Below are 60,948 nucleotides of genomic sequence, written 5' to 3'. Positions count from 1 at the left end.
GAAAAACATGCTTTGCTAGCGTCCAGACGGACGGGCGGACGCCCACGTCTGCAGTATGTTTCCCACGCTATTTCCCACACCCACATGGGGCCCGCATCAGTCCGAACGTCAGTGGCATCGAGAAGAGGGGGGCGTTGGATGCCCAGCCGGCACTGGGAGGAGGAGACACCGAGGCAAGACAACGAAAAGCGAGGACGGAGATGCAACACCCGATCTACTTTTGAAACATCTAGATGCAACACACGTCTGAAAACAGATGAAACACTTGAAACATGCATCTGAAACACTTGAAACCATTGTAAAACATATGCAACATCAAAATAAAACACTTGCAACATATATGTGAAACACGTGCAACATCCAAATAAACACACTTGCAACATGCATATGAAGAAACAAATAAAACATTGAGAACAGAAGGTTGCAACATACGTATACAACCATTGCAACATATATAACATCTTAATCTACTTTTATAACATCCGCATTAAATACTTACACATACCTACCGAAACACTTGAAACATACGCTTACAACATGCGTTTTTCACCCTATCGTTCTTCTTCCGGACGACGTAGAGCAGAGCAGGGAACAACCGATTTTTGGCTAGCTGACGGCCGCGGATGGTGGCATGGCCTAGCAGCGGACCTGCTGCGCCTGTGCTTGGCTTGGGCCCGTCCAACGACGACCCCCTCTCTTGACCGCCTGGCCACACACGGCGGTCAAAAGGAGCCGTCGATCTCGGCGAGGTCGGAGAGGATGCCCTGTGAAGAGCAATGAGGACAGCGGCGCAGTGCGCGGGGGGTGCGGGGATAGGGAGCGGCTCACGTGGCGGCGGACCTGTCGGGGTGGGCGGCGGGGAGTCGGTGTAGGCCGAGTTGAGGAGCAGGTGCAGGAAGCAACATACGTTCTCTCGTACAAGCAGGCAGAGGGAGCGAGCGCGGAGCGGTCCGCCCAGATGGACCGACGGCCGTTTCATAGCATTATTGTAGAAAAAGCAAGCAAATCCAAAAAAAAAAAAAAACTATGGCGACAACTGGGTTCAGGCGCGAGTAGCCCATGAGGCTTGAAACGGGTGACCCAACCGGGTCTGTGACTATGTGGGTCAGTGGGTGTAGGTTCATTCAGTCTATGTGTGTCAGTGGGTGTAGGTTCATTCAGTGCATTACGTAATACTTTTTTTAGCCTAGGCCTGGTTTAGTTTTCATCAAAATTCTAAGTTTTTTCACTCTCTCTATCACATCATTTTTGAACGTTTACATAGAGTATTAAATATAGGTAAAAAAATAACTAATTACACAGTTTAATTGAAAAATCACGAGATGAATCTTTTGAGCCTAGTTAGTCCACGATTAGACAATATTTGCCAAATAAAACGAAAATGGTACAACTTTCGATCTAAACAAGGCCCTAGACTACTAAGCGACAGCCGTAGTATCTGAACGCTCACTCTCACACACTCGCAAGCACACAGACGCGCACCCTACAGTGTACACTACACCTACAAACTATACACACAGCACGCGTCCTTCTGAGTATTGACAGTCCCAAGGGCTCCTCAAGCGACAGGTAAGTCGCACTACTATTGTGGCTCCACATGTTAGTCCAGGCCTTGCAATTTATTTTTTAGGGAAAACTCCCGGTGCCACACCCGACCGATCAAACTGGCATTCCAACACGGGCGGATGGCCTCCCGACGGGAGAGCTTACCATTGCGTACTAAGTAGTACGTGAGATGAACTCTGTTGCTTGGAGGGGTGATCTTGTTGTTCGCGTAAGATTCTTTCCTAGCTTTTTTTTTTAAGGCTTTTCATCTGGATACAGCTGTAGTATGTGCAGACTTATACCAACCCCACACATGCACGCCACACTAACACCATACATACACAAATAAACATACAACTACACCCAGATCATAAGATCACGTCCTTTGTGAGATCACTGGATCCAACCATAGCTCCGTAGACGACGGGCGTGTCAACTGCGCCTAGATCATAAGATCGCGTCCTTTGTGAGATCACCGGATTCAACCATGACTCCGTAGACAACGGGCGCGTCATATTCTCTCTATAGCTACGCATAAGAGGCAGTGAAATTTATTAGGGGCAACCTCCTGTGAGAAACCAAAAATTCACAGCCACGGGGGGCCGTGGCTCAAACTCCGGCCACCAAGAAACCAACCACGGGGCCTTCCGCCCGAGCTTCGCTCGGTTCTCAGTTTCTTTCCTAGCTGCCTCTTCGTACGCAAAATCCTACCTGGAGCAGAGCTTCAAGAATGACCAGAGCCTGCAAACTCTGCTGGTCTGCTGCGAACCAGACTAGCAGACACTACCATGTTCATGATAATCACGGCCTGTTCGTTTCGTCATAAACACGTGGATTATTTATTGTTGGCTGGTTTAATGTAAGAAAAAAAATAATGTTCCAGCTTATAATCCATAATCATATACGAGCAAGCGAATAGAGCAGCCTTTAACCACAGGAATACCGTACAGGAATACCATACTCTACATGATCAAACCTACGAACATATGTACATCAAACTACGCAGTCTGCAAACCACTAGATGCATATGCATCATCGAACAATCATGTGCCAATCTCGTAATCAATCTCAGTCCGAATGGATCCAGACCGAGATGCTCTTCTATCCAAAATTTGTGCCGATCGTCTGGAGTTCTAGTATTCCCCGAGATGACTGCCTTTAGTCAATTGTCTTAGGTAAAAATCTGGAACCAGCTATAATACACCGAAGATGTACATGTTCCTCAAACACGGAGAAATCAGGCCTCCTGCTCTTTGTACAAATGACCTCTAAACTTTGCAATGTTTTTCCGCAATTCGATGTTTGACACCCGCTCTGCCTCCAGCGCACGTTCAAGCTGTTAAACATACTCAAAGATATGATAACGAGAACAAGGACAAATGTCATAAATACACAGTAGCACTGCACCAAGAGTACCTTTGCGGCTCGAGCACTCCATTCACCGAGAATAGCTCTGAGCCTATCATTTTCTTCAACATACTGCATTGAACGTGTTTATGGTAAAGTAATCAGTGCTTTCAAGCAAATGCGAGATAAACCCAATCTGTCAGCACTCTATGGTAGACCCTTGATTGCTAAACAACATACCTGGTTGTTGCTCAGACGGATACGCTGGATCTCTGAGTCCTTCTCATCGATCAAACCACGGGCAAGTTGAAGTTCAGAGTGCACTTGATCCATCTGCACGGTCAGTATGGAATTACTGACTGACTTCTATCAACAATTTCAGTTTTTTTTTACATTCTCACTCTGTCTAGTCATCTAATGCAAGCTCGGTTCAACTTTTCACACTATAAAGAACTAACCCAAGCACGTCAACAGGCACATATGTTACATCTGCAAGAAGCAGATCACTTAGTAGCTAAAACTACTGTAAGTAGTTACTGCAAGAAGTACAAAGTAGGCAGAGACAACTCTTCTAGAGGAGCTCCCTTACTAATTTACATATGATGGCAGCCTGGCTTATGATAGTAATATAGCATTACATCCCAAACCACTAGGTACGCAAGGTATCCAACTATCCATGTAAGTTATACTTTCTGAGGAATGTATAATATAGTAATAATAATTCAATAAACATAGTTACCTCAGCAGTGAGTGCTCGAAGTTCTTGATCACGAGTTGCTAAAAGATGGGCAAGATCAACCTGAAGATTAAAAGAAAAGCCACAATCTGAAACAGTTAGGGAGTTCTGTCTAAATCTGGAACCATCAGACTACTAGTCAATGAGATACAGCACGCAACATCATTGCGCAATGCACAGAAACAGAACCTGAGGAGTGGTTCCAGCAGTTCTCTGGTATTTGCTTAAGCATTCTTGCAAGCGGAGGACCTTGCAAGAAAAGAAACAAATTGTTAATCAACAAAGGAATAAAGGATTCAGCATGATGGAGAAGGCAAAGCAATACTTAAAATCTCTTCATGAAGATTTTCATTAGCAGTACTTTTCAGCCAACGAACAGTGTCTTCCTCTCACAACAAATCAGCATAAGCCAAATTTCAGAGAAACGAACAGGGCCTAATCTTTTTAGAACAAGCAGCCAAGCTACACGTCCCGAAACAACAGTTTTATCAATATCACTCTCCTACAAGCTCATAGAGTAAAAGAATCTGCAAGACCTTCCCTGTTAGCTTCAAAACAAACCCTTCATTAATTTCTGTCTATTAACCTCTCCCTGTATAGTTTATTGTGGTTTAATATACAAAACCGGGCTTATTCCCTTCCTCTAGAAAAGAAATATTACGAAAGCTGCACTCTTATGTATTATAGAGATGCTGTACATAACGAATGTGACCTTAAGTTTATTAGTATATTTGACTATCACAGCCTTCATCATCACATCATGCCTGTCCTATCCATAAAATCCTAAGACTTAATTATGTACTTGTCATGCCTCGACTACTAGTTAATTTGCATGCCTAAATAATGTTTTTGCAATGTAAGAAATCAAATTTAAATGCATGTAGTACAAATACTCTTGTAAAGTTATTCTTACAGAAATAAGTGAAATAGAAATTTGGCGGGGCTCCTATCAACTATTCTGCATGAAACTTCCATTTACCTCCTCACTCAGATAATGAATATTCTCCCTTTGGTACTGAAGTAACGCCATCTGCTGATCAGAAAGACGGGCATCATGATATCTAGAGAGAGAAAAAATACATCAGCTAGCCAATCTCCGTGGCGGTGGCAGTATGTTAAGAGAAAGAGAACTATTCAACAATACATGTTTATGGCTGTGATACTTTGGAGTCATATCTTTTAGACATGAGTTGAAAACCATTTCCAAATAATTCTAATGGATATATGGCTATGCAGGTTCAATACTAGCATTTTCCAACTGTTAGAAAATAAGCCACAAAGTGCACAAATAAAGCATTCCTTGGGTGTGCTGAGACAAGAGTAAGTTTGGCATTTCTCAAATGTTCAAATATAGAAACTTGTCGGATAGCATGAAAAACTCAGCATATCTTCTGTCTAATGCAATCGTACCTTCGATCTTCCAAAGTACTAGATGGCTGGAGTGCAGAATATAATGACCGCAAAATATCAGGCTGCCCATCCAATGAGTTGTATTTGTGGATGTGCCCTGCAAAAGGAAACAAGCAGACACATGCCACAGATGTTACAAAATCTTCTGGGATTTGAAGCGTGCATTTTAAGGGCAACATACACAAATCAGATATATAACAGTACGTGCAACTGAAAAATTAAGCCCCCGTGTATTCTTGAATATAAAGATAATTAAGAACTCCACTCACATATGTATAAGCCCATAAAACATCCAGCACACGTGACTTCAACTACGATGGCAATCCTGCATTATATGAAAAGAAGGTTTTAACTGCAATGTTCTAGACATACACAGATTCCCATGTGTTGCGTGCAAGCTAATGTAAACATACTATCATCAGAAGGTTCTGTTGTTGAGTTTATCCAACAATCCAACCTACCGACTAAAAGGTAGAGCAGGGACAGATTATAGGAGATAAGCAAAATGGGAACCCATTATCTGCCTAGATGAAGATCCCAAGCCATAAGCACTTTGCCTCCAGTTTCCTTGTAAGGTTTATGTTGCATACACATCACAGGTCTAAATATGGCTTATGTGAACAGTCACAAGCATATAAGCTTACAAAGAGCATCGTCGAAATTAACTGAAACTTCACAATACAAACAATAAAAATAGAGGTACTAGAACATTATCTTAAGAAATCAAAATGCATTCTCTATTTCCTTCCCTTGACGAATATGTCCACTCCTATTTATAGAGCAATGCATAGACAAATTCAAAAATTTAGTAAAGCTATATAAGATAGCAAGGTGCACCTTAGAAGCAGTGAAACTGATAGTATTTGTAAAAGAGGTTGCCAGACCATGATTAAGAGCATCAAAGCAGTCCCTGCAAAAAAAATAGAGACCATTACCACTTACCAGTGGCCATTTTGATTGCCAGGTAACAAGAGTGAAAATCAAAAACAGAAATGAATACATTGTCTGTTCTAGAATAAATTTGTTATCCTAACATGTTCTTTATTGAGCGACAGCTAGATAAAACATAGAAACACACCATATACACATAATTCATATTATGTTCTCCAGGGATAAAAGCAATAAAGTGAAAAATGAATACTGAAGAAGATCATCCTAATACCTTATCAACAAAAAGGAAGTGGCTGTTCACAAAGTGACTGCTGTTTGTAATAAGCAAAAGAAAATAATGATAAATGCTAGCACTAGAGCGTCACATAGATTTGTTGGTGATTCTCACCACAAGCAATAGTAGCAAACGGAAGTCGAGCAATACGCTTCAGTTTCTGGCTAAAATCGTAATAACCCTGCATGTAAAAGTAGAACACATTAATTAATTTGAAAATATATTCTTCACCAAAATGCATATACTAAATCTGATAAAATCAATTATTACAACTAATGCATTGACTCCATTGCATGAGATATGATTGAAACAAAACAAAATCAAACACCCTTTTGAGTGGTAATACCTGCAATCTCACTTTCCTGACCTGGTGAACCCAATATTGTTGAAAAATTCCTGCATTGAATTTCATGTGAACCATTCTTCACAGCCAGAAACATAATGTGAAACAAATAAATAGTTGATAGAATACCCAAAGGAAGCAGGTACAGAAAAAGAAAACCTGTAAGAACTGAGAAGGATAGCATTGGAGCTGCATAGCAATGGAGAGATCATATCTGGCGCGAAGAGAAATATCCATGGAGCTGAAATGGCAACAGCAGCAAAACCTACCTATAGAAAGATAAATAAAATGCAGCTATCATATAAACTGAATATAGGAGTAAAGCAATGTCTTGTCAATATCCAACAACAGCCACATGGAGATGACAAATTGCACAGTGTTTTGGTTCTTCTGTATAACTCACGAAACAGAATTATTTATCTGAGATGATCTTCTGTTAGCACGATATAGCACGGGTAAGAAACTTCCACTTACCAATAAGATACAGTACAAGGTCCCACCGACTATGCTTCTAGGTTCCCGGTGACCCGACAGGGGTGCTTCATGTAGTAAATCAATAAACCTAGAGAACAGAAGAATTTCACATGCTTCAAAATTAACTTGCCCATCTGCTTTAACGCCAATTTAGCAAATAAATGTGTTAGTATAGAACTTCAGTCTATAGTCACAAAGTTCCTGGTTCAAGGAACGTGGTACGCTACTTGTGAGAGGTTTTTACATGGCACGGTCGAAAATGACCCTGTGTAACAGGGCCGGGACGACATTCCCAAGTCAGGGTCGATGCCTTCACCCCTTTCAGGAACTATGCTTCAGTCAAACTAGAGGTTATGTGTATGAATTGAATAAAACGGCCATAATCCTACAAGATTTTCAAAAATGAAACACCAAACAACCAAATCGCAGCATGCTTGCAGCTAGAACATTAATCCCCTGCCTTCTTTCACATTACGAAGTTAACCTGACAGAACTCAGCCGATCATCCCAAATACTGTAGTACAGATAACACAAGCAGCCACCACTCATCCTAGTAATAACCGCAAATCTCACAAGCAGGCCGCTCTGATCCCATGTCAACTCTGTTCTCGCATTCACCACACTCGTATGGAATCCCGCAGCTCAAATCTCGGGACCATGCGGCATCAACACGCCAAGCCCCAGCGAGACACCAAACTTCCGATCCCGACCCCCACAAAAACCAAACATCATGAAAATCCTAATCATCAACGACCTGGACCAAAATTGCGCTGCCATTTGCCGCGGGCTTCAGATCAAAGGTCACCAAATGCACAGTCGCAGCGTCCGGTGGCATGCCTACTAAGACCTTAGGGTTCACAGGTAGCAGACTCACAGCGCGTCTTCCTCGGAGGTTGGAGCTGCGGCGTGGGTGGATGCGGCGGCGCCCCGCTCGTGCGCCATCGCCGTCCAACCCCGCTGCCGGCCAGCAGGGGAGACCTTGCAAGCCTCGCCTCCGCGCCCTCCTCCAACTTCCGGATCCGAAGGGCAGGAGCGCTTAGCTCAGCAGCGCTCCTCGGATTCTCGCGTGCAGCAGAGCCGGTGTGTCTACAGTGTCGGGTGAATTGGAATTGACGTTTCCGACCTGCGCGGTCGGTAACTTCCGTTTTCAATTCGACTCCGCTCCACGCGGAAGGAAGAAGACGACGCGGTGCGGGGGAATGCGGGTGCCTCGTAAGTCGTAATATCCCGTGGTTAACTGGTTAGGAATGGCCCCACCTCGCAAACGCTTGATGTGACTCTGCAGGTGGGGCCACCTCCTCTTGGCACGTTGGGGTTTGCTCACAAAATCTACAGTGATATGATAACTGAATGTATTATTAGGGTTTGTTTGGAACACGGAAAAAATTATATGTTTCTGCATTTTTTTTTTGTAAAATTGAACTAATTTCTGCATGAGAAATTAAAACCTACCGCGAATTCTTGCTTTCTTCGTGCTTTACGGGCTTGCGGGGTTCCCGCTGTGCCGATGGAAGGCTTCATGGCTGTGACCGGCGAGCATGGCCGCTCCTCAGGTCCAGCGTGGGCAGGGCAGCGCGCGGCGGAGCTCGCTCATGCTGACGATGCAGCGACACAGGCCCTATTCGCTGGTTATAACCTATCTTTTTCAATTTGTTTTTTTAGTTAAAATAATATTTTTGTTTATTTTTTCAGCGAAGCGAACGGGGCCCAAACATCTATGTTTGCGGGAGCAGCGGGCCTAGGGACGCAACAACCAGGTCATGAGAATATCTCCAACAACAACACCTAAAATACAAAATACATTCAACGTTTAAGTAGCGCTACAGTCAAAGGGTTCAATACGTATTCGACATCATCTCCAACAACAGGACCCAAAAGAAAATCCTTTATACAATACTCATATTTGAGTTGTGTATCTCAGACAATCCAAAATAAATCTCCCATATAGATACTCTGTTAGGGACCGATTTTGAATCTCCTATTATTTATTTTAGATTTAGGCCCCGTTTGGCAGGGCTTCTCCACCGGCTTCGGGAGCCGTTTGGAGCCGTTTTCTATCAAACGGGGTAAAGTAAAATAGCTTCAGGGGTGAGATAGAGCCAAAAAAAAAAAGTGGTTTCTCCCGGCTTCTCCTTTAGGGCCCTAAAAATATGCTCTCACAGGGAAGTCATTTTGCCAAACGATTTACCAAAACCGCTTCAGCTCCACCGGTGAAACTGTTCGTGAAGCTGAAGAAAAAAAAAATGGCTTCACTGGTCACCCCTGCCAAACCAGAGCTTAGATGTTCGTATAGACCAACTATTGGAGACAGACCGGCAACCTCGCAGGACTGGTGCGCCCGCGCCGTGACTGTTGCAGGCGACGTCGGCTGAGGCCGTGGGTGTTTGTGCTCAAAAATTTTTTTTTTGCTACATGGTTGGTGGCCTTGATTTGCTATGCATTTGGTCTCGATCTGGTTTGTATATGATAGTCTTGATTTGGTATGTAATTTCTAGTTGGTATCGATCTAACTCGTGATGATCTTGATTTGGTTCTCTACTCCTCTTGTGCCTTGATCTAGACTCCGATGGTTCGGAAAATTGCATGGTTCGTATTTGTATTTAATTTATTGGCTTACTGTATTTATTTGATTTTTCCTATTGAATTTCGTAAGGGAATTCATCACATCGAAGCAGGGGCTTTAGGTTATATCACGAGTGCAGAACGGTATGAACTTGAGGATTAGAGCGGATGGTGTAAGAATGCGGAGGAGGCCGGACAAAATTTAATACCGAAATTTTGACTCTTTAATATTAGAAAAATATAGATATAGATTAGATATTACAGATATAGATAACCAAGACAGTGTCAGCCCATGAACAGGACTAATTCTAAACAAAATCTGGCCTTGTGCCACCAAGGCCCAACAACCTTCACAGACTAGAGATTCCGGGTTCTTCGCTCTGCTTCTTTCTCTAGATTAATTTTGGCCGCGTCAGCCGTCAGACAAGAACAACTCAACACAAGTATTATATGGGCGAAGCATGCCAATGGGCCACTTAAGCAGGTCAAGATCCATAAACAAACGTCAGGCAATTGCATGTTGAGCCAAATCAAACAAGGATAGGATATTAGGCAGTTTCGGCCCAGAATTCCCAACGATTGGAAGCGCTGGCAAAAGAACACCACGACTAACTTCACGGATCAACCAAAATGGCTAGGCTAGCTAAACTTCTTCGAACCCTAAAAAAACAAGCTAAACTACTTCGACCCAAAACGGCTAGGCTAGCTAAATAATTATGGAATGTGAAAAGAGTTTGTGGTAGTAATCTTAGGCCCTGTTCGGCTTATCCCATATTCGGCTTGTTTTTTTCAGCCGGAACAATGTTTTTCTCTAACAACAATTCAGCCAGAACTGTGTTTTTCAGTCAGTTTCAGTTCAGACCAGCGAACAGGGCCAAACTTACACAACACCGGTGAATCAAATAATCAAAAGTTGTTTTTAGAAAAGAATCATTGATTTCTTCACCATTTGCAAAAAGTTACAAGGGCGTGCTCGGGAAATTAAAGGCAAGGAGCAACGGGGTAAACAAAATGTAAAAGTACCCGACATAATTATATGCATTTGGCACTCCGCACGGCAGCACAAATTAGCTCACTCGCTGGGTTGGACATTGCCTCCTGCTGCTGCTACGTCGTCGAAATCGTCGAAGCTCAAGCTTAGTGTTTGCAGTTTGAACCCAGCTCCCTGGATAACTTCCACTAGGTTCGAGGCTACTCCAGTAGCTTGCACGGTTGTCTCCTTTGTTAACTGAAAAAGACCCGATAACAAGAATGTACGTCAAGCACATCAGACAATCATTGTAAATGTGACATAGAATTGACTGGAGATATTACAGGGGAGAACGCCATCTACTGTTTTTAGAGAATATTCATAATTCATTTCATTGAAACACTGAAGCAGTTAGCGGTACATCAACTTACTTGCTGTTAGTTTACCCATGATCTAGGTGGTGCCTACAAATTGCGGGTTCCATGCCCTTTCTAATTCAGAGCTCATATATATTCTTCACATAGGAATGAAACACAACAGTCTGAGAACTCCTTATGAAATAAAATAGCAAAGAAATCATGTCACTTAAGAAGTTCCAGTCAAGTTTTACTCAGTGATTACTATTTCTTCAATGTCTACAGGTTTTGCTGCTACAGTTTGTGTATTGGCAGCAAGCAGTCAAAAGGTAGGGTCCATTTTAATTATATTTGATTTTTGCATCTATGGCTGTTGTATCCTTGACGATATGCTCAAACAATAGTCAAATGTCTTACATGGATAAAATCTTTGTCTTGTTGTTTCCCATCCTCATCAAATCAATAAAGTATATGGCCATCCAACCAAACAAATCCAATTTTCGAGCAAAATAACAAATGAATGCCAGAGAAATTTGAATACATATAAAGTTGTGTGCGTCTTGCAAAATGACTATGTTGAATATATAAAGTTGTTCAATTACTTCATTTGCAAGAAGATTGAAGTGATTTAGTTTTTTATACTTGAACAAGGTTCTATATGCAGAACATGACTTGAAATCTGGTTCAGAGATCTTGCTTAGAATATTTAAACATAAAAATAGGACTTTGAACATCTGGCAATGTTAAAACTCTAAGATTCTAGTGTCTATTTATTGTCTCTTTTCACTTAACCTTGGAGGCTTCAATAGAAGCTTCTTCTTTACAGGTGATTGTTTCTGGAAAACTGTGCTCCACCTCTAACTACGGATTAAACTCTTTCTCACGAAGTGAGGAGAAAAGATCAAACTGTATCTCGACATGGTTGCAGGGACAGTTTGAGCTGAACTGCCGCAACGTGCAACGGAAAACCAATGCACAAAGATGAAGCGCACTAACTAGTGCCTAGTGGGAGCACTAATCGAACGAGTGGCAGGCAGCAGGAAAACCTGACGTACCACAACACTCGCTATGCCTTCTTCAATGAGCACCTCTAGGTCCTTGACTCCTTCCATACCCTTCAATAAAGAAGATATATTTCTTCATTTATGATTTAGTATTTAAGTTCTGCAAACTAATTTGCAAGAAAAGAAAATGGTAATTAGCAGTAAAATAGGACGAAAAAAGAGCGAAGCCGGACCTCAAGAGACTCAGTGATCTTGGGAATGGCCCTCTCCTCCATGGTGCCCTCCGCCTTGAAGTAGAGGATGAGGGAGTCGGAGGTGTAGGCGGGCGCCGCCGCGTCCGCGGTGGCCGCGCGCACTACGGCCATGCGGGGGCTTCTCCTCCATCTAGGGGCAACTTCACCGCTGGTGCAGAAGAGCTGCAGGGAGACGCGGCCAGGGAGGAGGGATACAGCGGCGACGGCGGCGGAGGGGAACAGGTGGCTAAACGCCGTCGACGACATTATCTTGCTCTTATCTCGGTTTGGCCGCGTCGGTCGTAGGCTCTCTGTTTAGCTACCCCTTTCGCTCGCTTGGCCAGTCAGTTTGCAGAGGAAGATGGGGATTTCTTAGCCGTTTCGTTTTGGATAAGGTTTTCTTTTATCAAGGACCCAAACACCTTTCATGGTAACAATAAAACATGTCCAACCAAAACTTTCTAATTTCTCCAATCAAAGTCACAAGTTTATTAGTCAAAAACATCTTCATATGGCCTAGTGTACATGGACAAGTCCATGTCTGCATGGCAATCACGTACAAACTAAAGAGTCATAGTGTTTTACTCCTCGGAAGTGCTAGCGCCCGGACGATGCCCTAGACTCCGTTTTGCACTCCACGCAGGGGCCCCGCGCCGCCCGGGCGACAAAAGGGGAAGGCTACGCAGGCGCCTCTGATTCGAAAGGACCCGGCCGCGGCGTCGTATGGATTTCCTACCGGCGTCGTGAGAGACGATGCAGCAGAAGGTGGGGGAGAGAGATGCAAACCTCCGATCTACTTTTAAAACATTCAAATACAATAGTTGCAACATATGTCTGAAGGCAGTTGACACATGAAACATGTTTCTGAAACACTTGAAAACCATTGCAACCATACGCAAACATCCAGATAAAACACATGCAGCGTATGTGTAAAATATATGCAACATCCATATAAACACACTTGCAACATGCGTCCGGAAAACACAGATAAAACATTCCTCTAAAACATCTGAAACACTCGAAACATACGCTTGTAACATACCTCTGAAACAATTGCAATATCTCCCGATCTACTTTTGCAACATCCATATGAAACAAATGCAACATACATCTGAAACGCCTAAAACACTTGAAACATACATATGCAACATAGAGGAGAGAAAGGTTGGCCGGTCGATTCTAACCGCCGGGGTAGAGGGGGGAGCTCGGTCGCCAGGGTGAGAGAGGGCGCTGCGCCGGGGTGGGGCAGAGCAGCCTACTCCCCTGCAACATCGCCGCATCACCTCCATGGATCTCGCTCGTGCTTCATGGATCTCGTCGGGGTGGGGGAAGAGGTCCATCGAATCCCCGGGCAGTTGGGCGCTCTCGGTGGGTGAGGACGCCGGGGTGGGGGGAGGAGCGTAGCCAGGGTGAGGGAGGAGGCCACCGGGGTAGGGAGAGGAGGACGCCGGGGTAGGGGGAGCGCGCCGCTGGCCGATCAGGGAAGAAGCCATGGCCGCATGTCGGGGTAGGCGCGGGGCACGATCGCAGGAAGGGAGGAGGAAGCGAGGGACTGGATGCGGGAAGCGAGCGGAGTGAAGCGTCCGTCCGTTCTGGACGTCTTAATTGGAGCATTACCGTTTACTCTTACTTGGTGTAAAAGGGCAACATGGCATATATAAGTTGATCTTGAACAAGGTAAACTTCCTAGTCTTGTGAAATTTTTGTGCTCCAAACATGCCCTTAAACAATCAGCAAGAATTTTCCTTCACAAAGTACATTGTCAGCTCTACCAGAATTGATGGGGATAATGTTTTCTTTTATCAAATAGTCCAACCAAAATTTTCTAATTTCTCCAATCAAAATTACAAGTTTATATTATTATTAGTAAAAAAAAGCATCTTCATGTGGACTAGTGTATCCACGGACAAGTCCATGTCCGCATGACAATCGCGTACAGACTAAAAGGACGACATTGTCCTGTTCGCTGTTCTTATCAGCCTTATTTTTTTTTAGTGAAGGAATAATATTTTTCTTTAACAAATCAAACGAACAATACTTTTTAGCTTGTTTTTTCAGCGAAACGAACAAGGCTGGCTGATACTTTAAACTTCTTAGTCTTGTCAAATTCCTACATTCCAAACAGACCCTTAAACAACTAGCAAGAAATTTCCTTCACAAGTACATTGCCAGCTCTGCCACAATTAATGGGATAAGCAAACGCTTTGATTCATGACGATCATGAAAGAAAACAGGTGAGCATAAGCAAATGATTCGAGCTGTTTTTTCATCACAGAATGGAAAGGAGAGCATCACCATTTAGGTTTTGTCATCATATCTTGGGATTTGCATGAGTTGCATTGTTGTTACTACATTAGTACATGGATTCACCCCCTGATACGTGTCGGTGTTTCGAGTTACCACCGACGAGTAAATTTGTATTATTACGCGTCTGGCTCGGATGGTGTGCTTAGAGGATACGAGGTTTATACTAGTTCGGACAGAAAGTCCCTATGTCCAGTTCATCGATGTTGCTCGTGTTACTAGCACCGAAAGTTTGTAGTAGGAGGTACAAACGGGCGAGAGAGGGACATGTCCCAAGTCTCTAGTGGAAAGAATGAACGGGTGCTGAGAGCTCGGTCGCTGCTCGGGCGTGCATTCGTGTGTTTGTTATCTCGTGGTTCGGGGTTTGATGGGTTCGTTGGTTAGATCCCCTCCATCGAACGCTCTGCTTTTCCTTTTATAGGCTAAGGAAAAACACGGGTTACAACGGAGAAAAAGAGAAGAATGAGAGGGAGAAGAAGTTCTTCAGGATCACCAGATCCTTTTTCTCCTTCATGCGGGTCCCATCGACACTGTAGATGTCAACAGGGGCAGCTCCACGTCGTGGCCCTGTCCGTCACTAGCGCCACGCGCAGGCGTCATCTGCCGGTCATGGCGTTCCATTATGTCCCGGCGGACGTCGTGATGAACTGACGCATCTGTCAGCGTTTGTACGATGGTTAGGCAGAAGAGCACCAGCACGCCCGACGCTGTTCTTGATATGAACCCTCAGGTATGGCCCATCATGGCCACGGGTTACATCGGGGCTTGCCGATCTCTTCCTTAGTGTCAGAGTTTTGACCCAGGCCCATACGCCTGGACTTGGAGTGGTTGGCGGCGTATGGGTCTTCGTCGGGCAAGACAGAGCCCGTGACCTTGGGGTCGGGCGAGGCGGAGCCCACGACCTCAGGGTTGGGCGAGGCGGAGCCCGCGGCCTCGGGTTTGGGCGAGGCGGAGCCCGTGGCCTCGGGGTCAGACGAGGCGGAGCATGGACCCAAGGGTCGGCCGAGGTGGAGCCTGCGACCTCAGGGTCAGGCGAGGTGGAGCCCGCCCCCAAAGGTCGGGCGAGGCGGAGCACGAACCCAATGGTGGACGAGGTGGAGCCCATGGCCTCAGGGTCAGGCGAGGCGGAGTCTGTGGCCTCGGGGTCGGGAGAGGCGGAGCCCGCGGCCTTGGGGTCAGGCGAGGCGAAGCCCGCCCCCAGAGGTCGGACAAGGCAGAGCACGAACCCAATGGTCGGCGAGGTGGAGCCTATGACCTTAGGGTCGGGCGAGGTGGAGCCCATGGCCTCGGGGTCGAGCGAGGCGAAGCACGGACCTAAGGGTCGGGTAAGGCGGAGTCCATGGCCTCGGGGTTGGGCAAGGCGGAGCCCGTGGCCTCGGGGTCAGGCGAGGCGGAGCCCGCCCCCAGAGGTCGGGCGAGGCAGAGCACAAACCCAATGGTCGGTGAGGTGGAGCCCGCGGCCTCAGGGTCGTGCGAGGCGGGGCTTGCACGCCTAATGGTCGGTTGGAACTATAGTCGCGCTCTTGACTGCTCGGATGAATTAATGTTGATGACCGTTAGCCTCTTCTCTTCGGGTACCCTAGTATTGGTCTCCGACAGTAGCCCCCGAGCCTACGGAGGAGTAGAATACTCCTTCAAACGCTTTTTTGAACGGGAGGACTCTAGGGGCTTTAGCCTTCTTTTGTCGCCCACGGAGTGACCTAGGGACGGTGATTCCCTTTCATCGAGATCAGACTCCTCGGGGGTATAGTCATGAGATTTGGTGGGTCGAAAAAGGTCTTTCCTGATTTCAACCACTACGGGGGTCTATCGTTCTACGGCCATGCGTTCAACCTTCGTGCAAGTCCAACTTTCCTCGAGCCCTTGCCCGTAGCAGGGGTCTGGTTGAGGATCGGCTCGTCTTTGCGGTTATCTTCCCTCGAGCATTTTTCGATAAAAATGGAGGAGCCGAGCCGTGCCATGATTTTCCTCTATGGAAGAATCATGGTGCTCAGTGAGCTGTTAATAGGCTAGTCCTTGTGGGGCCCTAGCATCCCATTCGTGGGGATTCGGCTTAGGTCAGCTCACCAAATTCTTAGCGGTCAATCCATATAGTTCTCGGGTCCGTTCGACCGGTCCCGAGGGCTATGTGCCTTTCTTCGAGGAACAACCATGGATCGTATCTGACCGAGACTCAAACATGGGCCGGGATGTCCGCGGCGCTCGTGCGCCCGAATACTAGCCGCTAGCAGGCCCATCCCTTTCCACCCCTCACTCTAAAGGTGCCCAGAGCGGTTGTTAAACCCATCGGTGGGCCAACCTTCGAACTCTTGGGCCTAGATGGGCCGTAGGAGCATTTTTAGCTCTATATCCCTTTTACCTGTGACGGGTCATGGCCCGTTTGGGAAGACAAAATGTCCAATGAGTTTTTTGAGGGAACAGACATAGGTTGCGTGCGCATGTCCCATGATGAGACATGGTAGCAGGTCGTGGCAGGCACAGAAATCCAGGCGAATGGTTGGTTTTCTCGCACTCGTCGCCCCTATAAAACCATAGGGCTAGCCCTCTGAGTTTCATATGCACGCTTGCATCCTTGCCTCCGTAGCCACACCGGCACTGCCAGTGCTTAGGTTTCCTGCCTCTACATCTTCACCACCATTGAGCTCACGTCCATCCACTCCCATCTCTAATGGATCCATGGTGTCATTCTGACATCACCTTCCAGTGCATGGAGGGCCACGTCCATCATGGTCTTCTCCATGTGCGGACCTTGGACGAGGAGTGGCTGCTGCCCGACGATGAGGATTTGCCGTCGCCACCTGATGGCTATGTGGTGTCATTCATCCACTTCCATGAGCGTGGGCTCATGACCCCCGCCCACAAATTTCTTCGGGGGCTATTGCACTACTACAAGATTGAGTTGCAACATCTCAATCCCAACGGGATCCAGCACATGGTGTCATTCGTTGTGCTGTGCAAGGGATTCCTAGGGATCAACCCCCACTTTGACTTGTGGAGGCACTTCTTCGCCGTCAACCTCTACAAGAAGAGGGAGAAAAGCGGCAGGTAGGAGCTACACATGCCAATAGGGTGCGTCGGCATCCAACTTTGGAACAATCGGGTCGGCGAGTACCCATCCATACGGCTTTTGATGTCCAACAAGGGGTGGCATTCGTAGTGGTTCTACCTTAAGAATGACGCCGCTGCCCCTCTACCGAAGTTCACCGGGTGCTTGATCGAAGAGGCTTCAGAGTCATGGAGGAAGTGAGGCATCCCGGAGAAGGACAAGAAGAAGATCCAAGACCACATCACCGTCATCCAAATCTTGAAGGAGAATGGCTTGAAGGGGTCAGGCGTCATCGGGGCTTACCACACAAGGAGTGTGGCGCCGTTGATGATGCATGCACTCCCGCTATATGCGATGTGCCTGAGGCATCGTTCGACAGAACGACGCTCGCCGAGGGGATGCTCCCCAACTCTAAGATCGCGTAATGCATCAAGGAGGGGATGGAGCCTTTGTGGGACGACGAGGGTGCCACCCTCGACTTCGTCTACCTGGTGCTAGGGCATCCTCTAATGCGGCCAGAGTCAGGCTACATCGTCTTTGTAAGTTACCCTTTCCCTTGCCTTTCCTTGAATTGATTTCCTGACCCTTGATACTAACCTTGAGAGGGGTAGGACCAGCCAAGGGATCTCATCCTCATGGATCACCTAGCACCATTGTCGAGGGATTCAGCCATGAGGATGGTGAATCACACCAAGGGCGAGCGGCTGAGGAAGGCAAAGGAGGACAAGAAGAGGAAGAAGTAGCAGAAGCTATAGGTGTAGGAACGAGAGGAGGACACTGATAGCGATGATGATGATGATCTAGACAATGACGAGGTAGCCAACGATATCGAGTGGGATAACCTAGAGAGCAAGGATGCACTAACAGGTATCGGTTTGTCCTTGTAGGCATTGGGGCCCTTCTAGTTCCATGGAGGGGAGGGTATGTTCAGGGAGCCGACAGAGGCGAGCCATACCATTAGCCTGCCCCAGGAGCCAATAGCGGTGGGCGGTTCTACCGTCACTCCTAAGGTGACAGCAAAGGCGGGTGGCTCCACTATCGTGCCCCAAGAACCAAGGGGAGTGAGCCCCTTTGCCCAGGAGCAGGGGGCGGGCGTGAAACGGCCTTGTTTTGATGAGGCGGAGCAAAGGTTGGGGGGTTCGCCCCCCAAACGCATCTACTGCCCAATGATGCTGAGGTGAGTTGTCAGTTCCTCTATTTTTTTCCTATTTTAGTTGGATTTCATCATGGCTTATGCTTGTCATCCCTTGCAGTGTTGGTAGGTAGCGTAATCCTTTGGTGCTATCGCCGAAGAAGAGCATCGCCTTCCAATTGAGGCGGCAGTCATCGGCTGGTGCCGTGCCCATTTCAGGCAGGAGCGGTGCTAGTGTGACCTTGTCGCCATCCTATCATGCGTTGTCCATGGTGACGCTCGTGCCCTCGATGGGACGGGTGGACGTGGGGGCTCAAGGGGTGCCTTCGGAGGTCGCAGAGCAGCCGGTGATGGCCGCGATACCGCTGCCAATGGCGGGACGGATGGGGCTGCCAACCACGCTCATGGTGCCAACTACGCTAGGCGTGGTGCAGCTGGTCATGACCCCATCGATGTAGGTCGAGGTGGCGGTGGTTGTGATAGATGGGTCATAGACTGGCGCAACCACAGCGGCGCCTGAGGCACTAACGCGCCTTGTGCCATCGGCGGCCCAAGCGATAGCACCTAGCATGGGCCAAATGGAGGGGGACATGGTCGAGCGGTCCCCAGGAGTCATGGTGGTAGGGGAGGGGTCAGCGTCCACACCGCTGACCCCTTCCATTGTCGGAAGGGGCATCTCGGCGGGGACATCATGTCAAGAGGGGTCGGCAGCACTTGGAGCTGGCGGGGAGTCATCCCTAGCCCTGACATCGGTGGGCAGTGGCTCACCTATGTGGGGTGAGCCCCTACTCCAGTGGATGAATCTGTAGGATCCGGCGTCAACGCTTTTCACGCTTGACGCCACCGCCGAGAGCATAGAGTGGGAGAGCCTAGAAGTGGGGATCTCGTCCATGCTCGAGGCCCTAAACCATGCCATGGGCTCATTGCACGACATTGTTGTTCCCTCCGGCTGGGTATTGTTTCATCCTGCTTCTTGCCTTTATCCTCCTTTTTTATTTTTTATATCCTAATCATCGTCTTTCTGTAGTCCCTCATAGCTCATAGCCGGGGGAAGTCTCAGTTCCTTCGTCAACAGAAGGAGACCTGGGACCACCTCGTCAAGGAGGCATGGCTATGCGGGGAGGTGACCGCTTAGCTTGTTGCTACCCAACAGAGGGTGGCCAAGCTAACTCTCCTTGCCGAGGAGGTGGCCAATCTTCAGTCATGGGTGGCCGAGGCCCATCGGGATGCTGATGAGGCCGAGAAGGCATTCAAGGCCCTATCGTGCGAGGTCATGGGATGATGATGAAGAAGCCGCCAGGGTAAGGAAGGAGCATGATGAGCTGCTCCAGAGGGATGCCCAGACCCGCCAACGGATCTTTGACCTTCTGGGTGAGGTTGAGAAGGAAAGAGATCTAAAGCTAGGGGCTAAGGTGAAGCTCGTGGCTCTAGAGAAGATGGCGAGCTTGGATGCCATGGCGGTCGCTCAGCTGCGCAAGGAGCAGGATGAGCTGCTCCAAACTATGAAGAGGCTCTACTTGGAACGTGGTGTGGCTTATGAGGAGCGTGACTAGGCCTACCAAGAGCGTGATGATGTGCAATAGATGGTCAGCTCCCTCTAGGTCAAGCTCGAAAGCATGATGACCCAGAAACTGGAGGCCGAGAGCATTTCTGTCGGGCTGGCTGTGGACCTCACCGAGGTGAGAAGAAATCTTCAGGCAAAGAGTGACAAGCTCGGTATCCTGAGTGTTGCCCTTGGAGTAGTCTACGATGACCTTTAGGTGGTGCGGTCGGAGGGGATCTGGTCGCTCGCGGCTCATGCCGTCGAGATCATGGCTTGGGTGCGCCAGCTCGAGAGGAATGCTCTTCGCACTGAGGTCAAACAGTCCTTCGTGATTGCTCATTCTCATTATGGAGACAGCATCGACCTAGAGACGATGAGCCACGGCTTCATGCCTGGCTATGAAGTCCATGAGCTTGAGGAGATGGAAGCATGGTGGCTCCTCTTTTGCAGGACCTGGCAGACAGGATAGAAGACGTAGTTCTCCCTCGGAGAGGTTAGTTAGTTAGATAGGTTGGATGATTATTTTTGTAATAATCGGACAAGTTCTAACCCCTGTGTTTTGTTCGAACAAGTCTGTTCTTTTTATTTCGTTGTGAATAAATTTATTTTTTCTCTCTTTTCATGTGTGAAAAGGGGTTAATGCGTTCCGACCCTTCCATTTGTTAAGACCATAGAGCTCGGGGTATGGGTGAACAAACTCTGATCGTGCTGGTGAGCAAATGTGTCATAGCCGCTAGGGCATAGGTTACTTGCAGTCCAACTAGCCTTACTTAGTCGTTCGTTTCCGTAAACCTTGCCACTAGGGTTTTTAACATGAGGAAGGGGTCGGGCACGACGATTGTTTCAGAAAGGGTATATATATACCCTTATCAGCCCTCGAGTGAGACCCGCCCCCTTACCGTTGCTGGGGTTGGGTGTCACTAAAGATCGAGGAGAGGATAGCGAAACTAGTAGGAGAAAACGTCTCTTGTTTTAGAAACGTCATTCTTAGTTTTCGTATGTACCCCCTCCCTAGGATCTGAGCCATCGTTCTATGACCGCACATTCAGTTTCCTTGCGAGTCCAACTTTCCTTGAGCTCCCGCGCGTAGCAGGGGTCTGATCGAGGGTCGGCTCGTCTTTGTGATCGTCACGCTGTCCGCAGTTTCTGCAACCGGAGGGGTTGAGCTAACGTCACTTGCCTCGATGGCTTGAGTGACATGCTCGGTGAGCTCGCTAACGGGTATGTCCGAGTGGAATCTATGTCCATCGTTCATGATGGGGTCGGCATAGCCCTCATGTGGCATTCCACTACTCCTTAACCCACCTCCCGGTAGATGCCCAAGTCGTTCCGGTGACCGACTCAGGTGGCCCGTTGGCCTTCCCTCGATGGAGATTCTGTGGGCTCAGCTCAAGGTTAGGATTGGACGAGAAGGTTGAGATGACCCTATTTGCTTCTAAAAAGGTCGGACAAAGGCCATTGGGGCTCATCTGTGTTTTCTCACCTAGCTCTGTTCGACGCGAGGCGGCCTCAAGCCCTTCGCGAGCTGGCCTTCGAACCCCGATCAGTTGGATTCCTAAGTTAGGGTCAGGTGGCTTGAGCCCTCGAGCCTCATTGGGCTCGGTAGAGGTCGGCCGAGTTTTATGCGTCACCCCGTCCATGGTTTCTGCAACCAAAGGGGTTGAGCTAACGACACTTGCCTCAATGGCTCGAGTGTCGCTCTCGACGAGCTCGCTAATAGGCATGTCCGAGTGGAATCCAGATCTGTCGTTCGTGACAGGGTCGGCATAGCCCTCGTGTGGCATTCCACTGTTCCTTAACTCGTCTCCCGGCAGATGCCCCGAGTCACTCTGGAGACTGACTCAGGTGGCCCGCTGGCCTCTCCTCAATGGAGATTCTATGGGTTTAGCTCAAGGTTAGGATCGAACAAGAAGGTTGAGATGACCCTGTCCACTTCTAAGCGAGTTGGGCAAGGGTCATTGGGGCTCATCTGCATTTTCTCCCTTGGCTCTGTTTGACGCGAGGCGGCCTCGAGCCCTTTATGGGCCGGCCTTCGAACCTCAGCGGGTCACCGCTCATATGGAATGAGACGACTATCGCTTCGTGACGCAACGTGAAGCGTTGTGATATAATAATTGCATATGCGATGCTTGGATGTATGGGATGAATGTATAAATGCATGCATGAGAATGGATGAATGAATGCTCATGCACTGGAAAAGTAAAGTGGGAGTTGGTAAAGTTACCTCGCCAGCTTGAGTGACAGATTCAGGGAGCTCTTACTGGATATGTTCGAGTGAAATTCGGGTCCATCGTTCGTGATGGAGTCGGCCTAACTCGTGTGGGGTATCCTGCTGCTCCCTACCCGTCTCTTGGCAGTGGCCTAAGCCATCCAATCAAATTTGGGCAACCTGCTGGCCTCTCCTCGATGGAGATTCCATAGGTGGGCCCCTCCAAACCCTTCTTGGGAAGGCAGAGGCTAAAGCTTGGGGTGCGAAGACAAAAACTCTAATCACGCTGGTGAGTAAAAATGCCATAGCCGATGAGGCATAGGTTTCTTGTAGTCTGACCAGCTTTACTCAAAGTTTGTTTCTGCACACCTTACCTCTAGGTTTTAGTATGAGGAAGGGTTGGGCATAGAGAATGTCTACCGAATAGGCTCGATAGCGAAATTAATGAGAGAAAACATGTGTAAATTAAGGGTGACTCATCTCTCGGCAGCGGCTTGAACCGTCCGATCGACTTGGGTGACCCGCTGGCATAGGACTTACCTCAACATCACGAGTGACGGGTTCAAGGAGCTCTTACTGGATATGTTCGAGTAAAATCTGGGTCCGTCGTTCATGACAGAGTCGGTATAATCCGCGTGGGGCATCCTACTGCTCCTTACCCATCTCTCGGCAACGGTCAAGCCATCCGATCGACTTGTGTGACCCACTAACATAGGACTTACCTATGAGATAGAGGATGAGATCATCCCCCTAAGAAATTAGTTAGGTAGATACGCCTGGCGGCGAACTTGTATTAAGTGGATAAGCTCTTAAATTTCGTTATGGCCTAACATGTTTTTAGTCCTTCTCCCCTTTTCGTATAAAAAGGTTAGTGCGTTTTGACCCTTTCCATTGTTATGGACATAAAGCTCGGGGTGTGGGTGAACAAACTTTGATCATGCTGGTGAGCAAAGGCACCGTAGCCACTGGGGCATAGGTTTCTCGTAGTCCGACTAGTTTTACTCAGCGTTCGTTTCCACAACCCTAGCTACTAGGTCTCAACGTGAGAGAGGGTCGAGCATAGAGAATGTTTGCTAGGTGGATATACTCTTATACGTGCACCGGCTCTTTTCGTAGTTAAGGCTAAAAAGCTCGGGGGTGCAAAAAAAACTCTGATCACGCTGGTGAGCAAAAATGCCATAGCCGCTGGGGCATAGGTTTCTTACAGTCCGACCAGTTTTACTCAGTGTTCGTTTCCGCAACACTTGTTTCTAGGTCTCAACGTGGAAGGGTCGGAAGTAAAGATTGTCTACTGGATTGATATGCTCTTATTAGCCCCCCAAGTGAGGCCTGACCCCTTGCTATTGCTAGGTGGGGTGTCACTAGAGATCAAGGAGTCAATAGCGAAACTGATAAGAGGAAGTGTGCGTATATTAAGGGTAAAAGCAACATAGCTGCTCGATGTTCTAGACATTAACGAAGACTTCATCGTCGATGGTCTTGAGTTTATAGGTGCCTAGTCGGAGCACCTCCATGATGACATATGGTCTCTCCCATGGTAGAGAGAGCTTATGGCAGTTCTTGTTGCACTAGACGAGGCAGAGCACTAGGTTCCCGACATTGAAGGCCTGATCTCGCACTCGATGGCTGTGGTACCGGCATAACGCTTTCTGGTACCTAGCCAAGCCAAGGAGGGCAACATCGCGTGCTTCATCTAGCTGGTCCATGGCATCCTTGAGGGATGCCTTAGCTCCCTATTTGTCATATGGCCTGACCCTTGGTGCTCCATAGTCGAGGTCAGTCGAGAGGACAGCCTCGGAACCATAGACCATGAAGAATGGCGTGTAGTCGGTGGCCTAGTTGGGGGTCATCCTCAGGCTCTAGAGCATCACAGGAAGTTCTATGACCCATCGTCTACTAAACTTGTTCAACTGGTTGAAGATCCTAGCTAGGCTTAAGGCCTTATAGGATCATGCTATTCGTGTGCTCGACCTGCTCGTTCATGTAGGGATGCGCCACGGTGGCCCAATCAACGCAGATGTGGTATTCATCGTAGAATCAGAGGAACTTCTTTTCGGTAAACTATGTGCCGTTGTCCATGATAAGGGAGTTCAGGACTCTAAAGTGATGGACGATGTCAAGGAAGAACAGCACGACTTGCCTCTACCCACTTTGTAAACTTGTCTATGGTGACAAGTAGGTGCGTATAGCCCCCGGGCGCCCTCTTGAGAGGTCCAACCAGATCGAGCCCCTAGACCGTGAATGCCCACATGATGGAGATTGTCTGGAGTGCTTAGGCCAGCAGGTGGGTCTACCGAGCATAGTATTGACACCCCTAGTAGGTGCACACAATATGTTTAGCGTCAGCTACTATAGTCGGCCAATAGAAGCCTTGTCGGAACGCATTTCTGACCAGGGTTCTAGGCGAGGCATGGTGACCATAGACCCCACCGTGGATATTACTTAGCAACCGCTTCCTATGTTCGATGGGGATGCAGCGCTATAGGACCCTGGTGTGGCTTCGCCTATAGAGCTTGCCATCAATAACGACAAAGGACTTGGCATGATGTGCGAGCCGTCGAGCCTCCATTTTGTCTGTCAGCAGCGCCTCATGGAGGAGGTAGCCAAGGTAAGGCACCCTCTAGTCGGCCAGGTCAGGTTCTATAGATGGATCATCGTCAAGCTCCATGACTTCAGGGTCGGATGGAGCCAACGGATGGTTAGCCCCTGAGCCTAGGGCAGGCGGCCCATCACCAGCTTGTTTTGGCTCCTCATAGCGGATCGAGGGTTTGTACTAATTGTTGGCGAAGATGCCTATTAGCACCGGCTCTTGGTCGGCCGTCGCTTTCACCAGCGCATCAACCGCCTCGTTGAGATGCCTCGGGATGTGATTGAGCTCGAGACCATCGAACTTGTCCTCCAGCTGGCGAACTTCTCGATCGTATGTAGCCATCTTGGCGTTGTGGCAGCTTAATTCCTTCATGACTTGGTCGATGACTAGCTGGGAGTTGCCTCAGACATCAAGCCATCAGATACCCACCTTGATGGTGATGCATAGGCCATTGATGAGTGTCTCATATTCGGCCACATTTTTGGAGGAGGGGAAATGGACACGAACCATGTACCTCATGCATACCCCGAGGGGTGAAACGAAGACCAGCCCCGTGTTGACGCCTTTCTTCATCAGCGATCCATTGAAGTACATCATCCAATACTCCTGGTCAACGACTGCTGGCGGCATTTGGACCTCGGTCCACTCTGCAATGAAATCAGCTAGCACTTGAGACTTGATGGTTGTCTAGGGGCATACAAAATGCCTTGACCCTTCAGCTCAAGTGCCCACTTCATGATTTTTCCTGTGGCATCCCGGTTTTAGATGACCTCACTGAGAGGGAAGGTCATCACGACCATCACTAGATGCGACTCGAAGTAGTGATGCAACTTCCTTTTAGCGATGAGGATGGGGTATAGGAGCTTCTGGATTTGGGGTAGCGGGTCTTGGAATCATACAAGACCTCACTAATGTAGTATACAGGGTGCTGCACTTTGAGGGTGTGTCCCTCTGCTTCTTGCTCTACCACTAGGGCGGCGCTGACCACTTGCGTGGTGGCCACAATGTAGAGCAGAAGCGGTTCCCCATCGATCGGGGGGACTAGGATTGGGGCCTTCATTAGAAGCTGCTTGACCATGTCAAGTGCCTCCTAGGCCTCGGATGTCCATTCAAAATGGTCGGCCTTCTTCAGGAGCTGATAGAGGGGGAGACCTCATTCACCAAGGTGCAAGATAAAGCGGCTGAGTGCGGCGAGGCACCCTATAACTCGTTGTACCCCTTTATGTTCTGAATCGGACCCATCCTCATGATGGCCGAGATCTTCTCTGGGTTGGCTTCGATGCCATGCTTGGAAACGATAAAACCTAGCATCATACCCCTTGGGACCCCAAAAACACACTTCTTGAGGTTGAGCTTGATGCCATTTGCTCAGAGTTTCATGAAGGTCTGTTCTAGGTCGGATACGATCTGGTCAGCCCATTTTTATTTGACCATGATGTCATCCATGTAGGCCTCAATGGTTCGCCTGATGAGGTCCCTAAAACACTTGAGCATGTAACGTTGGTACGTAGCCCCCACATTTTTGGACCGAACGGCATTGTGATGTAGCAGAACGATCTAAATGGGGTGATGAAAGATGTTGTGAGCTGGTCGGACTCTTTTATCGTGAATTGATGGTACCCAGAGTACACATCAAGGAAGCAAAGGGTTTCGTACCCTGAGGTTGAGTCGACTACTTGGTCTATGTGTGGCAAAGGAAACGGATCCTTTGGACATGCTTTGTTGAGACCCATGTAGTCAACGCACATTCTCCATTTCCCACTCTTTTTTCATATAAGAACAGGATTGGCTAACCACTTGGGGTGGTATACTTCCTTGATGAACCTGGCCACTAAAAGCTTCGCAATCTTCTTGTCGATTGCCCTGCATTTCTCCTCATCGAAGCGACATAGGCGTTGCTTCACTAGCTTGGAGCCTGGCCTGATCTTCAAGGCATGCTCGGCGACTTCTCTTGGAATGCTTGGCATGTCCGAGGGTTTCCACGTAAAGATGTCTCTATTAGCATGGAGGAAGTTGACGAGCGCGCTTTCCTATTCAAAGGAAAGTGTGGTGCCAATGCACACCACTTTGCCCTTGGAGCCACTGGGATCTATGAGGACCTCCTTGGTGCCCTCTATAGGTTCAAAAGACCCAGCCGACCGCTTGGGGTCGGGTGCTTCTTCAGTGACTTCCTTACTGATTGACGCGAGCTCTTTGGAGGCGACAATTGCCACGGCGTGCTCACAGCACTCGACCTCGCACTAGTAGGCGCACTGGAAGTAGGTGCCGATGATGATGACCCTACATGGACCCAGTATCTTCAGCTTTAGATAGGTGTAGTTGGGGATGGCCATGAACTTCGCGTAGCTTGGACATCTCAGGACAGTGTGGTAGGTTCCATAGAACCCGACCACCTCGAAGGTAAGGGTCTCTGTCCTATAATTGGATGGATCCCCAAAGGTGATGGGCAGATCAATCTGCTCGAGTGGCACGGCCTGCTTTTCAGGCATGATGCTAAAAGCATCTAGGCCTCTAGTTGGGTTTCGGTGATTAATGACAATACAAGATTACTATGACTAACGTGTGTTTTGCAGATGCAATTGAGTTAGGTCATGGTAATAGAGATCAATCGGGCAATCAAAGTTGTCATGCCCCTACGATGGAAATCGTTTTGGTTTTCAAAGGATGGACGACAAGGTTAAGGATGACTAGTTCTAAGTGTCAATTGGAGTTGGAGAGACACTTAGAGTAGTTTAGGACTTTGTTTTTCCTTTGGCCGTACTATTAAGGGGGGTATGGACGGGTAGCTTGACCTAGTTGAGTCTAGTGAGTTAGGTGTGGTGCACACTTGTTAAAACTAGCTCTATGTAGCTCCTACAAAGCCCTTTGATCCTATGGAGCAAACTTCATTCACAAATGATCGAGAGTTGGAAGTGAATGAAGGGTCAAATACTGACCGGACACTGGCTCCGATGCGACCGGACGCTAGCCGCAGGGTCCGGTCAGTTCATTTGACTGAGGAGATCAAGTCTGGTGTGACCGGACGCTAGAAGGTCAATGTGACCGGACGCTGAGGGCCAGCGTCTGGTCGACTCCAGTAAGGGTCCAGACTTGAGAAAGTGTGACCGGACGCATCCGGTCAATACTGACCAGACCCTGAGTATCCAGCGTCCGGTTGAGTCCAGTAAGGTTCTAGTAAGGATTTTATACGACCAAACGTGTTCGGTCAGTGCTGACTGGACCCTGCCAGCGTCCGGTCAACTCATTACTACTAGTTTGGGGTTGAACTGACCAGAGCGTTTGGTCAACATGATCGGAGCATCTGGTGTAACACCCTAGGTGTTTGCCACCAGTTAAGCAATGGGTTTGAGCTAAAACATGGTATATTAAGTGATGATGAAGATGTCAAGGTCAAACCTATAGAAACGAGCCCTAACCTAAACTTGGATATTGCACCTTTTGCTCGCCTATAGACCCCTTTTCAAGATATATGCTTGGGGTGGTGTGATTGGGATATCTTCATGTGTCTCACATCAATACCCATCTATATTGGACACTCAAAAAGTTTCATGAAGTTTGGAATCAAAAAGTCACATGAAATGATAAGTTATATCCTTATTGGAATGACTTTGCGAAGTGCTTGAATTGCACTATTAAGTGAATGAGAACATGAGATGTCAACCAAACCTTGCAACCTTGCCAAAATGACTCTAGATGAACTCTACAATAAAAGTCATGAAAGGTTCATGTTGGGCAAATGCCAAGAAAATGCTCCAATGGATCAAAAAGGATAATTTAAGCTTCATCGTGATCCTACTTTGGTCAAAGTAAAACAGTAGGTTCTATACCGTTTTGAGGTTGGACCTTAAATGAAAGTTGTAGTCCATATCATGTAGAACAAACTTTGTTTTTGGACCAAGAGCTAGATCAACTTGTAAATAAGTCAAACAGAGGCTCGAAGATTGAATCAGCGGCTGTTTTCAGACTTAGAATTTTTCTAAGTCTGGAATTCATCGTCGTCGACGTTGGCATGTCGCGTTCTCATGTTTTCGTTAAGCAACTTGACTTGACCCCAAAATAGAAGTTGGAGCTAATTCATTGGAGAAGATCATGCAAAAGGTTGGGATCAGTTTGACCATGTTTGGACCAAGTAGTTTGACTTCAAGCAGAGCGACACTTAACCCTTGTTAAGTCACTGACAATGTCAACTTGAGGCTTGATTAGCTACTAATCCGAGAGTTTAATGTCTATGCACCCTTAATAAAAGTTGGAGAGCAGCTTGTGGGCAACAACTTTGCTACAGACGCCCAGGTCCGAATCCAAGCCGAATATGCTGAAAAACGCGTCTAAACTCGGGCTCCATCGCGCGCGCCAGGTGTTCGATGGCGGGCCCCATAGGGGACACGCGGATGTCATGCTCGCCGCCGCTGCTCCACGCGTCGTGGGCGCCCCGCCGAAGCCGCCTGCCCCTGCCTGCGTAAATGGGGAGCACCAGAGCGCCCTCACTCACCTCTCTGCTCGCCCTGCTCTCCTCCTCCCTCGCCCTCTGCGCTGCACGCGCGCCAGAGCGCGCCCACCATGAATGCCGCCGCCGAGCTCGCTGCCGCTGCTACTGCCTCCACTCCATCCCTCCTCCGTCCGAACCAAGCGCGGCATCACCTTCTCCGTCGTGCGCCGCCCCTCCTGCGCCCCTTTTCTAGTCACCTCGACCGCCGTGGCGCCGTCGCCGCCGAGCAGTCGTCGGCGTTCCGCCTGCTCACGCGGCTAGCAGGCCACAGGCCGTCTCCGTCCATGTCGCGCACCTACGAGTGCGAGACAACCCACTGATGCTCCTCCGCCACTCCATCACCGCCGAACATCCTCCTATGGTCGGCACCACGAGCCTCCGATGACCTCCCTGTTCAAAATCCCATCAGGGACCTCCTACAAAAATTCGACGAAAGTCAGGGTTCTAACTGCGAAGTCAGTGACTCAGATGAATAGTGCCGATAAGGACCTATTTGTAGTAATTTGCTGAATCTTTGGAAATTCATAGTAATTCATAGGAAATTCATAAAATAGCAAATGAGGACTTTTTGGAATCCTTGTGAAATTGTCTATGCAGTGGATCTATAATATGGCATGTTTTAGTTTAAATATTTGGTGGTAAAAATAGATTTGTGCAGTAAGGTTATAATGCTAGTTGAATTTGTTATTTTTCATAACTGTAGATCTACAGCTCCAAATGAAGTGAAATTTTTGTGGCATGCTACTCATGTGATAGTTGATGTGTGGTAAAAATTTCATGAGTATTGGATGAAGTATGAGTGAGTTATCGGTTTATCTTGCTCTCACATGAATTCTTGCTTTAGCAACTTGTCTTTTTCATAGAGGTTGCTATACATATCCAAATGGAGTGAAATTTGTATAGTAGACTATTGAGAGGATATGTGAGCCACTGTAATTTTTGTAGAATTTATTATATGCTTTTGGTATATGTTCATTAAGTCACCTTGTTATCTAAAATAAATTAAGAAATGCATTAAAAGAATTTATTTGGTCATGGACACTAGGTTTTCTGGTGTTCTTTAGTCATGTGTGAAATGTTGGTAAAGTTGGTTTAGCCCAATTATGAATTTGCAACATAAGTTAATAATTATTTTCTTGCCGGTGTGGTTTATGGACAGATCTGGGAACTTAGCAAAGTTCTTCATGATAATGTGCTTTGTTGTGAAACTTGTTTATACAAAAGTTATAGATAATTCAAGTATCTAGCTTCTATTAAAATTTGGTGTCATTTGGCCAAGTAGTTTAAGAGTTACAACTGTTTAAAGTTGGGTTTCAGAAATGGCTGTTTCCTGTCAATTGTGGACCAGTTTCTGTAAATAGATATATTTGACTTAGTTAACTTGAGAATCATGCTAAGATTATTAAAGATTAATTGTAGAAAATTTCATAAGCTTTCCAGAATGTCTTCTTGCAAGTCATTTGGATTTGTGTAACTCTAGTTATAGCTAAATCTTATAGCTGCTGTTTGCATGTCCAGAAATTAACAGATTCCAATTATAGTTGTTTGCTTGTATATTGCTAAGTGTGGCTTTGTTGATGATCAAGTTATGATACTTGTGACCTTATTAAACTTGTGTCATGCTTGATGTGCTTGCTCTCTATAGTTAGTTGTGTGATGATAGTTAAATAGCTATTGGTGTCTATGTCTTACATAATCTTGTGTTGTCTTGAATGCTTATGTGATGCATCTTGTGTTACCATTCATCACATTCATACACATGCATCTTGCATCTCATTTAGGTATGCTAGATAAACCACGTGAAGGATGTGATGTTGGAGCCAAACCCGAAGACAGTGTTTGATGGATCTGTCCCGAAGATGGAAGGACTAAGCGAGTGCTAGGATCTGAGATGTCACCAGGATGGTGCAAGCTAACTGAACTGACTTGTGTCGGATCCCAGGCAAGCCCCGGAGCATTATAAGTCTCCTAATTTATAAAAGCAATTCTTTCTATATATGAGTTATATATTGTTGCATTAAGTTGTAGGAGTTGATTGAAACCGTTGATGCATTTATTACTATCCTTGCCTACCTTATTACCTTTTTACCCTGTTAGGTTAGGATCGAATAACTGCTTAGCCTTGCTTAGACCGGTAGCGATCGGTGATATCCGGTCACCTACATTGATAGGTGGTTACTGGAAGAATTTAGCTATGGAAAGAATGATATCCTAGAATTAACCATGTGTGATGGATAATTGGAGACCGGACGGAAAAAGTTGGAGGCAACCAGACAGGGTTCTGGGGTGCTGTTAGTTTCCGTCTGTGTCGATTAAGGACCGACCGTTGTTGGGCCTCGAGTCATGTTGAACGCATGCCTTACATTTAGCTGGCCGGATAAAGTACCTTCCGACCGCGAAGCTGGGAGATTTTTTCGGGCCGAGTAGATTGCCCGCAACGCACTGTGCCGGAGCAGGTGTGGTAGGACACGGGGGCGAGATGATAAGACCAAAGTGCAGTCGGTCGGCCCCCGGGTACATGTGGTTCCTGGCAAACTCGAGATTCCTGGAAAGTTGACTCGGTGATCAATATCTCACTTTAGCGGGTGAGTGAGGTTTGTGTAAGGAATAAATCACCAGCTGGTTAGGAATCAATTCGAATCGCCATCGCTCCTAGATAGTGAGCACTTGACTCAAGTTACTTCATCGTAGTAATTATTATGGAACAATGATGGTTATCTGGATGGTATGGGATATGCTAAATCTAAATTGGTAACTGGATGTTATTGGTTAATCAAGTGATTGCTATAGTACAGGTGCTTACCTAGATGGATAGGTCATAATAAAGATGATGCAAAGTACTTAAAATGGTTTCTTCATGATAGCTTATGCTTTTCGCAAATAAGTCAGCTAGCCCACTAAAGAAAGCCTTGCATAATCCTTGGTGTCGCTTTATTTTGGTTTAAGACGGGTAAGTCTGGCTGAGTACATTCGAGTACTTAGGGTTTATCCCACCTTGTTGCAGGTGATGTTCTCGACCTGTTGATGATGGTGGCTAACCACCGGTGGGCTCGGTGATTCTATACTTACTTCTCATCTATATGCTTTTATCGGATGATGTCACTATGCTAGCAATATATTTGGAACTTATATTAATGTAATCATTTGAAAGCTATGTTGTTTTCACTAAGCGGTTTTGAAACCCAAACTTGTACTATTATTTGTTAACCCCTTTGTAATATTATTTCCGCTGCAACCCGATGTATGTGATGTGTATTTGCTTAATCACGCGATCTTGGTTGTGATGTTGATTTACCGAGGTCTTTCGAAACACTCGGCGGACTACCGAGTTTATATGAGTGAAAGTATGGGTGTGTCAACGTGTTAGCGGGGACAACCATACTTGATCTTGTATAAATTGGGCGGTTCTGTCACATCCGGTCACCCCGCAGAAGCTCATAATGGTTTATTTTTTAGGCTGCCTTATAAATAGGAGCTCCACTCATGTGTGGAGTTACTTTTGCTCATTTCAACAGCTGAGAAACACGTTTGTGAGTGCCAAGAAGAGCAAGGTCCTAGTGAGGTGTTTGTGATTTGAGAATCCAAGAGTGAAACCTCATTAGTGAATCAAGAGTAGACAAGTGTGCATCCATCTTCTCATTAGGCTTCGTGTGGTCAAGTGAGAGTTTGTGCTTGTTACTCTTGGTGATCGCCATCACCTAGACAGCTTGGTGGTGATTGGGAGCTTGGTGTTCACCTAGAGGAGCTTGTGGGTGACCCAACTCAAGTTGTGAGCAGCTTTGGGTGATTCACCGCGACGGAGTGTCGAAGAATCAACCCGTAGAGAGCACTTGATCCTTGCGCGGATCAAGGGGGGCTACACCCTTGTGCGGGTGCTCCAACAAGGACTAGTGGAGAGTGGCGACTCTCTAATACATTGGCAAAATATCGCCGCGTTCCTCTCTCCATTTACTTTGAGCATTTACTTTAAGTATTTACCTTGAGTAATTCAATACTTGTCTTTACATTCATAGAATTACCATGCTAGAGTAAGTTTGGAACATAGGTTGCAAGTCTTTTGTGTGTTAATTTGATAGAAACACTTTTCTAGGCATAAGGGGTTAATTGGGCTATCCATAAGATTTGATTATTGCAAGAAAATTTAGAATTAACCCAATTCACCCCCCTCTTGGGCATCTTGATCCTTTCAATTGGTATCAGAGCCATGTGCTCACGTTTTTAAGCTTAACCGCTTAGAGTAAGATGTCTCACAAAGATGGACCTCCTCCTATCTTCGAGGGGGATGATTTTCTATATTAGAAAATTCGCATGGAGGCTTACCTAGAAGCTCTAGATGTTGGCATACTTAGAGCCGCCTCTCAAGGGTTCCAAACACCTAAGAATGCCGCACAACTTCAAGGCGATGAAGTGAACTATGAAAAATAGAATGCAAAGGCTCGCAACACCATCTTTAGAGGCCTTTGCAAAGTTGTGTTCAATCGTGTAAGGAACCACAAAGACGCCCATGCTCTATGGTCGGATGTTTGTGCGCTCCATGAGGGAACTAAGAGTGAGCGTGAGGAACACTATCATCTTGTAATTAAAAAGCTAAATTCATTTGAGATGCTTCCCAAAGAATGTGCTAATGAGATGTATTTATGTTTGAATGTTCTTGTAGAGGAAGTCAATGGGCTTGGACTTACTCAAATGTCACCATCCGACGTTGTGAGAAAGATCTTGAGTGTCCTCCCCATTGACAAATATGGCCATATTGTGACCGTGCTACACCAAGGTGATCTTTTCACCACTACACCGACATAAATCTTGGGAAAGATCAATGCTCATGAGATGTACATGCACATCACCCCACGAGATGGCTCATCCTCTACAAAGAAGAAAGAGAAGGACTTAGCATTCAAAGCTAGCTAAGATAAGGGCAAAGCAAGACTTGAGTATGAGAGCTCAAGTGATGAAGATGATGAAGAAAGCCTTGCTCTCATGGTGAAGAAGACCGCCAAGATGCTAAAAAGGCTAAACAAGAGTGGCATCAAGTTTGATGGCAAGAAGAAGTTCTTCACTAGCTCAAGAAGAAAGCCAATCTCCAAGATGGATTGCTACAATTGTGGCGAACTTGGTCATCTAGCTCATCAATGTACAAAGCCCATGAAAGACAAGTTCAAGAACAAGAACAAGGGAAAGAAAGATGACTCAAGCAATGAAGATGAAGATGAGAAGAAAAAGAACAAGCCATACAAGAAGAGAGATGGTAAAAAGAGGGACTTCTACAAGAAGAAGAAAGGTGGAAAGGCCTACGTTGTCGGTGATTGGCTTACGGACATTGATTCATCAAGTGGATCATCCGATGATAATAGTGATAATGAAAAGGTGGCCACCATTGCTATTGATCTTGCATCATCATCGCCATCATCCTCTACACACCTATGCCTTATGGCCAAGGGTGAACGTAAAGTAACTAAGAGTGACGATAGTAGTGATGATGAACATGCTAGTGATGATGATAGCGATAGCGATGATGATGACTCACCTACATATGATGATCTTGTCAAAATATTAAGAAAATACACTAAAATTATTAGAAAGAGTAGAGCTACAAATGAAAAGCTTGATGCTAAAAATGATTCACTCTTAGCTAAGTGTGATACATTGGAAAAGGCTAATGATGAGCTTCGAGAAACTAATGATGCTATATCATCCAAACTCAAGGAGCTCAAATCCTCCAAGAAAGAGCTTAAAGATAAACATGATAAACTTGAGTGGGTGCACAATGAACTCATCACTAGCCACAATAAGCTAAAAGATGAATACACTACTCTTAAGATTAATCATGATACTCTTGTTATTGCTCAAGAATTTTTACCAAATGAGCCACATGATACTACTAACTATGTTGTTAAGATTGATATAGCTACTTCATGTGATGATTTAATTGATGAAAGCATTGAGCATGAATCTAGTAGCAAAGGCAAGCAAGTGGTTGAGTGCAATGACTATGATGAGTATGTCAAGCTCAAGAGTGACAATGAGAAGCTCATGAAAGATCTTGAAGAGATGAAAAGTCACAACACCATTGTGCTAGAAACTCTTGATCATGACAAAGAGTTGATCCTTGAGAATGAGAAACTCAAAGAAGAAAACAAGAAACTCAAGGAAGAGAAGAACAATGATATTCTCAAGGAAGAGAACAAGAAGCTCAAGATGGAGAAAGAGCATCTCAAGGTGAGATTGAGCAAGTTTGCTAGAGGCAAGCATCTCCAAAGTGAGCTACTCATGAATACCGTCATGAAGATAGATAGAAGTGGCATTGGATATATGGCAAGTGTAGAGAAGATGAAGGCCCAAGCTCAACACAAACAATCAAAGCCAAAGCCAAAGCCAAAGAGATGTTTTGAGTGTGGACAAGAAGGCCACTTTGCTCATGAGTATCAAACTCCACCACCACAACCCTTGCCCAAGCATGCTAGACCCTTTGCTTTCAATGCTCACTACATGCTTAGAAAAGATTCTAGTAGAAAGATGAAAGTCATGTTCTTAGGACCCCCCCAACAAGAGTAGGCCTAAGAAGATTTGGGTGGCTAAGTCACTTGTTGAGAAGGTGAAGGGCCCTCAACAAGTTTGGATCCCTAAAGCTTGAATCTCTTATGTGTAGGTGAACTACAAGACCGGTGGAAGTCATTAGGTTATTAATAGTGGTTGCACTCAACATATGACCGGTGATCCTCGTATGTTCACCTCACTAGATGAAGAGGTAGATGGACAAGAGAAAATAACATTTAGAGATAACTCAAAGGGCAAGGTTAAAGGATTAGGCAAAGTGGCAATATCAAATGATCATTCCATCTCCAATGTGCTCTATGTTGCTTCATTGAGCTTCAACTTGCTATCCGTTGGACAATTGTGTGATCTTGGCTTTTAATGCTTATTCACCGAGAAGGAGGTTGTTGTATCCAAGGTAGATGACAACCAAGTGATATTCAATGGATTTAGATACAACAACTTATATCTAGTTGACCTCACCTCTGAAGATGCAAACTTGAAGACTTACCTATTCACCAAAACAATACTTGGGTGGCTATGGCATAGAAGACTTGCTCATGTTGGGATGAGCTCATTCAAGAAGCTTATGAAGAATGATTTGGTGAGAGGGTTGAAGGATGTGAAGTTTGAGAAGGATAAGCTTTGTAGTACATGTCAAGCCAGCAAGCAAGTTGCAAACACTCATCCAACCAAAGCTTTCATGTCAATCACAAGAGTGCTAGAACTCCTACACATGGATTTATTTAGACCAACAACATACAAGAGTTTGGGAGGAAATCTCTATTGTCTTATGATTGTGGATGACTATTCAAGGTATACATGGGTGTTCTTCCTTCATGATAAATCCAAAGTTGCATCTTGCTTCAAGAAGTTTACCAAGAGAGCTCAAAATAAATTTGAAGTGAAGCTCAAGAAGATAAGAAGTGACAATAGCAAAGAGTTTAACAACACAAACATAGAAACTTATTGTGATGAAGTTGGAATTAAACATGAAGTCTCCGCAACTTATACACATCAACAAAATGGTGTAGTTGAGAGGAAGAACCGGACTTTGATCACTCTTGCAAGGACAATGCTAGATGAGTACAACACCCCTAAAGCTCTATGGGTGGAAGCAATCAACACCGCATGTTATGCATCCAACCACCTATTCCTTCAAAAGTTCCTTGGCAAGACACCTTATGAGTTGCTCAATGGGAAGAAGTTGGACGTCTCATTCTTTAGGGTGTTTGGTTGCAAATGCTAATCTATAAGAAGCGGCAACACCTAGGGAAGTTTCAAAAACGTTGTGATATAGGTTTTCTTGTTGGTTACTCATTGAAGTCCAAAGCATATAGAGTATTTAATCATGCCACCGGCTTGGTTGAAGAAACATATGATGTGGAATTTGATGAATCTAACGGCGGCTCCTAAGGAGCACATGAGAATCTTGATGATGTAGGTGATGAACCATTGAGAGAGACTATGAAGAATATTCCAGTGGGAGACATCAAGCCAAAAGATGATGAAGATGATGTACAAGTCATTAACCAACCTTCTTCATCAAGTGTACCACAAGATGGTGAAAAAGATGGGAGAGTAGAAAATGAAGATACTCATATCTCCCATGAGCAAATGGTGGTATAAGCACAAGATGTTGATGCTCCACAACCTCCTCCTCAAGTGGTCAATAGAAGAAATACACCTCTCCTACAATATCATCCACAAGATCTCATCATAGGGAGTCCATCAAAGGGTGAAATGACTCGATCTCAAAAACTTACTTCATTTATTGCTCATCACTCTTTTGTCTCTTGCTATGAGCCTACCAAGGTAGAAGAAGCTCTTAAAGATTTGGATTGGATCAATGCCATGCATGAAGAGTTGAACAACTTCACTCGCAATGAAGTTTGGACTCTTGAAGAGCGACCAAAAGGTGCAAGAGTCATTGGAACAAAGTGAGTGTTCTACAACAAGCAAGATGATCAAGGTGTTGTTGTGAGGAACAAGGCAAGACTAGTTGCAAAGGGGTTCTCTCAAGTTGAAGGCTTGGATTTTGGAGAGACCTTTGCACCGGTTGTAAGATTAGAAGCCATTCGTATCCTACTTGCATATGCATCACATCATGAAATGAAATTATATCAAATAGATGTGAAAAGTGCATTTTTAAATGGCTTTATTAATGAACTAGTCTATGTTGATCAACCTCTCGGGTTTGAAGACCCTAGATATCCTAATCATGTTTATAGGTTGTCCAAGGCACTATATGGGCTTAAGCAAGCCCCAAGAGCTTGGTATGAGCGCCTTCAGGACTTTCTTATTGAGAAGGGCTTCACCATTGGGAAGGTCGACACTATACTATTCACCAAGAAGCTTGATGGGCATATCTTCATTTGTCAAGTATATGTTGATGATATTATCTTTGGATCATCAAATGAAGACTCATGCAAAGAATTTGGTGAATTGATGTCAAAGGAGTTCGAGATGTCCATGATTGGTGAGCTTATATTCTTTCTTGGTTTTCAAGTCAAGCAAATGAAAGAAGGCATCTACATTTCTCAAGAGAAATACACTAAAGATCTTCTCAAGAGATTTAAGATGGATGAATGTAAGCCAATCAAGACCCCAATGCCTACTTATGGACATCTCAACCTAGATGAGGGAGGTAACCCGGTTGATCAAACTCTCTACCATTCTATGATTGGTAGCTTGTTATATTTAACCGCATCTAGGCCTGACATCATGTTTAGTGTATGTATGTGTGCTAGATTTCAAGCTAGTCCTAAGGAAACACATTTAATTGCCGTAAAAAGAATCCTTAGGTATCTTAAGCACACACCAAGCATTGGCCTTTGGTATCCCAAAGGAGCTTTATTTAAATTAATTGGCTATTCCGATTCAGATTACGCCGGATGCAAAGTTGATAGAAAGAGCACGTCCGGAGGGTGCCATTTGCTTAGTAGATCACTTGTGTCTTGGTCCTCCAAGAAACAAAATAGTGTGGCTTTGTCCACCACCGAAGCGGAATACATTGCCGTGGGTGCATGTTGTGCACAAATTTTATACATGAAACAAACTTTGCTAGACTATGGTGTAGTTCTAGAAAAGGTGCCTCTTTTGTGCGACAATGAAAGTGCAGTAAAACTTGCAAATAATCCAGTTCAACACTCTCGCACCAAGTATATAGATATCCGCCATCACTTTCTAAGAGATCATGTGGCTAAAAATGATATATCACTAGAAGGTGTAAGATCCGAAGATCAATTAGCGGATATCTTCACTAAACCGCTAGATGAGGCTACTTTTTGTAGATTGCGGAATGCGCTCAATGTACTTGATTTTAGTAACTTCACTAAAAATTGAGCTTGTGTTGTCCCTTGCATTCATTGAATTATACAACATGCTTAATTTATGGCAATGCATATAGGGCTTGTCTAACATGGTTAAGATAACCGCCGAAAAGCGTGTGAAGAAGCTTAACCTTGGATCAAACTTGACAAGCAACTAGATTTACTTACAAGTATTGCATATGCATGAATGTTGTTTTGTCGTTTTGTTCCATTTGCCCTCTTGTTGCCTATTTTCTTAAAAAAGAATTATAGCCTAAGGCAAAATATTTTGAAAAATATGAGGGTTTGAGAGAGGTCACTCACATCAGTCTCAATTGGTATTTATTTGGATCTTATTCAAGTTGGGACTTGATTGGGAACAGGCAGCGCGAAGGAAGTTTGAAGATTTGCTGGAAAAAGTGCACCGGACGCTGCACCGGACGCTGCTGTCCAGCGTCCGGTTAGTTCATAGGAGGTGAACTGCTGCCGAAGGTGTGACCGGACGCTGTGTCTGTGTGTCTGGTCAGGAGGACCTTCAGCGTTTGGACGATCGAAGGAAGGAAAGGCAGTACTGACCGGACCCTGCCTGCACCCGGTCATGGACCACCGGACGCGTCCGGTCCCGATTCCAGAGGAATTAGACCTCTTTGGAATCGATCGGACACTGGGTGGTAGCGTCTGGTCGCTACCACCGGAGCGTCCGGTTAGTGATTTTTGTGCGGCTTCAGGACTCTTTTCTCTGTTTCCTTATCTGTCGCGTGTGGGGAATCTATTTAACCTCAGCCGTACCCTTTTCGCCCCTCACCTCGCCTTTGCCCTAGCCCGAGCCACCGCCAAATCGCCACCGCGTCACTCACCGTGCCATCGCAACCCTGCGCCGGCCACCTCGCGCCCAAGCCTCAGCGCCCAAGCTCACCACGCCGCCATAACTTGTCATGTCACCGCAGCCCCGAGCCGCCCACCTTGCGCTTGCCTCACACGCCACCGCACCTGCCCTGCCCTGCCTGCGCTTGCCCCTGTGCTACGCCAACCCTAGCTCACGAGCGTGTCTGATCCGCGCGGCTCTCCGTGTCAGCGCTGCCGTCGGTTCCTCTGGCACCAAGCTTCAGTCAAAGTCGATTCCAGTGCCTTAGGCCTATCTCCTCTCGGTAAGGCTAGCTCCTTGTTTCAATTACGATCTTCTTAGATCAAATTGCAATACAATGCGTTGATTTCAAAAATTCTAGGGCCACCAGTTCTTCACTACTCCTCGTAACCCTAGCCCCTGCCGGTTCTGAGGGTTCCCCCATGTGTCGCCTTTCCTTTTCTCGGATCGTAGGATCGTCAGGTAGCTTGCCTGTCGTCTCAATTTCGCACCTACATTGCTTGCTTCCTAGGTCTTCGCATCTAGTAGATATATTGTATTTATTTATATTTTTATCTATTCTATCGTGCAGCGAGTCGGTGCCATTGTGGTTCTTGTGGCAGTTGGCAATCAACTCGGAGCCAAGCTCGCGAGTAAGGAATGAGGCCAAGCCTCGAGAGTGTCAGTTTGTTTGTTGATCTTCATCAGTGACAGTTCATTATCTTGTCAGTTCAGATGGTTCGCACCAAGAACATTAGTGGTGGCCCAGGTGATGATGATCGGAGGCCCCCGCCTCATCAGCCTGCAGGATCAAAGGGCAAGTCCACCAAGCAGGTGACATCCAAGAAGCGCAAGTACCCCGACGCAGAGACAGCGAGAGCAGCAGCTGTTGCAGAGGCCACAGAGCGTGCCGAGAGAGGCGGTGCCCGTAGCAGAGTTGTCATTACAGATTAGCCGGTTTCACCAGTAGTGAGAGCAACGCTTGAGGAGGTTGAGCGTCGTCACAGTAGTCCAGCTGGGACTGCCATGCTTGCAGGATGATGGGTTGCCATTGAGGAGGGTCAGTCAGCAGAGCAGGAGCCAGTTCAGCAGACTCAAGAGGGCGAGCAGGCACAGCAGACCCAGGAGGCCGAGGGGACAGAGCTAGCACCCCAGCTTCACCGCTCTAGATAGACCCATGTACTAGTCTCGCTGAGGCCGCCGACACAACAGAGGGGATCATGTCCACCACCTAGACCACAGGGACCACCTCTAGTGGTGCATCTTGACTTGAGGGCCGCCACGGCTAGATAGGTTCAGCAGCTGCGATTTGTAGAGTTTGAGGTTTGGTTTCCTCCGAGGAGGGATGAGAGAGCAGCTGAGGGTTTCTACATGCCACTGCAGAAAGATTTCTACAATGCTTATCTCAATAGTGGGGCAGTGTTTAGATCTCAGAGAGTCTATCGGATAGAGTCTATTATGGTAGCAGCCGAAGAGCACATTCGGCCTTACTTATCATATTTGCTAGGGTTGATAGATTTGATTGGATGGATAGGAATATATGTACCATCTTGGGTTCATCAGTTTTATGCTTCACTCTTCATCAATCCACATCACAGATTTATTCACTTTGCCTTCAAAGGCAAAGACTACAGAGTGACGAGTGGTAGGGCCAAAGAGATACTGAGGCTATAAGATCAGCCTGTCAAGATGCATGAGGTTTGTTATGGACAGCAGGAGCCTCCTAGGCGTCCACATGGAGGGTTGGTGCCCCCTATAGATTTAGTGCGATATTGCTTCAAGGAGCCTTTTGGAGAGGGGTCAAGCAGAAACCCCAGTGACTTGACTCCTACAATGAGAGTACTAGAGGCCATTATCAGGAGGACACTGCTTCCTAGGTTGGGATACAGGGAGGGTCTGACTCGCTTACAGCTCTAGCTTCTCAATGCCCTGATGCAGCAGACATTATTTGATATCTAGGACCTCCTTCTTTCAGAGATGGATGATACAATAGCTGAGGGATTCAAGGGTCACAGGCAGCTTCCCTATACTCACTAAATCATGTTTCTCATCCGCAGAGTAGTGCTTGATAAGCCCCTAGGTATGATGGATGAGTATACAGGTGCCACCACAGAGTTCCCAACTTATAACTTGTCATAGAGGATCAGACATAGCACTCCTCAGGCACCCAGACAGCCTAGCCATCGTCCCGACATGCCACAGTCCATAGCTCAGTAGGATGAGATTATTAGAGGGATTGCAGCCACTGAGGAGGAGGAGCTAGAGGCACAGCAGGAGGTGAGCGAGTATAGTGACAGCTCTAACGATGACTACCAGCCTATTCCTCAGATGCCTCCACGCAAACACGATGCAGAGGCCGGTAGCTCTAGTTCTGCTCCACCTGCTCCGTAGACAGACCCCGCTCTCATTGCTATTCTTGAGCGAATGCAGCAGACATAGGATAGACAGGCACAGGAGACAGCTGCTACTTTTGCCCAGTTTTAGACTTGATAGGACGAGTTCTAGTGGTAGTAGCAGGCCATGCAGTAGCAGCAGCAGCAGATGCATCAGCAGTAGATACTCTTGCAGCAACAGCTTATGGGTTTCATGCAGCACGTAGTGATAGCTCTTGGGGCCCCACAGCCACAGCCTTTGCCCTAGCTTGCTTAGCCTAATACCACTTCAATGACTCCAGCAGTACAGCCCAGTGGGCTCCAGAGTCCAGGACAGCCTCCAGCTCAGTTTGCTTCACCTCTTGTATAGGTGTCCCAGTGGTTAGCCTCACCCGTGGTAGCCCCGCAGTTCACTCCACTTCAGACGAACTTCACACCGGAGCAGTCACCCTCGCTATTTGTGCCTGACACCTCAATCTCCAGGAGTCTTGGAGCATCCTTCAGCGAGCTGTTCGGCATGCCTACACTGCCTCATATGCATACTGCCAGTCTATCCACAGCAGCTCCAGTCACAGTGACTACTCAGAGGCTCCCCTTGTCTATCACCTCGTTAGATCCTACGACAGACATACTAGCAGCTTCACAGGTAGCACCAGCCCCAGCTCAGACCCAGACCGCTTCAGCGACACTTCCTGCCACAGAGGGTCAGTCAGTTCAGAGCTCAGGGTCAGATGATGATGGTGCCTAGTTCCAGCTTGCCCCACGTTCTTCAGCGCTCGACTCATCCGCTGCATCCCCACCGACCGATCCTTAGGTTTTGGTGTTTGACGCCAAAGGGGGAGAGGGAGTTCGGGTATGTAGACTCAGGGGGAGCGACTTTTAGGGGGAGCTAGTTATCTAGTATTAGCTTATTATATACATTTAGAGTTTTATTTGTGTGATACACTATTACTTTTGCATTCGTGTGTTTACTTTCACGCATATTATTCTATCTATGTGATAGTGTTATCTATGTGATTGTGATATATGACATGTGTGCGTTCTCCTTTGCATTATTTAAATGTCATATCACTTGTGTTATGCTCATTTGCCTTTGCTTCCGCGTTTATACTCCGATGCAAATGAGCTTTGTTAATCGTACTCATGCTTAACTCACATCCTTTGAGTACATTGTGTTGGCTTGGATCATATAAGCTTGACTAACAATTTTGTTCTTATCAACAAAAGCTTATATGAACCAAGCCCGTAAAAAAACCTCACTCTTTCACATACTCGAGGTGGTATTGTCATCAATCATTAAAAAGGGGGAGATTGAAAGCATCAAGGCCCCTAGTTGGGTTTCAGTGATTAATGACAATACAAGATTACTATGACTAACGTGTGTTTTGCAGATGCAATTGAGTTAGGTCATGGTAATGGAGATCAATCGGGCAATCAAAGTTGTCATGCCCCTACGATGGAAATTGTTTCGGTTTTCAAAGGATGGACGATAAGGTTAAGGATGACTAGTTCTAAGTGTCAATTGGAGTTGAAGAGACACTTAGAGTAGTTTAGGACTTTGTTTTTCCTTTGGCCGTACTATTAAGGGGGGTATGGACGGGTAGCTTGACCTAGTTGAGTCTAGTGAGTTAGGTGTGGTGCACACTTATTAAAACTAGCTCTAGGTAGCTCCTACAAAGCCCTTTGATCCCATGGAGCAAACTTCATTCACAAATGATCGAGAGTTGGAAGTGAATGGAGGGTCAAATACTGATCGGACGCTGGCTCCGGTGCGACCGGACGCTGGCCGTAGGGTCCGGTCAGTTTATTTGACTGAGGAGATCAAGTCTGGTGTGACCGGACGCTGGAAGGTCAATGTGACCGGACGCTGAGGGCCAGCGTCCGGTTGACTCTAGTAAGGGTCCAGACTTGAGAAAGTGTGACCGGACGCGTCTGGTCAATACTGACCGGACCCTGAGTATCCAGCGTCCGGTCGAGTCCAGTAAGGTTTCAGTAAGGATTTTATGCAACTGGACGCATTCGATCAGTGCTGACCAGACCCTGCCAGCGTTCAGTCAACTCATTACTACTGGTTCACGGGTTGAACTGACCAGAGCGTCCGGCCAACACGATCAGAGCGTCCGGTCACCCCGCAGAAGCTCATAACGGTTCGTTTTTCAGGTTGCCTTATAAATAGGAGCTCCACTCGTGTGTGGAGTTACTTTTGCTCATTTTAACAGCTGAGAAACACGTTTGTGAGTGCCAAGAAGAGCAAGGTCCTAGTGAGGTGTTTGTGATTTGAGAATCTAAGAGTGAAACCTCATTAGTGAATCAAGAGTAGACAAGTGTGCATCCATCTTCTCATTAGGCTTCGCGTGGTTAAGTGAGAGTTTGTGCTTGTTACTCTTGGTGATCGCCATCACCTAGACGGCTTGGTGGTGATTGGGAGCTTGGTGTTCACCCGGAGGAGCTTGTGGGTGACCCAACTCAAGTTGTGAGCGACTTTGGGTGATTCGCCGCGACGGAGTGTCGAAGAATCAACCCGTAGAGAGTACTTGATCCTTGCGCGGATCAAGGGAGAGCTACACCCTTGCGTGGGTGCTCCAACGAGGACTAGTGGGGAGTGGCGACTCTCCGATACCTTGGCAAAACATCGCCATGTTCCTCTCTCCATTTACTTTGAGCATTTACTTTAAGTATTTACCTTGAGTAATTTAATACTTGTCTTTATATTCATAGAATTGCCATGCTAGAGTAAGTTTGGAACATAGGTTGCAAGTCTTTTGTGCGTTAATTTGACAGAAACACTTTTCTAGGCATAAGGGGTTAATTGGGCTATCCATATGATTTGATTATTGCAAGAAAATTTAGAATTAGCCTAATTCACCCCCCCTCTTGGGCATCTTGATCCTTTCAGATGCCATGGAAAGGGGCCTCGGTTGGCCGAACGCGCGCTCAGTCGATGCCCATGGCGTTGAGCATTTCAGCATATATGATGTTGAGGCCGCTGCCTCCATCCATCAGTACCTTGGTGAGTCGCTTCATGCCGATGATTGGGTCAACCATGAGTGGATATCATCCTAGCTGTGGGACACTTTTCTGGGTGGTCGGCCCGATCAAAGGTTATGGCGGACTCCAACCATTGGAGAAAGGAAGGCGCGGCTGGCTCGACCATATAGACCTCGCAGCGTGCAAGCTTCTAGCAACGCTTGGAGTCATAGGCCGCTGACCCTCCGAAGATCATGAGGCAGCCATCTAGTGTTGGAAAGCCGTCATCCTTCCCCTCGGCGTCGTCTACGGCTGGCTTAGGGTCCCCCTATGCCCCCTTGTTGGAGCCTTTAGACAAGAACTGCTTCATGAGGCCGTAATCCTTGTAGAGATGCTTGACGGGGAAGGCATGGTTCGGGCATTGCCCTTCGAGTAGCTTCTCGAAGTGGTTTGGGTATCCTTGGTGGGCTTTGAACCCCCCTTGTGGTCGACGGTGGCCACGAGTGAGCCCTCGTACCACTGCTTGTTCTTCTTCTTGCTAGGACGGTTGGAGATGCCTTCGCCAATGTCCTCATCCCGCTTCGCCTTACCCTTGGGGCGATCAAAGATCGCTCCAACCACCTCCTTGCCCAAGGCATGGCTGGTGGCGATGTCGAGGATCTCCTTAGTGGTTTGCGGACCCTTACATCCTAGCTTATGGACTAGGGACTCGTAGGAGGTCCTAGACAGGAAAGCTCCTATGACGTTGGCGTTGGTGATGTTGGGCAGCTCGTTGCACTGTCGGAAGAAGCATTGGATGTACCCACGGAGGGTTACTCCGGTCTTCTGTCAGTAGTTTTTTTAGATCCTATAGGTTTCTTGGATGCGCGTATGTGCCCTAGAAGTTTCCCACGAAGATCTCTTTTAGGTCCGCCCAACTTTAGATTTTGTTGGGTGTAAGGTGTTCCAACCATGTTCGCACCGAATCGGCCAGGAACAATGGAATGTTGCGGATAATGAAATCGTTATTATCCGCTCCACCGGCTTGGCAAGCAAGCCGATAATCCTCGAGTCACAGTTCGAAGTTCATTTCCCTAGAGTATTTTGGGATGTTGGTTGGTGGTCGGTATCGTGGTGGGAAGACGACATTGAGGATGTGTCGGCCGAAGGCCTGAGGTCCTGGCAAGTCGGGGCTCGGGCTTCGGTCCTCTCCGCTATCGTAGCATTCGCCACGACGAGGGTGGTAGCCACGGCTAGCCCCCTCCCTCGCAATGCCGTAGGCATGCCTACGGGCATTGAGGGTGTCGCGTGCGTCACGGTGGTGACCGAGACGCTCATGCACTGGGACCACGGTGCGCAGCCTGCCCCCTTGCAACGTCTGGTGGACTGACGTGTCCTTGTCGAGTCACTCTAAGGGCGTGCACTGGCTAGCGTCGAGCTCACGTTGTCAGGACAGCGAGCTCTCGGCCTGTTGCGCCGCGACACGCTCGAGTAGCGTGCGAATCTCACGATGGGCCCGACGATCCTCAGGCATTGCGGGCCCTAGAAGCCCTCAGAGCAAGGCCACTGCAGCATCGATGTTCTGGCTTGCCCAGACGAAGTGTGGGAGCGCTTCATCGTCCTCGATGATCCTCCGACGGTGTTGCGGAGACCGAACGAGAGCGCTATCGATGCGCTCTGGATGAGATATTTTGGGGAGAGCGGCTCTCCCCTGGCAAGCTACGTCATGATGTTGGCGAACGAGAAGATGACGTGGCACAGGTTCTCCTGGGAAGGTCGGGGTCCCAGGAAGCCGCCAAGCTGGCAGTCTAACCTTCCGTAGTCGAAGCCAAAGAGCTGGTCGAGGTGCGTGCAGCTGTAGCTCCTCAAGCGCCTCGGTGATCGCGTCGAGGCCGGCGGAGTGGAGACATTGGACGACGACGGGAGCCCGCACCAACTCTCCCTCCATCGTGACAATAAAATCTAGGTTCCCGAAGCGCACGTGCGCGCCCAGGACCCAGCTGACGTTGTGACTAGCCATCCGAGGCCTAGTGTGGATGTCGAGACACGCAAAAGGCCCCTACCTGGCGCGCCAACCGTCGATGTTTCGAGTTACCACCGACGAGTAAATTTGTATTATTATGCGTCTAGCTCGGATGGTGTGCTTAGAGGACACGAGGTTTATACTGGTTCGGACAAAAAGTCTCTACATCTAGTTTATCGCTGTTGCTCGTGTTACTAGGACCAAAAGTTTATAGTAGGGGGTACAAACGGACAAGAGAGGGATAGATCCTAAGTCTCTGGTGAAAAGAATAAACGAGTGCTGAGAGCTTGGTTGCTGCTCGGCCGTGCGTTTGTGTGTTTGTTATCTCGTGGTTTGGGGTTCGTTGGTTAGATTCCCTCCATGGGATGCCCTGTTTCCCTTTTATAGGCCAAGGAAAAGCACGGGTTACAGCAGAGGAAAAGAGAAGAATGAGAGGAAGAAGTCCTTCAGGATCGCCGGGTCCTTTTCCTTCATGCAGGTCCCGCCAACCCTATAGATGTTAACAGGGGAAGCTCCACGTCACGGCCCTGTCCGTCACTAGCGCTACGCGCAGGCGTCATCTACCGGTCATGGCGTTCCATTCTGTCCCGACGGACGTTGTGATGAACTAACGCGCCTGCCAGTGTTCGTACGATGGTTAGACAGAACAGCACCGGCACGTCCGACGCTGTTCTTATATGAACCCTCAGGTATGGCCCGTCACGGTCATGGGTTATATCGGGACGTGTCGGTCTCTTCCTTGGTGTCAGAGTTTTGACCCAGACCTATACACTTGGACTTGAGTGGTTGACGACGGTATGACTCTCTGTCGGGCGAGGCGGAGCCCGCCTCCAGAGGTCGGGCAAGGCGGAGCATGAACCCAAGAGTCGGGCGAGGCGAAACCCGTGGCCTCAGGGTCGGGCGAGGCGAAGTCCGTGGCCTCAAGGTCAAGCGAGGCGGAGCCCGCCCCCAGAGGGTGGACGAGTTAGAGCACGAACCCTAGGACCAGACGAGACAGAGCCCGCGGCCTCAGGGTCAGGCGAGGAGGAGCACGGACCCAAGGGTCCGACGATGCAGAGCTCACAGCCTCAGGGTCGGGCGAGACGAAGCCCGCCCCCATTGGTCGGACGAGGCAGGGCTTGCACACCTGGGGTCAGTTGAAGCTGTAGTCGCACTCTTTACTGCTGTGATGAATTAATGTTAACGACCATTAGCCTCTCCTATTCGTGTATCCTTGTATTGGTCGCCAACCATACGGTTTTTCGAAATTGATTTACAGGCCAGGAGTTTTGTGTACAAAATTGTTCCAAACAAGCGCCCTCCCCAAGTAGTATGGAAAAGCGGTTTCCCAAGCTGACCGCAGTGTGACCTATGTATTAGTTCGACAATCTAAAGTACAACTTGCTGCATGCAAAACTCTGGAGTTCCAGGCTACTTGCCACACCTATACGTCTTTTGCCCCCAAGTGCATGGTAGCGTTTAAGCTCTCTCCAAAAGAATGAATTCCACCAAATGATCCTCAGAAAAGAGACGGTTCAATAGGGTATGTTGACATCACTCCTTTCAACTGACAGCTGCGGCAGCAGGTTGTGGCAGCAAATCAATGACACCATAACACCGACCGCAAAGAGTAGGATGGTCATGGAAAGATCCAACGTCTTGGGTGTAATTCCAACACCTCTCACACTTTGCACCATCCGCACGAGTCACACCAATCCATATGTTTCCAGTGCGTGGGTTACTGAACTTTCCTGTGTATGGTACAGATGATGTAATTTCTTCATTTAGGATTGGAAGAACATCCACCTGCAGAAAATGAAGGAAACGTTAAGCATATTATGTGTAGATAGTGGAAGATGGTCGTTTTGAAAAGCATGTCTGACCTGAGATGTAATGAAGAGGCGATGCAGAGCGTCTGCGTCATTAGATGCAGAAGATAGCTCCTTCAGGTTTAATACTGTATCTGAACTTTCGGTATGGAGATAAACCTTCGCATCTAAGCTTGAACCAATCAACTTTCCAGTGCGAGCATTCTCCAAAATTTTGTTAATCTCTGACCTCAGCTGCATATACCAACATAATTTTACAATTTACATAATAAAGAATCAATTTTGAAGATAAAAACCAAGTGCACAACTGAAATATACCAATAAAAGGAGTTATCATGAATTCAAGATTGGACAACACACCTATCTAGTGTATGATCAGCAAATTTAGTAGAAATGCTGACATTTCACATCACAAGAGATTTATTATGGTAAAGTCATTTTTTTTTTCTTTGCCTAATTTAAATGTTCAAAGTTGAATGCAGATTTCTGACATGACTAGTTTTGCCTGTTTGTTTAACCTCTAGGAAGTACAGATTTCTAATGCTATAGAATATGAAGCCTTATATATAGAATGAACCATATTTGTGAAAGACAAAATAGCCACTTCTTTCTTTCCATTTTTTGAGGGCAAAAACTTGAGTACCTCCAGGATAACACCCAGGAAATCAACATCATCCTTCGGGGCTGAGAGCCATTCTTCATTCTTTTCTGGCCATTTCAGGTCAAAAACAAAGTTTGCAAGGGATCCATCCTGCAAGGTGTATTGAAAGGGTAGGTTCTGCCAGATATCCTCAGCTAGGTGAGGCATAATCGGGGAAATGGCCCTAACAAGGTAGAGCAGATGTGCCATGAGGACAGTCTGACAGCTTTTCCTTGTGAAGCTAACTCGGCCTCTGATAGGACAGAAATTGCATCATCAAAATTCTGAATCCATATTATAAAATGACAATAGCTAAGATTTTGATCTAATAGAATAAAATCAGGAATACTCCGTATGAGAGAAAAAGCCATACCCAACATAAAGCCGATCCTTTGCAACATCCAAATAGAAATTGGACAAACCAACAGTAGCAAATCTTTGAAGCATCTGAGACATGGAGGATAAGAAGTCAGTAATGTAAAAGCATAAAACATATGTAAATTAGAGCATCCTGAGCAAGTAACAGAGGAATTAGGAGTATATTAAGTCAGTACCATCAAACACACAACATAGTACAATCATGTCATGCGCTTATGATTTGAGAACATGCTAGAAAATTAAGAAAGCTACAGAAACCCACAGATTCAAAAGGCCAGGGAGTTTATTGAACAACATATTGCCACTTTCAAGCAAAAACTATGTGATCAACAAGCATACTTTCTGTTTACCAGAAGCCCGTCTAAAATAAACCCAATGAAACCCTATCCCAAACACAGACCTGCATGCATGAGAATGCACATGTACATATACTCGTTACAATGTAAAGTTCAAAGAAAGGAAAAGGAGAAGGAAGAATAAGTCAAATATGCGAAATTGGCACAGAAAAACAACATGTAGACATACCTGATATACTTTATAGAATTGGTAACTTTCATAACTATCCTTCATGGAAGCCATGACAGTCTCCAGTTGGAAAAGTGCATACTTGTCAATTTTTGGCAGGTCATTGTAGGGCACAGAATTATCCGGCTATAAAAAGAAACATAAAGAAACAAAGATGATTTTATTGGAAAACAGATGTTCATTGAAATGGAGGTAAAAGAAACAAAAGAAAAGACAAAAGTAACAGTTATGAAATACTAATCCAAAGGACATTTTAGAATATCATCAGTTAAGGAAACATCTACTGAGATAATTTCCTGATCCAAGCAATATACTCCCTCCATACTCAAAAATCAAGTCATTTTGGACAGGATTTAGCATACCAAGGAGTGATTAATTAGGGTGTACTTTTCCATGTCTGCCCTTATTAAATAGGGTAGCAGGTATCCCCAATACAACAAACGTTTGCAGCTTGGTTGGTTAGCTCGTTGAGGCACGAGCCACGAGGGCAGTGTTCGATCCCTCGCGTCGTCATATTTTTTGTGTAATGTGTCAATTTTGCGCGCGATTTTTTTCATTGGCGCTTGACTGATTCGTTGAGGCCCGCTGCATGGCACTGTGGGCGCGTTTTTCCCCCTTGTCGCGCGGATTACTTTCCTTGGCGCTCGCGTTGGCCGCTGCATGGGACTGTTGGCGCGATTTTTTGGCGCGATTTTTTCCCTTGGCGCGGATCGCTCCGTTCGCTGGCGCGTGGTTTTTGTGCCAGTTCGTTTGGGTCACTTGCCTATTTAAACGCCACAGCGCAAGCAGTACTAGTATGCAACACAACACTAAGCCAGCTCTTCTTGTTCATTTGTCGTGCAACTGTCCCAACACATGGACGAGTTCTTTGCTGGATTGGATCCCAATGGTAAGTACTTGTCCTGTTTCTTTGTATCTTCGTCTCTGTTTTTTTGATGCATGCATCCATTATTTAAAGTCTAAGTGTACATGTTCTTATGCCACTCTACTAGATGACAATGAAGCGTTTGCTGCTTTGGATTTGAACTTGCCACCGGAAGATGAGGAATGGTGTTCTTATGTTCTTACTAGAATATTGACCTTAGGTTCTTCCAAGAGCAAGATTCCTAAAATAATGTTTTTATGTGTGACTGCTCGACCAAGATTCGATGAGGGGGGAGTGTGTATTTTTAACTGGAAAGATAGGATGCTTTCCTCTAGTTACTTTTGAGCATGCTAAGAGGAGTAGTGTTAACCGGCCAGCTGGGACAATTGAAGCGAAGCCGATAGCAACAATTACAAGAGATGTAATTAGAGAATTCATGATTTCTAGTGTTCTTCCTGCTATTCGAGCTAGATGGCCACTAGAAGATGTCGACAAGCCTATCTACATTCTGCAAGATTATGGCACCTTCTCATATTAGAGTAGAACATGATGATCCACAGTTCCTTGAAGCTGGTAAAGAAGATGGTTTCGACATTAGGGTCATTTTTCAACCATCAAATTCACCAAATTTTGATATCGTAGATCTGGGCATATCTCGTGCTATCCAAGCTATTGAAATTAAGAAAGATGCAAAAAAACGTTGATGGCCTTAGTCTGAGCGTTCAACAGGTACACTCTCCACAAGTACATTTTCTTTTCTAGTTTCAACTCAGTCTAATTTCATGAGTAGTAGTATATCATTATAACTGAATTTAATTTCATGAACAGGCCTTTCAAAATTTCAATATTATTCTCTCATTGGTAGCTGACGCTTTGGAGAAGCTTGGTTCATGGAGGAACAACTAGACCTCGGATTAGTAGTTGCACAATTAGACTTCTTTGGTATTTAGGCAAATATGGATGTATGCATGAGACATTTAATCTTGATCGAACAAATAGTACTATCTTTGCATCTCCTTTCTTTTTCATGTGCGCACCCCGCATTGCTACTGTTCCCTTGCCGAGGAGCCATGGCCATGGACGACTCATCCTTCGGCTCCGAGAGCCCACCTCCTCGTCCTCCTTGGAGGCTCCTGCATCTCCGACCGCATCATCCTCCGACTCCTCCGTCGCGGCCAGCGACGTCCTGCGGCGCAGCTCGACAGACTCTGGTGGCACGATGTCCTGCGGCGCAGATCGACGGACCACCATGACGTCCTCCGCCACGACGTCCTGCGGCGCGATGGCCTCCATGCGTCGCTTCGTGGCCTCCATGTGCAGCGCGAGCTCTCTCTCTCTCTCCATAGAGACAAGCGACAGACTCTCTCTGATGCGCGGCGTGAGCGAAGCAAGGGACGACGGCAAGCGAGGAGGCGCAATTAAATGTATCCTCGGGACTAGGCGACGCCGTGACGGGCCAGGATACGAAACAGTGGGGGTAATCCCGTCCAAAACTCTCTCCATGCGCCCAAAACGACTTCATTAGTGAAACCCACTCCACCCCCTAAAACGACATGATTTCTGAGTACGGAGGGAGTATTCCTTAACATATGGATCTAGCTCACTCATTCCGTTCATGCTTTTGGCACATCATTATCACTTATTAGAAAACAAAATGAAGAGATGTGTTTGACCACATGGACATACCTTCCAATCATGGAGATTCGACAGCAGAAATCGCATCGTGCCTCGTAGTTTTCTATACATGTCAGACATCTGGCGCAAGATTTGTGGACCAATCAACACATCGGTAGAGTAATCAACACTAGAAACCCATAGACGGAGAACATCTGCTCCATAGCCAGGTTCTTCCTGCACATGACCAATGAACATTTAGCCAGGTTCTTCCTGCAAATGACCAATGAACATTTCATTCTGCGAAAGTAAAAGCAAAAAAGTTACTTTCAGGAACATACCGTTTGGTTTTTGCCACCAACAATGATTTTCTCTGGGTCCATTACATTGCCATCTGATTTACTCATTTTGAAACCCTTTTCATCCAGTACAAATCCATGTGTAATAACACCGGAGTAGGGAGCCTTCCCTGTTTTCTCATGGAAAAAATTGAAGAATAATTTAGACAAATGGAACTTTAGATGGAAAAAAAAGAGTTAGAGAAAAAGGCTATTATTATTTCACACTACAAACATATCATAGAAAAGCAAACAATATGGGTGGCAGGCTTTCCACACCTCTGCATAGAAAATGTTTAAATAAAAAAACAAGAACATGAAATTGAAAAGCCATGGAAATTGTTTGTAGGAAAAGATATAACCATGGAGGAATCAGAAAACAATGACAAGAAAATAACTTCGAAAACTAAAAAAAGAACACAAATACCTGTAGTAGCAATGCTAGTCAACAATGAGCTCTGGAACCATCCACGATGTTGATCTGAACCTTCAAGATAAATATCCGCAGGAAAACTAAGACCGTCCCTTTTTGCTAAAACAGCTGCCCATGAAGAGCCTGAATCAAAGAAAGATATAGATATATATATAAAAACAATTTCTGATGAGAGATGATTGTAGAACTCAGAGAAACTGATGCAGTAAAAAGTACAAAAGCAGCATCAACCATCAATGCACAAGATAGCAACATCGCTTTAACACTTCAGCTCAATTTTCAGGATATAGTAAAAAAGATAGATTCAAGTCAAAGAAAAAAATTCCCTCCAATCTTTTCTATTTCATGTTTCCAAATTTATATGAAACCAAAGTTTACATAATTTGACCAACAATATTCAATATGTTATCACAACCAAAACTAGGACATATGAAAACTATAGTACTAAATGACCACTAAAAATACTTCTACAGCATTACCGTATCATCATAATTCCCCGACAAAATTAATTCTATCCATTGGAAAAACATATCACCGAGCTATACATTTCAGTAGAGGAATAATGAAAACAATGTACCAGAGTCAAACCAAACATCCATTGTATCAGTTCCCTTGCGATATTCTGATGCTTTGTCCCGATATCTATCTGGAAGAAGTTCCTCAGTTGTCATATACCACCATGCATCACTACCTTTCTTCAACACAATAGCTGCACAAAATGCAACATATATTTATTCAAGCACAAGAAAATAACACAGAATTCTTTCCCCAAAAGAACCAAACTATATCCAGCACTTGAAATATAAGCCTGCCAAACATTGGGTTGTTCTATAATAATGTAGAGAACTACAAATCTCATAACAGTCATCCCATAATGGATGGAAGGCAGATCAGACATGTCTGGATCTGAGACTGAAAGATAACACATCATTCAGTTAATGTGCGTACCCAGTGCAGAGAGCTCCCGCTCTGTGCGGGGTCTGGGGAAGGGTGTTAGTGGCAAGCCTTACCCTCGCCTGTGCAATGCGAGGAGACCGCAACTCGAACTCGGGACCTTCCGGTCACAGGCGGTAAGACTCTACCGCTTGCACCAGGCCCGCCCTTCACATCATTCAGTTAATGGTTTGCTCATAAAAGCTCTTACAGGGTTACTGCCTAAAACTTGGTACCCTCCCCAGACACCAGCAAACAGGACTTTTGGGCGTGTAACTGCTTTGGCAGTGATGATGTTCCAACCACAACAGAAATATCAGCAAAGAAATGCAAGAAATAGACAGATATACCCTTGACGTGTTCAATAGTTTCTTCAGTTATAAGAGGTTCCTGTGAGTCCACATGGTAAAAAACTGGAATAGGAACACCCCAAGTTCTCTGACGTGAAATACACCAATCAGAACGGCTAGAGGTCATGGCAACAATCCTGTTTTGTGCCTGGGAACATCAAACCAAAGTCATGAAACATGGTCTTCTTATATCAAACAACACAAGATAGCAGCAATAGAAGTAACAAGCAGTAGTATTTCATCATTGCAGATTGGCAGAGGGTTTAAAAAGGAAAAATAACTCAAAAATATTACATAGTGGCAAAAATGCAATTACTTGGTCACAGTAAATGGGATCAAACAATCACTTACACTCAGAACACATAATTCAAGACCAGAAGACATAAATAAGGAAAATAATTTCAGGATCTGGCATCAAACATAAACTGCCAACTTAAAAAAAGCAGAGAGAACCAAACTTAAATACCTGAGAAGGAACCCAAGTTACTTGTCTGATTGCATCCATTGCAGCATTACGGAAACCATCCACAGATGCAAACCACTGCTCAGTTGCTCGAAATATAGTTGGTTCTTTAGATCTCCAGTCATAGGGGTACTTGTGTTCTGACAACCAAGTGAAACTAATCAGTCAAACTTCTATGATAAAAGTGGAAACAAAAGAACATGAAGACTATTGTCAAGTTACTAACTGTATGGCTCTTCTAAAATGAGTGAATACTGTTCATCCAGATACTTCACAACTGCAGTATTGCCAGCCCCCAGGACAGACAAACCACTGAACTGTCCAGCTTCAGCTGTGAAGTTCCCTTCATCGTCCACGGGAGAAATAATAGGAAGCCCATACTTCAAACCTGTTATGTAGTCTTCCTGGCCATGGCCAGGGGCAGTATGAACAAGGCCAGTGCCCGATTCAGTTGTAATGTAATCTCCTCCTAGAACGACGGAACATTCATTGCCATTCACAGGATGGGCATACCTGAAGGCACCAAGCATGGCATGAAATAAGTACATATAGATGGTTCAAAAAAAAAGCTGAGCAACCATTATTGAGAGGTCCAACACAAAAAACAAACCTGCAGTGCTCCAAGGCAGATCCGGGAAATGATTTGTGGACTACAAGCTTCACACCCCATTTGGACTCAAGATTTGTGACAAGATCAGAAGCCACAATAACGAACAATTTTCCTTTCTCAGAACTCAATATATTTCCAACTTTTCTTTGTTTACCACCAGATGTTGACTCACTTTCGAATACAGACTGTACCTCAGCTACTGCATAAGTAAGCTCCGGGTTCACAGCAACAGCTGGTAAAGGAAGGTAGAGACAATTTTAGACAAGTTATTATATTTCCTAAATATTTAATCAAAGGAATATAACAGATAAAAGTTAGCATAGACAGGCAGATCTAACTGCAACGTTGCACAACTGAGCATGTTTGTTTCCATAGCAGGATAAGCAGATCAATCATACTTACAAGTTCCCATGCAATTAGTTTCCATATGATATATCCATCTTTTGTGCATTTTACTAGTTTACTACACAAAATTGTAGATAGAGATATTGTTTGTCGAATTGGAAAAAAAAAGGGCGTACCCAGTGCAGAGAGCTCCCGCTCTGTGCGGGGTCTGGGGAAGGGTGTTAGTGGCAAGCCTTACCCTTGCCTGTGCAATGCGAGGAGACCGCGACTCGAACCCAGGACCTTCCGGTCACAGGCGGTAAGACTCTACCGCTTGCACCAGGCCCGCCCTTCACACCCTTCCCCAGTTAAGAGCTATGTTGAACTGAATAGAACAAAATTCACATGGGGAAAACTTAAACAGTTAAGAGATATGTCATTTACTCCTTTGATAGTTAAATCTCATTGTTTTTCCATATACAAATACATGCACGCTGAATACTCTATTTTCATAGCTAGCAACAAGTTAGCTCTCATGATATCTTATTTAAAAGGTGTCTCTCACTGGATGTTTCCCTTAAAATAAAGCAAACAAGGCATCACCTCACCAGCATTAGCCGGAATTGTCCATGGAGTGGTGGTCCATATGGCCAAAGATACATTTGGAAGAAATTCGTCTAGCATCCCAGATTTAGATGGATTGGTAATCTTGAATGCGGCATATATGCTTCTGGAAATGTGATTTTCGGAATACTGGAGAAAGATAAAAGCGGCATATATGAGGAAGCAAAAACTATGGACAGATTTACCAACACAGTGCATGTCATATGTTCTTCAAGAGTATCAAATATACAACAAGAAAAGAATTCTTAGGTAAATTACTTTCCATTTTATCCACAAACAAGAGACATGCAGATTTAGGATGTGATCAGAAGAGGGGATCTGTTCTACAAATATTAGGATTTGAATCCGAATTCCCACTATCCAAACAAACTCAATTTCAACTTCACGGTGTCACTATATTAATCAAATGTCTCTTTTTCTACAAATTGGAACAGAGCTATGCAACTTATTAACCGGAAGAGCTTCAATGTTCTGTTTCCTTGGTTTAAACAAATATTACCAGAAATATCCACCCTCAGGAAGCATACTTACAATGACAGAATCAGAACAGTTAAGCATTTTTCCTATGTATTTGACAAATTACAATAGTGTATTCCATGCATACCTCCAGTTCAGCTTCTGCCAAAGCTGTACGTGATGATGGACTCCAATGGACAGGCTTTCGTCCTCTATAGATATATCCTTTCATAACCATTTGACCAAACACTTCCAACTAGCATAACAAAATGGATAAGAAAACGTAATTACTTTTGTTCTGTAAGAGGTTCTAATTGCAATGGAACATGCTCATCATCAGAACATAAAATTTACAGTTACAGTACACCATACTGTCGATGAATATTTGCTGGCCACACAGATAGATTTAAAGAAAGAAAATTAAATGCACTAATCTAATGTTGTCCAGAAGATAAGAGATACGGAAAAGAGAACTCGAGTAATGTCAGACCTCCAAGTTCTCATTTATGTCCAATACACATTAATATCATTGCCATATTCTGTAAAAGCAGGTAGCAGATAGAAAACCTGAGCAGCTTCGTATTCCGGTGACAGAGTTAGATAAGGGTTGTCCCAATCGGCCCATACACCATACCGCTGCAAACAGTAGACTTATTGCTTAATTACACGATACAAAAGGCTAAAAAAAATGAAAGGCTTGGATCGATCAACAGAACAAGAGCCACAACATGAATTTGGCTTCTGTTTAGAAAACTGCAAACACACGATAAAACATCACCAAAACAGATAGCATCTGTTGACAAGTTAGATCAACTTGCCATTAAAACAATTTAAGGGATGAAACGACTACCTTGAAAGATTTCATTTGTGCATCGACTGTTGCTTTAGCAAATTTTGCAGCTTTTTGCCTTAATTTTATGGGCGTAAGAGCACTCAAAGTTTCCTTATCCATTGACTTCAAAACTGCAGAAAATAATTAGCAATTACTTGGTCAGTCTCATGTATGCACAAAAGTTTGCAGCTGTTACTCCACCAAATCTAATTAATGAGCATAACTAGATGAACTTATATAGATCTTTGTACAAATGAACTTGCCTTTTAGTTCTATTGGAAGGCCGTGGCAATCCCAACCAGGAACAAAGGACACTTTATGATTCTGAAGCAGCTGCGTACAGAAAAAAGCATAAGCAAAGCTGTGATTCTGAAACACTAACCTACAGCAACAGTCATATGAACAGTAGTTAGTACCTTGTAGCGATTTATAAAATCTTTGAGGATTTTATTGAGCGCATGGCCCATGTGAAGATCACCATTAGCATACGGAGGGCCATCGTGGAGAACAAATGCAGGCTAATCAATCATCCAAACAGAACAAGCAATTAAATCAGATTAACGGATCTATTAACATTTCAGGTATGTACTTGAAGATATTGACTCACCCCAGTGTTCCTTTCAGATACCCTTTTCAGAACCTGATTCTCGTCCCATAATTTTTGGAGCTCTGGCTCCCGTTGTACAGAATTCGCTCTCAGCCCAAATGTTGTTTTCGGGAGATCCACAGTGTGCTTATATTTTCCATCCTCTTGTTTCGCACCTAGCAAAAGCAAACAAGCCAAACTCAACTCTAATACTTTGTTTCTGACAATGGAAGAAGGACTGATTGCCAGAGCAGAAGCTCAAACTGTCAATTATCAACAAACTGCTTTTTTTTATTTGAAACAAATCAGATCAAGTTTATGGGGATAAGCAAGCAATGACATATGGAAAAAACGCCCAGTGATGAAGGTGCTTGCTTAAACTAATAAATAACAGTAGTTTACTATCTAATATCTATCTTCACCGAGACAATGCTAGCTATGAAGAAATGAGTCAAATATGAATAGAATTTGAAATAAACAAAGCCACGTTAGTTGCAAAAGTTGTCACAGTTACAACATCTTTCAATGTAAACTGACTAAATAGAGGTTAAAGTTACAGGCCCTACTCATCTGGACGACATAGATCACAATGTGACCAAATCCCTAGCCCAATTGTCAATGTCAACTCCAGATCATCTCAATCAAATTGGCAAATTCATCTCACAGAAGCTCACCAATCCCAAGCTTCACAACCAAAAGACAAAAACGGAATCCCTTCAGCAAATTACCGCAAGCACAGACCGCTCAAAGCACCTACGTCAAAACTTTACCCTAAATTCGGCTACTCCGTTCCAATTAAACTTCAAAGTACCACGATACCATAGAAACGGGCATCGATTCCTCATCCAAAACCCTGGCCAAACAAACCTTCACCAGAGATGAAGTTCTAAACAGCAATGGCAGAAGAAAAACAACGTGAGAGCGGCGGGGCTGACCCTCCGCGGCCTTCTTCGCGGCCATGACGGGGCCCCTGGACCTCCGTTTGGAGGTCGACGGGGCAACGAGGCCGCCGCTGGACTCGGTGCAGAACGGCTGCGGCCACGGCGGCGCCGCCAGCCTGCGGAGCGGGAAGCGGAACCGCTGCGTGGAGAAGACCTGCGAGAGAGCGAGAGAGCGAGAGGAGGAGAAGCAGCAGGTACAAGTAAGTCAAGCCTCGCTCTAGTAGGTTCTCCTAGAACGGAAGGAGTCGGGGGCGGCGCTTACGCGGCAGCATGAGGCGGCGTCCATTCGGCGCCAGCCGCGACCGCGAGGGAGGGAGAAGGCGGAGGTGCGGGGACGGGACCCGCCCTGTCAGCGGCGAGGCGGTTTTGTACGGAGCGGGGAATGGTGGTGGCCTAGTGCCGGCTACCGGGCACGGGCAGCGGGGGATAAGGGGGTTGCCGAGGGAGTAGGGACGGAGAAGCGAGGGTGGCCGGAGAAGGGAGGGCGGAGGCGGAGGCGGAGGCTGCGGAGTGGGTCCGGCTGTCGTGGAGTCTACTGGGGTCCACTGTCCAGTGAGGATGAAACCCTCACCGGCTGGGCTGCGAACACTTGTCGAATCCACCACCCATGCTTCTGGCCCACGGGCCTGTCCATGTCATTTTGGGCCAAACTTGATGGGCTGGTAGCTGCTCGGTTTGTGAGATTGCAGGTGGGCTGTTACGCCGGCCTCTCGAAGGCCGACGGCGATCCATACTGTGTTATGGGC

The 60,948-nt window shown here is 46.1% G+C and overlaps 3 protein-coding genes across 4 annotated transcripts; all 3 read right to left on the bottom strand.

Moving 5' to 3' along the window:
- Positions 1–2,410: 2,410 nt before the first annotated feature.
- LOC136478193 (protein FIP1-like) lies at positions 2,411–8,219 on the bottom strand. The gene is given in 15 exon segments (XM_066476546.1): positions 2,411–2,881; positions 2,962–3,024; positions 3,133–3,225; positions 3,632–3,691; positions 3,818–3,877; positions 4,608–4,689; positions 5,039–5,135; positions 5,308–5,363; positions 5,876–5,948; positions 6,318–6,384; positions 6,550–6,599; positions 6,706–6,715; positions 6,717–6,815; positions 7,021–7,108; positions 7,895–8,219. Coding segments are annotated over 15 exon segments (1,065 nt in total). The 5' UTR covers positions 7,963–8,219; the 3' UTR covers positions 2,411–2,782.
- A 2,257-nt stretch (positions 8,220–10,476) lies between these two features.
- On the bottom strand, positions 10,477–12,511 carry LOC136475020 (uncharacterized). Of its 2 annotated transcripts, XM_066472577.1 has the most exons (3): positions 12,146–12,505; positions 11,964–12,023; positions 10,477–10,810 (listed from the first exon to the last, which is right to left on the bottom strand). In XM_066472577.1, exons 1-3 carry the CDS (start codon positions 12,410–12,412, stop codon positions 10,655–10,657), a joined length of 483 nt encoding a protein of 160 aa, XP_066328674.1. In that variant the 5' UTR covers positions 12,413–12,505; the 3' UTR covers positions 10,477–10,654. The 2 variants fall into 2 exon arrangements, with proteins under 2 accessions (XP_066328674.1, XP_066328675.1); XM_066472578.1 differs by lacking the exon at positions 11,964–12,023 and having other exon boundaries at positions 12,146–12,511.
- A 36,144-nt stretch (positions 12,512–48,655) lies between these two features.
- LOC136478192 (isoleucine--tRNA ligase, chloroplastic/mitochondrial-like) lies at positions 48,656–60,644 on the bottom strand. The gene is made up of 22 exons (XM_066476545.1): positions 60,465–60,644; positions 60,197–60,356; positions 59,283–59,437; positions 59,092–59,193; positions 58,939–59,008; positions 58,694–58,806; positions 58,411–58,479; positions 57,992–58,099; positions 57,372–57,516; positions 56,440–56,671; positions 56,056–56,342; positions 55,833–55,969; positions 55,367–55,514; positions 54,661–54,792; positions 54,078–54,206; positions 53,654–53,781; positions 53,385–53,549; positions 50,834–50,959; positions 50,304–50,377; positions 49,934–50,183; positions 49,345–49,524; positions 48,656–49,267 (listed from the first exon to the last, which is right to left on the bottom strand). The coding sequence occupies exons 1-22, from the start codon at positions 60,486–60,488 to the stop codon at positions 49,025–49,027; spliced, it is 3,177 nt and encodes a 1,058-aa protein (XP_066332642.1). The 5' UTR covers positions 60,489–60,644; the 3' UTR covers positions 48,656–49,024.
- Between the last annotated feature and the right edge of the window lie 304 nt (positions 60,645–60,948).

Source organism: Miscanthus floridulus, chromosome 8 (assembly GCF_019320115.1).
Source record: "Miscanthus floridulus cultivar M001 chromosome 8, ASM1932011v1, whole genome shotgun sequence".
Lineage (NCBI taxonomy): Eukaryota > Viridiplantae > Streptophyta > Magnoliopsida > Poales > Poaceae > Miscanthus > Miscanthus floridulus.
The sequence above is the reverse complement of the archived record's forward strand: the minus strand, read 5'-3'. Positions and strand labels throughout refer to the sequence as shown.

Bases quoted from the DNA above. Each gene is read 5' to 3' on its own strand.
- LOC136475020 (XM_066472577.1), bottom strand. From the start codon at position 12,412: ATGTCGTCGACGGCGTTTAGCCACCTGTTCCCCTCCGCCGCCGTCGCC. The intron at 12,024-12,145 runs GTCCGGCTTCGC...TCTTTATTGAAG, and splicing joins AGATCACTGAGTCTCTTGAG to GGTATGGAAGGAGTCAAGGA. The intron at 10,811-11,963 runs GTACGTCAGGTT...GGTCTTTTTCAG, and splicing joins AAGGCATAGCGAGTGTTGTG to TTAACAAAGGAGACAACCGT.
- LOC136478192 (XM_066476545.1), bottom strand. From the start codon at position 60,488: ATGGACGCCGCCTCATGCTGCCGC. The intron at 58,100-58,410 runs GTTTTCTATCTG...TTGTTATGCTAG, and splicing joins CGGAATACGAAGCTGCTCAG to TTGGAAGTGTTTGGTCAAAT. The intron at 50,960-53,384 runs GTATGTCCATGT...TTCTTTTTATAG, and splicing joins CGAATCTCCATGATTGGAAG to CCGGATAATTCTGTGCCCTA.